We start from the raw sequence: 62,561 nt of genomic DNA, 5'->3' as shown, positions 1-62,561 counted from the left end.
GAACAGCCAATACTTTGACATGATGTTTAGAGATTAATTCTCATTAATGAGCACTTTTACTTTTGATATTTAAGTACATTCACTATGGAATACTTTTATACCTTTTATGTGAGTAGAATTTTGAGGACTTTAAATGTGGATATGGTATTTCTCCTCTTTTAAATGAAGAAAAATTGTATTCTATTTAAAGACAATAAGTCCTTCATTGTTAATTTTAGCTGGATAGCGCAGCAGCAGTGTAGTTGCCCTCTAAGGAGCAGGGTTCAAATCCAGCTCAGGGAAAGCCTCTAGCACAGTTCTCCAAGCACAGACAATAATGTAATACAAACATCTCCCCAGAGTTCCCAACTGCTTTTCAGGAGGAACTCAAAAAGATACAATGATGAGATCTCATCTGTTACTTTCATTTTTCCTATTGTAATCTCAATTCAGTATCCATTTCTCTTATCTAAGTCTCAAAACCTCAATCTCTCTTCATCTCATCCTTTTCTCCTGAGGGATTTTAGGAGCAACAGTTCAGATTGGAGTGATCTCAAAAAGATATACTATTGAGATCTTAGTTTTTTTTCTCAAGAGTTAAAGAAAAGAATATTAAAGATTTTTCCTCTGGGAAATGTCTCACATTTGGTTTATGACCAATAACCTGCAAAGATAATGATATTCCCATCAGCTTCAGGTTCACTTTATATTTGGAGCTAATAAGCAAATGTTTGCATGCTAACATATAGGCAAACTCAGATAATGAACCTGGTGAACATTACACCTAAATATCAGCATGTTGCATTGTCACTGTGAGAATGTTAGCATGATGATGTTAGCATTTAGCACAAACCACCTCTGTGCCTAAATATAGCCTCACAGTGCTGCTAGCATGCCCGTAGCCTCTTTGTCGCGTTATGTACTGTATTGTGGATGTACTGCATTTTATATTAAATATTAAAGAGTAAATCAACACCCCCTGAAAGTCTTGTTTTTGCTGACCTCCAGCTGTTTACCTTCACAACTTGCTACAGTGATGTACAGGTGTACTTCAGGACACTGTGACATCACTACTGGGCGAGGTCACAGGTTCACACTTCACACTTCAGACCACACCTATCAGGAATGCTGGCTGTGGTCAGAGGTGAAAGATACTTTCAACTTTCAACCAGAGAGGGCCGTGAAACACTTTAACGCCAGGTGTTACCAAGTTACTGTTTAATTTATCATATAAATATAAAAACTATTATTATCAGTCTTGTTTTTCTCTCAGTGCTCCTGTTTCCTCCTGCAGGGGAACTGGAGACTATAAACTACCCCTAGGTGTTTATGTGTGTTTTATCTTTGTGTTATCTGTCCAGTATGTGTCCCTGCTGTTTCTGTTGGATGAATTCCTGTGTCAGTGGGACGTTAGACTGAAAAACAGCAATAATGCTTTGGCTATGTCACTCCTACGTGATAGTGCAGAATGGAGCCTTACAATGCCTCCACCAACTGGAAGACAGATGGCCCTGGCTCGCAAAAAGCCTTCATTTGTTATTTGGAATCAAAAGTGATGCATAGCTTCACTGGTGTAACTGAACAAGTCCTTCAAGTCTTCTCAGCAGAACTCTACACTTTGAAAAGTGGGGAGGAGAGGCTGCAAGGCATTTAAACATAAACAATTCCCATAATCCAGCTCTCTGACGGTTTCATTGGACCAGATTATATACGAGGCAGTTTAGGAAATTGAAAATGTCCTGATTTAAACTTGTTAAAACAGTGGGTCATGAAGTGGGTCAAGGCGACGTTAATGGCCAGGATCAATGAAGCTCCTCTATGATAAAATGCTAATCAAACTTCCTTAGCTTCTGCAGAATTAGTCTCCTGTCTGTCTGTAGACGGCAGGTAATCAAAAAAGTCATTAATGAAAATGAAAGAATACTAGAGGAGACTGTGAGGAGTCCTTCATTTCCAGAGAGGAGCCTGTTTAATTATATTATCAATCATTCACATTAATTCTCATAACAATATGTGACACGTGTGACAAATATCCATTTAATTGCATGTGCTGCTTATCTAATGCCAGTGAGAGCAGATAAATCACAGAAAAAAGCATTGTTGTGCAGAGACTAAAGCTTTGCACAATGGCACAAAAGTTCCACACTTAGGCACACAGTATGCAAAAAAAAAAAAACAGCTGATCAATCCGACTGGTTTACACAGGGGCTTTGAAAGAGATGGAGAGAGCAGCACTGCAAGGGTAGAGGACTCATCATTATCTCTACAGTCAGACGAGGAACCTGCTCTTGCAGCGGCGGTCAGTAATTTGGCCATCCTGTTACAGCGGCTCACCAAAGGCAGAATCAGCAGAGTCTTGTCTGTCCCTTTTCCCTCAGCATTAATAACGCTCCCACCTCTGGAAAGCCATCGCAGATGTTATGCACACCAGGCAAAGACAAACCGTTGCAACACCAGTCCAAAGATAATCCATCTTCAGGGTCTCTTATTTCACACCTTTGTACAGATGTGTGAGCGGAGCAGAACAGAGAGGCTGAGAGCTGAATGTTACAACTGCAAACTGGTGTATGTTTTTTACCCAAGAGGCTTTCAACATCATGAGAAGTTACATTTTTAGCATGTGCAGTGCATCCTTTGGGAATAAAGCCCCTAACCCTGGCACCGTTAATACCATGACCTGCCCACTGGGCTACACAGAACTGTAACACTGACTTTGACACTAATTTGACACTAATTTGAAGGTGGTCTTATTTGTCCCTTTTTATCCCCCATTTTGTCAGAAACGCACAGATTGTGGAGAATTTTAATGCCTTTCAGTTACTGTTCAACATTTTTTAAACAATTTTTACAGTTTTGGTTCACCCTCGCTGCTTTCACCAGTTTACAGCAGGCATCTGTTTCCAGTGATAAACCTGCTGTACGATACCACATAGCCCTGAACGACAGACATGGTTAGCAGTTAGCCGGTGAGCATAGTGGAGTATTTAGCAGCCAAAGAGCTAGATATTTAGTTCAGGAGTTGGTGGAGACCAGCTAAAAAACAGAGTGAATGTTCATCAGGTGGATACTTGACTCCAAATAAATGCAATTTTTGCTCCACATCTAGTGGGTGCGTAAGTAGACAACTGTTTGCTGCTAAGTTCACCATAACAACTTTATAAGGTGATCCTATGACAGCAACAAACATCTAATGCAGCTCAAGATTCAAGATTCAAGACTTTATTGCCATTTATTTGGAATTTGGTGCAGTGGGCTCACTACAACACAGAAGTGTAAAAACATACACATAACCCCCCATTCCTTTTTGACCACCCACACACAAGCATACCATTTTAACAGAGATAATAAGTTAAATAAACATAATAGAAAAGAAAAAGTAGATTGCCAGTGCTGTAGCTCACCCTGCAAGTCAGTAGTCAGAGGATCCATTTAGTAGTGCTGTAGAGGAAGCGTGTTGTTTTGGATTTCAGGGATTTAAGTCTTTTCCCTCAGGGGAGAGTCACCATGTCTGTTATCAGACATCTTGGGCACGCTTAAATGTAGTGTAACAGAAGCACAAGTAGACAAAAGGTATGCAATCAGCAACCTTACTCATTAATCTCAGTTCCACTGCATCTAATTTAAAAATAGCTACCATTAGCTAATGTTACCAACCACAAGGTTGCGGTTATATCAGACCACGGTAGAAGCAAAAAATCCCAGGATGTATTGAACTGAGCAAGGGCATGTTTTACTTGATTTATGAATTCATGATAAAATGAATGATGGCTGAATGCCGATTAGATTCTTTGGTTTCAGGGTTCTGGTATTGTGCATGCTGGGATATGTTAATAATAACAGTAACATCATTTTAAAAGTTAATATAAGACAGTTCCTAGCGACAGCCCCCTGGGAGCTCAAAATAAACCTGTGGGCTCATCTAGACAGGTACACTGATCAAGCAAACCTCAGCATTTACACTTTTACTGCAATAACACAAGACAGGCCGTATTTGAGCCATGTCGTATTTAATCTATTCACACAGGTATGGTGTGTAGTATTTAAAAGAATGCAGGTCAAATGCAAAGACAATATAAAATTGAGGAACTGAAACATTTTATTAAGCAGAGAATACATTTTCCTGAACAGGTAGCAAAGGATAAATACTTATATACTATTATTATAATCTTTATGATCATCATTTTTAATTTTGTTGACAAGTAGCCACGATGCAAGTAATTTCAAATTACTCAAAGGACAAAGAAATGATAATAAAAACTTGTATATCCGAACAAAACTGAAAATACAGTTGGTGATGGGGATTTGCTGCTGGAGTTCTTCATTGCTTCCAGCTTTCTTTAGAGAGGCGAGACCAAGAACTCAGTGTGACCTTGTTTCTATTAGATATCTAGATTAATACCTTGAATAACACTGAACTCAGCGATTTAACAGCAGGTAATTATCGCTATGAGTGTTAAATCTACAATGTAAGACATGGAACTTACAGTAGGTCTACCTTGAAACCAAAATCCAAAATGAAAAATCAACTCATTGAGCTCAGATATGTTCGAGGCTGTGTGCGGTGAGAGCGAACGTTCCTGTGAGGACTTTGTGAAAGTGGGTATGTTGGGATTCAGCAGTGAATACGCTCAAGCTTCATTCTGGCACATAATGTGTTATGCCAAAAGCACAGAACAGACAGAACCTATAAAACTAAGTGGACAGACTGCGGAGTCAGAATGTGAACAACATGCCAGAAACAGACAGGGAGGAAAGAAACCACATAGCATGTAGCCCCAGGAATATCATCTACACCAACACAAAATGCCGCTTAAGATGCACCGTCATCTTTAAACAAATACGGCTTCAGCACCCTAAGCAAACTCTTAGATTTTTAATTTCTGATCCAGTGTTAAGGCACATACTTTTGCTTAGCAAATACAGAAATATAAATGATCTTTGGTAAAAGACTTTACAAAAATGTACTGCAATGACACAAGAGATACAACAGTCATAAAATATCAAAGGTGCTGCTGCTTTAAATGCTAAACAAGTGAACAAATAGCATCTTTCCAATTTTCCATACTTCCACTAGTTAGTTTGTGCATGATGGCAAGGACATCATGTTTCCTTTCAAAAGTGTGAAACGTTTCATACTGCATCCGAGCACAGAACAGTACTCAATGGCAATTCTAAAATAATGCTTTCAAAGTGCAAATTTAAGTCTTAAAGCCGCATATATTTGGGATTCTTTCACCATTGAGTTCCCGGGTTACAGCTGAGCACCAGCAGTACAAAAGATTAGACTGGGCTGAAATGAACTCTTCAAGTAAACTTGTTTGTGAAACATAATGGTAGCTTGTTGTCAACCTACTGTACAGTGCTTTAAGGAATAGGTCAACACTTTGGGTAGAGTTAGAGGACAAGACTGATACCATTGTTATGTCTGTACACTAAATACAACCTTACCATAGCTTAGCATAAAGTCTGAAAAGGTGTGGAAACTGTTAGCCTGGCTCTGTCCAAAGGTTAAACAAAATCCGTAAAACTGGAAAAAAAAATTAGTGAGCTTTAGAGCAGCTGGTAGGCAGATTTGGTTCACTTTGGGCAGAGCTAGCTGCAAGCCATGCTAGCTGTTCCAAGTCTTTCTGCTATGCTATGCTAAGCGTCTGCTGGCTCCAGCTTCATTGATTGATATCAGTCTCATGTTTGTAAGTTAAATATGAATCTAAAACCAGATAAGACTGGAAGCTGGGGGAAACAGCTAGCCTGGCTCTGTCCTAAGGATACTAACACTTGCCCACTAGCACTTGTAAAGCGCACTATTTAAGACGCTATCTTTTGTTTATTCCAAACAAAAACTGTAGTGGTTTTATGCTGGACTATTTCTTGGTCGGGAGCAACAACTTCCCAGAGGTTCCGCTGGTTGAGGCAACAACAGGAAGGTTTTGTACAGATTAAGCAAACAGGACATGTCAATTAATCGTCTTTAGAGGAGCTTGAAGAGGATGATATACACAGAGGCAGGCTAGCTGTTTCCCCCATTTCTAGTCTTTCATGCTAAGCTAACTGTTTCCTGACTAACTTCATATTTAACAGACAAGACATGAAAATGGGATCTCTTGGTAAGGAAGCAAATAAAGATATTTCCCAAAAGGCCAAACTATTCTATTAATGTGAAACATGCTGGCAATATTAAAACAGATCCAATGAGTCAATGGACACGGACACACACTCACAAAGTTACACACACATCCACTCAAACAGAGCATAATTTCTGGTTCTTTTCTGATTCTTGGTGTATTAAGACTACAATTTCTCAACAACTCTCATAATTATTCAGTGGAATGTGACAACAGCTATAAACACACTTTTCAGTCTTTAAAAAATTAGCAAAAAGTTTACAGCAAATCCAGCAACGGGACTGAAATGTGTACAAGCCAATGCCACTAATTGCTGATATATGTAAAGATAAAACTCTTTGAGAATCTGCACTGAAACAAGTTTCTGTGGGGATTTAAAACATACATAAATGACTCTTCTCGGGAATATCCACACTGATTCAAGGCCACAGTGGCATCTGATCCAGGTTTTAATGCATTTACAGGCAAAGCTGATTTCAGTAAGAGAGAAAACAAACTCCCAAATAAACCAGCAGTGGAATGTCTCGACTCTGATCTTCCTTACACAGTGACCTGATCAAGCTCTGAGATGCATCTTTGTGAGAAAAAAATAAAAATAAAATCCCAGGATAAAAAAAACAAACAAATGTCAGATATTCCAGTTCTTCCATCTCCCAAACCCTGAAAATATCTTACGTTTTCAACTTCCAAAATATAAAGTACCTATATGTATCTTTTATAAAAGAATCTCCTTGAAAAATACAATAAAATTAGACTTTAAAAAACTATTGTGCAAATTGGAGTTTGAGTAACATACTTAAGACTGTATGACATCACAAGGTGGTGTGCAGCGACTGTTGTGCCCCCTGCTCTGTCCTCTGTGCTGGGTGAACGCTGTGGTCAGACTTTAGTGTTTCCTCAGAGTTCCTCGTGTATTTGACACACTGGGAGTCTCCATCAGGGGGCAGGTTCAGCTGGACGCTGTCTGTCTGTGTGAGCACGGGCGTGGAGGTGATCCAGCTGGACCCGCTCAGATCTGACGGCTCTAAAGTCTTATCTAGAACCTCCGAGTCTTTGGTGGAAGGAGGCTGTGGCTCCCCCGAGAATGGAGGTGTGTCTTTGGTGTAAGGAAGTGTGTCTATTTCTGTAGGACCTAATGTGGAGACATCTGAAAGGCCCATCTCACTGTCTGTCTGTAAAACAGGCCCCTGTGATGTCTTGGATCTGGGAAGGCTCCTCCGGTCTTTTTTATTGCAACCTTTAGGGGAGGGCTTAGTGAGGGACAGGAAGGGAGGCTTGGGGCTGAGCGGTGACCCCACCTTCACCCTGCTGAGGCTGAGGATGTTCCTGCGGGTTTCAGCAGGGAGTTTATCCAACTGTCGTCCAACTTGGACTGGGCTGGGAAACAGCGTGCCTTGACACGCCCTGTAGAAGTATCTGGAAAGTAGAACAAAGCCAGACATCAGGACACACAATCATTAAAAGGCATCTGGTACAGATCTAATTCATGGCACGGGTCATAAATATTTGAGAAACGGGCTTTTGTATTCAGTCAAGCACAAATGAAGCACAGTGTACCTGGGCAGCAGTGCTGCTACTGGCGTGACGACACAGAGCAGGTAGAAGAGGGGGTCCGGCAGCAGCCTCTGCATGGTCCAGTAGGGGTTGGAGGGAGAGTAGCAGGTGGGACAGGAGGCATTGTAACACAGAGCAACTGTGAAGAATAAGGCTATGCTGAAGGCGATAGACAACCAGTTCATCCAGGTCTACAGGAGAAGAAGACACAGAGAAGTATTATCATTTCTTTCTTTTTTCTTTTTTGTGTGAAAAACACTTGATTTAGTAAAAGACGAAGAATATAAAAGTCAGTGTTAGATATCACTGCTGATACTTTTGTACACTTATAACGTTATTATGTTATAAAGAAAGGAATACTGATTAACACAGCTGATAACACCACCAAGCCATCCACAGACATCCCTGCCCCCGCAAAGTATTACAAAAATGTATCACTAAATAGTGCATTACCTCGATTGATAACTCAATACAATGGCAACTTTAACAACAAGAGTTAATCCATGGCGAATGTTAATTATTAATAACGGGATGACATTTTAGGATTTATGTTGACTTGAAGATATTACCTGCAGCTCATCATCAACAGTGACCCCCAAACTGACAACTTAGACAGCGGACCTCCTTTTGATACGATTTTGTCCCATGGTCGCCCATCTGATAGGATTTTGACTTTTAGATGTTTTATTACAAAAAATGTATGAAACCCATTACCAAAACAGTCATACATTCTGTCATTGTGTTACAGGATGGAATTATAGTGAAAATAAATGATTCCCCTTGTTGCTTGGGACCCCCTGGAGCCCTAGCTTTATGCAGTGCGCAGCCATGTTATGTGTAGGAATACGGAAGTTCTATAGCTGACAAAATGTAGTTCCAAAGGAAATGGCAGTCTGACGGTAAAGTAAAGCACCGGGAATATTCTAAATACAGCGTACACTTGAACTGATTTTTTTCTGTGGCTAAAATACGCTTTGCTGCTGACCCTGTCCACAGTAGTACATTGCTTAGCTTCTGTCCTAGTATAACTCTCGTTCTTCAAACTGGGGACATCTACTGCAGGTAATACACTGACCACTGAAAAGTACCTCATACTGCCCCAACGCAATATCAAACCGAACTACCCCTTTAATCTCCAATATCACTGCTCATAAGACGTATATTTTAACACCATGTAGTCACAGTTCTGGCATTAGCTTTGTTAAACTGCATCTCCGCTCTCTTAATTACATCCACGATTCCCTCACTTGCAAAGAGAGAAGAAAAGAGGAAATATGTTTTCAGAGAAATGAGACGTCCTTTGCCCCCGAAGCGTCACATTAACTGGCATCCATTTGTGATGACGGCAGCAGCTTATCACAGCTGGATCGGCCGCCAGCAGGCTATAATAACTGTAGACAGGGTCATTTCTACTAGCAGAATGTGTTTACATCATTTATTCATTATCTGCATTTGTATTTATTGATATTCTGATTCTGAAGTCATTATACTTAATAACTTAGAATCACGGTGATCATGATGTCTTTTACATTTTTAGGCTAAATGTTTCAGGGGAAATTTAAATGATTTAACTCATATCATAGCCGACGCTCAGGAATAATTAGCCTCACGTGACTGAATGGAAATGACGATAAATTACGTAAAAAATGATTCTTGCAGACAGACCGACTCGGACTTTCTCTGACTTTAACGTCCACAACAAGAAAATGGGGGAAATAAAAGCTCATGAACAGAAAAATCTTTCAAATAAATGAAGAAAGTTGTTCGTGCTTCTTTTGATGTTCAGAGTTGCACAGGTTTTAACTAGATGGTGAATCAGAAAAAAATATAAAACTTGTGAGTGAGACACTCAGTTTAATCTGTTAGCCGTCTTCACTCCGATATGAAACTCCAGTGATGTTGTGATGGATCAGATCAGTGCGATCAGCAGCAGTGTCCAATCAATAACTGATATTCCATAAGGGGGCGTGTCAGCCAGTAAAAGACTTCCGTGGAGGCTGCTCTAGTGTGACCTCTCATCAATCCTCGCTCCTCAGCGCACAAATAAGAGCTCTGGGACAATCTGCAAGATGGCCGACCAGAACGACTTCAGGTTCAAGAGAATTAAGATTCCCCTAGAGTTCTGATGTTAGGGCTGTTATAAACAAAACTAACACTGGCAAACCATTTGAGTCTTCAAGAAAAATTTTGTTTTAGTAATCTGGGTGTGTTTTTCTAGTATCAGCCATACTTGCTGGAATCTGAGGATGTGGCAAAATCGCTTCAACAAAGTCCAACAGGGCAGGAAGGGAGTCCATTTATCACACAGGTTGTAAACAAACCCCCATTTAGCCATACTATCTTGAATACTTATTTAGAAATTAAACTCTAGTCGAGTCAGTTCGCACACAACTACAATTACTACTGTGGATCTTTACAATTTCATGGATGTTTTATGGTTTTATGTACACCAGACTGAAATATAATTTTAAAGTAGAATACTTTTTTTTATGGCCTCTTAGGAGCTGCAGAACAAACTGTAAACACAACATGGTATTGCGTATTGCTTTATATGACAAACAAACAGCTTAGTAAACAGCTGCCTCCTTCCACATGTAGTGACAGTAACACTCCAGTTAAAGTTTATTTGTTTATAGTCATCTGACAAATGTAACTCCTGAAGGACAAATCTGCCTCTTTAGCTGCTAAATGCTCAATACACTTTGAATTGCCTTGTTGTTGAAATGTGCTATTCAAATAAACGTGCCTTGCCTTGACTTTTCTTTCCCACAAATGTATGATAAAACGGGGGGGTTTAAATAACATACATTTTTCAGTAATAGTTTGTTTGCAACCTGCCTCGTGTTTCATGCCATGTTGGACCAAGGTTACCTAAAACCAGAATTTATCTTTGAGCATGTATATAAACCAGTAAATGTAATCAAAAGGTATAAATATAAGCATTCTGCACACTAAATAATTTAGATGGAGATATGAGTTCCTGCGCTCTCTAATGAGTTTTGGCAGTTAGAGCACTAACTGCACTCGTGCCACCCCGAGGCCTTCTTAATTTCACTGATAGACATCTGACAGAGTGAATTCTATACAATGAATTCACTGGAGTATTGTCCCTCCTGACACACAAGCACGTACAGGAGCGCATAATTAATTACTGCCTCACAGCTACTGTATGGGCGAAGTGAAAGCGTGCTGCCTGCTGTCACCTCAAATACCTTTAATTGACTTTCACAGCCGATTACCAATCATGCATGCATTATGTTCCTGAGCGGCCAGAGAATGAAGTACCTGCCATCTGAGCATTTGGAATTGTTTACCTTCGGTCGATGTTGCTCACCATGAATACTTCTATGCACGAGGGGCCATCATGTCCAGGAAGGCAGTTAGTGAAAAGGACATTTTTCATGTACAAAACTTGTCAGGCTAAATTTACAGCCTCAGCATAATGGAAAAGACTGTGATTCAGTGCAGGGTCATAAATTTAAAATGGCTCATGACCAAGACTGCTGGGCCGTTTACGGGAACCTCACGTGGATACCTGAGAATAAAATCGAGGCAGAGAGGGGGAATAAAATAAACAGATATTTAGGAGCTCTGTGGCACTGTGAAGTGGTGTTGTGGTGTGATGTGGTGGAGACAGTTTGCGCAGGGCCTGGACAGATGCAGACACGCTATCAAGCTGATATATAGGCTCTAATGTTGCAGAGCTTTCTGGTTCAATCTAATCAGCTGGAGTTAAATATCCAGCCTTCACACCAGTGCTCTCACAAAGCCATGCTGATTTGAGTGAGAAAAAGCAGCGCTGAGAAGTGAAGAAATCTTTGAGTATTGACATCAGTGGGTCCAAAATGAGGTTCCTTACCCAGGTTTTGGTCTCAATGCCCAAGTGCACCAGAATGGTGAGTAATGCGAGGGTGGTGATGGGAGTTCCCCATGTAAACAGATCCACGTCAGAGTCAGCGTAGGCCTGGGGAGGAGAAGAAAAAGAAGAACGGGAGGAGGGCCCAAAAGAGCGGAAATGATAACTAAGCAAGAGCAACAAGGAATTTCGGAGTGAAGACGAACTGATGGAAATTAAAACCAGACTCACAAAGTAAGGAATGAAGAAGCAGACCAGACTTTGGTAGAAGGCATCAATCATGTTCATCCAGAACATATATGGCTTATATTCCTGTGAGATGAAACCAGAGATTTACCGTCATGAACCTCATCAATTTCACTGAGCAGAGGTTGAGATTATACCAAGGTGCAGTATAATATAAATATAGTGTCATGAATCATAAAGTTGAAGCTGAGCTTTCAACATCACTAATGATTAACAACATATAAGTCTATAAGTCTGCTATGTTCTTCTTAATCGATTCAACATTGCCAGCAAAAAAGTGTGCATTTCTTTAGCTTTTTACACAATCTACACAAATTTCATGAATTCACAAAAAAAGTCAGGCTACTTGTAAGTTTTACTATTTTTACAACAGAAATGAAAGAGTCAAGTCATTTCAAAGTCATTTCATTTCATTTAGCAGGAAAAATGTTTGCGGTTTCCTTTGTGTGAAGAGGCCCAAGAATGAAAGTCTCCTGCCGTGCTGGCAGCTCTGTGAGGCTGTACATCGGCCAACGTCAGCATGCTAGCATGCTCAAAAAGACAACGCTAGCATGGTGATGTTTAGCAGGTAATGTTTACAGTGTTCAGAGATCTGTTAACACTAAACGAAGAGGGACAAATACACAAGGAGACCGGACCTCGGAGTTCTGGCCGTTCACATAGAGCTGAGGTAGTTGTTTGAGAGTCTCTGCTGACACGTCTTTGTCCAGAGTGCCAGTGATAAGTTGCGGGAAGGCGGAGAACATCAGGTTGAAGAAGATAAGATACCACTGGTCAATCATGGCTGAACCTGAGAATCCACAGTAGAACTGATACCAGAAGATAAGCGCTACAAACATCTGTGGGAACAAAAGATAACAGGGGATTAATTCACACGAGGAGGCGGGACAGAAAAACAAGAAAACACGCTTTTTTGCGGGACTTTACTTCTTTATTTGTCGACTGATCTAAATCCCATTCTTGCTGACCCTGAACATTTGTGTCTGCACAGGTGCAGCGAGATGAGTGTATAAAGAGGTAGAAGCGGCTTACGGCATTCTTGTAGAAGAAATAGAGAATCATGTTGGCCAGTCGGGAGTAGCACCAGTGTCCGTGGACCAGCAGGAGCTTCTGGAGATACCGGAAACGTGGGAGAGCAAAGTCACTCGCCATCACCGCCTGCAAAACACCAGAAGGAGCCAACGTTCAATCCATCCTGTGCTTTCTCTCTCCCTCTTACCATCAACACAAACACACACACACACACACACAAACACAAACACACACACACATTATTAGAAAAATAACTGTAGGAATTGGCCAGCGCTGCTACACTCGCCTGCCTCCTTTTAATTAATCTTTAGTGGGTATCATCTTTCCAAAAGCAATAACGCTTAAACGAGGCCACCTTTTGGGATTCATCGGCACAGCGGCAGGAAAACTGTCAGTCTCATCCATCATCATCTAAAACAAACCCCTCCCTGTAGTCGCGCCGGGTTTATAACCTACATTTTAAACGGCGCCGCTAACCCTGTATGACACATCTCAACTGTCAACGTTATTTGTCAACAAGAAGAACAGCGGCAGATGCCTCGTCGTGGTGCAATCGAGGTTCTGCTGTGCTCTCGTAACGGCCTCATAACGGCTACACGGGGGACTGCGCTCCGGGTCGGAGGAAGGTATGTTAATCATAATACAGTGTGTGCTGGCCTGAGCGCAGAAATGTGCGCGTCTCAGCACACTATGGAATCCCAACGAGTGGCCGCTGTCTCATTAGGAGCAAATTTGATTAACGATGATTAATCTAGCGGCCCCAGTTAAGGACAGGATCCTGAGACTTCAACAGATGTGCTACACAGCAGAGCGCCTCCGAAGCCTCCCCTGGAAGTTAATTGGGAATCTCAATCATTGCTATGCAAGATCACCTTTCCGGAACAGGGTGCTTGGGTGAAATGAGCATGGGGGAGGGGTTTAATATTAGTTTTTTTTAACCAAACTTTTGCCAGCAGCCTTGACTTTGGCACTGGCTGTGACCATAGATCAAGGAGAGAAGCTGGTGTGGATGGAATCTAGAGTAAAGCACCTATAAAGTGTCCTGCTTCACTGCAGGACACAGGACAGGCTTCCTGACTCAGCACCACACAGGTAATACTATTTAGAAGATGTGTATGGATGTGGGCTAGAACACGCCCTTAAGAGTAATGAAAATCCATTAGTTATGCTAAAGAACGCTAGTGTCTTCCCTTATTCCCCTTATCTTCTATCCCATAGCACCTCTTGCTCCTCTCAACCTCCCAGGAGCTCTCATATTGCATTTTATTACGATCCCCTTCAAGTCACTCCCCCACCCCCCCTTTCCTGTACGGTCCCGTCCAGATTTCTCCTTACCTGCATGCCCTCCTGTCCCGAGATGCCCACACCGACGTCCGCCACCTGGATCATGCTGACATCATTGGCCCCATCACCTAAGATTAATGTTGTGCGAGAGAGAGAAAGTAGTCCCTCAGAGTAGGAAACTGAGTACACAGCCTCAAGATACATTAATAAACTGTAATCAGGAGATCGGCACGGAATCATTTTGCCAGCAGCCTGGAAGCAGAAAGAACTTTATTGAGCGTGCTGTATTGTGATGTACGTGGGAGGAACGTCAAGCTTTCACAGAGCTGTCAGTTTCTTCAGCCGTTATATTAGCTCTGTGTGTGTGTGTGTGTGTGTGTGTGTGTGTGTGTGTGTGTGTGTGTGTGTGTGTGTGTGTGCGCGCTGCTTCTTGTCAGATGCCCTTCACCAGCTCAACTGTCGTTCTGGTTAGGTAGAGCCAGGCCTGCTGTGGTGGCTGACGAGCAGTGCTTTTGTTTTTGCCCTGTTGAGGGCTGCGGATTCTTCTTTTCACCACGGCTGAAGGGAGTGGGAGATGAAAGCGTTGGTGGGCAGAGAGCGTTTTATTGCCACAATAGTAAACAGGACTGGAGTGGCAGCGTCGGCTGAATATGAAAGGTAGGTGGGCGCTCAAAGAGAGGTTACCCGTTTGTGTTGTGCTGGCAAAGGACAAAATCTATCCAAACACGCTAGTACTGCAGCGTTGCAATTGTCAATTAGGACTTATTTCTACAGAAATGCAGCTTCTTGCACACCTCACACTGATGTGTAGGACTATGGAACCCCAAAGTGTTCAATATCAACTTAAAACCAACTTTCAGCAAGCTAGCCAGATCGCGTAGGCTACAACAACCAAAGAGAAGTAAGTACTGTATGTCTACTATATTCACATTTGTTGCATCTTTTTCTTGCTTACTGTAAACCCTCTCAATTGCAGTTGAAAGAAAACAAATTACACTTTGAAATGTTCCGTGAGGACATACAGACCACAGAAGGTGGAGGGATCCATTCTTGTTAGCGGTCTAACAGCAGATGAGGTCTGAAAACGTTGTAACGTTACGCTCAGAGTGACCTTAAGCTTAATCATCATCTGCTGTCCCCACAGAGAAATAAAAAGAGTGTGAGAAGCTGCAGTGTTTCCTCCACATTACTGCTAACATAACAATGACAGAAAAGCGCTTGACTGGCAAAAACGGGATCCTCCTGAGAGCAGCAGGAACAAATGAGGAAAAGGCCATTAGAGGTCACACGGACACCCTCGTTTCATCTCCATTATGCTACAGCTTCATTAAGCCAAAGTGTATAATTACAGATGGGCCTTAAAATAACACTGTTTTCACTCAGTGGTCACAGCAGGGATGCAGGTGTGTGATGAGTGTGCACTTAGTTCTAAAATTTCAAATCAACCCATACTGATAGCACGGCAAAAGGAACATCCAGCTTCACTACACCTGTGTTCCAGTGAGTAGCCGCATTGATACTCATGATAATAGTGACATGACGTAGGAACACATCTTATCAATCACTGAACAGGAAAAAGATCTAATATCTTCTTGAAGACTTTGGGGAATTTGTTTAAGTTTGTCTGTGTACAAATAATCACTGCTGCAAGGTTATATGACAGCGACGCACTGTAGGAGCTCACTGAATTATGAATATTTTTCATTTGTTCAAAATATTTTAGCTTTTGACACTAAAATTATCAGCTGCTCCGGTCTTTGTTTAGGACACAGAGTACATAAAGTACCTTGTGACTGGGAGGTTGTCCGTTTGACCTGCAGAAAGATCTGGGTGGGGAACGTGAAAGGGCAGCACTTGCAGCTCTGTCAGTTATCTTCACATAACTTTCACTGAATCTCTGAATCTCAAATCTCAATCTCAATTTCTGATTAAATTTAAACCCTGGTCCCCGTTACGCCTCACAAACAACCGGACACAACACCTGTCTCACCAATTTAATAAAAACAAGTTTGTTGCAGTGACAGAGGTGAGGCTCAGCAAAAGGCCGAGTTATGGCATGAAAAAGCAAACTAGTTAGCATTCTGGGGAGGCGCCATGATCATTAAAGTAGTCACAACTTTTTGAGTCTGCTGAGTTTCTCAGGTGAAGGTGAAGGGCCTCAGGCGAGGAAAGACACCTGTCAGCTCAGTTTCACGAGAATCCCCAGTCGCTCGACTCAAGTTCTGTCCATTTTGGATATAAAGAAATGAAAAACTGTAGGTAAGCTGGAGTCTTTTTTTTTTTTCGCCTGTCAGCAGCTGTGTGCAGTGGCTCAGGCGTGTTTTGATCTGTCGGGATGCTACTAGATCTTACAACCTGATGACAGCCTAAAGGTTCAAGACTACAGTTTACAGTTTAATGACGTTTAGTTCCTATTAGCCTCTAACCTAGTCTGTTTGTCTTCAGAACAGGACTGGAAGTTGATTTACAGTTATTTGTTCACTATTTGACAATTTTGACATATATGGAACGATGCAGCGCAGAACATCCATATCAGTTGCACACAGGTGATCTCCAGGCGGGCCATGAACATTGGGCACTTTCTTTCCACTGGCAGTCAAACATCTAAAGCATCTGGGTCAAGAGTTCAAATAAAAAGGGGTGTTATATGAATGTGTGGCTTGTGGATCTTGAACCTTTACTCACCTATTGCTAGAGTCATGACCTTCAGCTTGTTCCGCACCAGTTTGACCACCATGCTCTTCTGCAGCGGCGTGGAGCGGCAGCAGAGAACTGAGCGGCAGCTCCGCGCCACCGCCAGGAACTTATCCTCCAAATTCTTATCCAGGGCATAGGCCAAGGTCCGCCCGTCAATTACCAGGCCCAGCTGGTGCACCATGAAGGGTGCGGTCTGGGAGGACGAGGATGGAGATGAAGACGGATAGATCTCAAAGGGTGCTAAGTTATTGTGGAAGGCCTTGGCGGCGTGGTCTGTCGAGCTGCAGAGGAATTTGGCTTGGATGTAGTGTAAACTCTCCTCCAGCAACAACGCACACGCCTCCTGGTTCAGAGACAGGCACAGAGTGGACTGGAATTCAGGATCAGGTCACTAAGCTGTTTAATATAACATTGCCTGACCTGCTACACATCTGGCAAACAGATGCTTCAACAGCACAGATATAAACATTGTTGGTCCTCAAATGACCGTCCAATCTCATTTTTTTAACAAAGGTGTTGTTTTCAGTGAGTACAAGGACAATATTGTGTTGAAGATTATAGACAATTTGGGAAACACGCATGTTCACTGTCTTGCCAAGAGTTAGATCGTTACCACTCTCATGTCTGTGCAGTAAATATGAAGCTACAGCTGGCAGCCTGTTAGCTTAGCCACAAAACCACAAAGTGTCGTTATTACACTTCAACAGCAGAAAAAGTTCATTAGTAGCTAATTAGGCTAGCTCTTTTTCTTTTTGTGTTTCCAGTCTTTATGCTAGGCTAAGCTAACTAGTTGCTAGCTGTAGTTTCATATTTACTGTACAGACACGAGAGTGGTATCGATCTTCTCATCTAACTCTCCACAAGAAAGACAAAGAGCATTTCCCTAAATTGTTGATCTGTTCCTTTAAGAAGACTGTATACAAATTACTCAATCAGGGGAAAAACTACGGCATAAAGATCAATCATTTTATTTTGCATCTATCAACTATATTTTAGTAGCCAACCCAAGGGACGTATATGTTCTAAGAGTATACAGCCATGCTGGCGACCTGTGGTGCTGTACAGTGGCGCTGTGAGCTAAATGCCAACCTCAGCATGCCATCATGGTCACAATGACAATGCTGATTTTTAGCAGCTAGTGTTTACCAACGTAGTTTATTTTGTTAGCATGCTATTATACGCTAACTGGCATTTAAGACAAAGAACAGCTGATGTTGATGGGAATGTCATTAGTTTTGCAGGCGTTGAGTTATACAACAAAGTATTGGTGAAAAACTGAAATTTTGGCCTGATGGTGATGCTAGAGGAACTGTCAGGGGATCCGCAAAGTTAAAAGGACTTGGATATATGTACCAAGTTTCATGGCAATCCATCTGATAGTTGGTGAGATATTTCAGTCTTGAGTCGCAGACCGACTGACCTACAACATTTCAGTGCATTACATTTTTTGTCTTTTCAGTGAAGCAAGTCTGAGTTTCGCTTCTGTGCTCACCTGAGAATCAGCATTCAGTGTCAGGATCTCCTCCTCAGGGTCCAGCAGCTTGCAGGCGTATGCAATATTGACGGCCGTCTCCTGTTTGTCGCCCGTCAGCACCCAAATCTGCAGGCCGGCCTTCCGCAGAGAATCTATGGTTTCAGGCACACCGTCCTGCAGCCGGTCCTCAATGCCCGTCGCTCCTGTGGGCGAAGGAGCATGACAGTGACACACTCTCCAACATCCGCACCACGAGCAACACAAAAGTAATATTGTGTACAAAGTAAAATGAGTATTAAGGTATAATCTACAAGTGTATTGCGGCTGAGGCGTCTTTTTGGAAGACCTAAACAAAATAAACAAACTATTACCCAGAAGCTGGAGGTTTGTCTCCAGTCGCAGGGCCGACTCAAAAAGCAGCTCCTCTCTTCCCTGGATGGCCGTCTCAGCCTCCAGGTGATGCTGCAGCCAGCAGGCATATTGCTCTTTGCTCAGAATCTGACACAGGAACACAAACACACACCATCGTCTGTTCAAGTATTTGGGTAAATTTAACAGCGGAGCAGCTTCTTCTCCTTTGCCTACATGGCAGAAGAGAATCCACAGAAGCATGTGAGACCTTGAGAAGGTGTTTTATCACATCACTTAGGTGACTGGCTTTGCACATGTAGGGATATAATGAGCCCGGCTTGTGACAGCATAAATTAACAGCCTGGGAAAGTGGCACAGATTGCAGCTGAGTCACAAAGAATGTCACTTTGGAAGGGCCGGCCCATGTGATCATCTGTGCTGGGCTACAAACACAACCTGCCAAAAAGCCAGAGACACATCTCCAACTTCTAAGGCAGTTTCATGGGCGGTGAAGAGACAGAGAGAGAGAGAGAGAGAATTTATCCAGCACTTCTTAAGGAGGTTTATGGATCCCTGTCACCTTTTTTGCAATGCACAGTGTGCGAAGGCCATCTGCAGCATACAGGTTCAGGTAGTTTTGGGTCCGGTTGACAATCTTTTTCTGGCGTTTCCCTTTGGAGTTTCCTTAAAAATAAATAGGACAGCACACATAAATGAAGATTAAATATCCTTGTTTTTAGGAAATTTGCATAAGTTGTTTAGCATTTTGGTTCCAGATTGCCAAAGCCTTCTTCCAAGAGGCACATGAAAGCCATCTGTCTTCACACCTAAATTAACCATGTATGCTGCGCCTCTATGTATTCCCACCAATTAGTCATCTGGACTATACTGGGCAAAATGTGATAAGGAGATTATCTATCTCATTTTACAAACATAATTAAATCTATTTCAATTGGCGGTCTGACTGATTGTAATATGAATATTACATGTGGTTTTAGATGTTTTGAAATATGATGTTTCTTGCTTCAGTCCCTGTGACAGGGGGACACTGCACAAACAGATTGGCTTTATCAGTCTCCTGACACAGACGGCACTCTGATCGCCAGCCTTGTAATCTCACTGATAACACTACAGCTTGGCAGTCACTGCCACACAAAATTATTTTTGCTGAAAAGAACAAATCAACAGAAAACTGTCAGTAATCTGAGGAATTTGGACACAGAAATAAGGGATGATCTTTTTATTTTTTACCATGAAAAAAGACAAATACAAAATATGTTTTCATTCAAAACTAAGGCAGACTTATGGTTGTCTCTCATATAATAATAATAACAATAATAATAATAATAATAACAACAATATGGATGTTTCAACTTCCTCACTAATATTCTTGCGGTTTGTGACAGAAACTCTGTTTTCTCTTTAGTTGAGGGAAAAAAAAATGTATTTCCAAGAACAGCTGGAGCGTTCACTTTTGACAAATAGCTGCTGACCAGACGTCCTTGCAGATGCAGGTGGAACTTGGCACAATGTTTATTTTTTCTACTACTGAAAATGGGAAAATAGGACTTGTGTTCGGTATGCCAAAAGGTTCCCAGAAAAGGTTTTTTTTAATGTGTGGCTCTAGTTGTGCGCAAACAGGGGTCATGCGGTACACGATGGAGCCAAAGGTTTTCACACGGTTCCATAGATCAACAGGTGGCGGTAACGTGTCAAGAAACACACACGGTTCCTAGCTACCGGATGTTCCATATTCACCCCATAATCAATAGCTCACTACGTGCGTCTGTGGGCCTTTTGGTTCTGGGCAGTAGCTTCAGTAAGTTTTTAGAGCATTTTAGACAAAAATAGTGTTCTGCTGCAGCCCAAACAGATGGCACGGGAGTGGTGAGAGTCACCCAAAACAGCAAAGTTGCAGGCTGGAAAATCAACACAATGAGCTGAAAGACACCAAAACACTTCCTACTGGTTAATTTAAAAATTCTGTAGAAACTTGTCACAATCATGAAGAAATAAGGGATTACTTAGTAACTATTTAGAATGATATATTGCTTTACTCATTTATTTATTTAACCTTTATTTAAATTTACATAAAAAGACTCACTGAGATTAATAATCTCCAGGCCAGAGAGTCCAGGCCAAGACAGGCAGCAGCACAAATAACACCGTTTCAGACACAAGACAAACCTCAATCTATTTAAAATGAAAACAATGAACAAACTACAGAATTATAAAAGATATCAAAACATTCATCAACATTCAAAACGACTACAGCCAGATGTACCTGCATCCGAGTCACTTTATTGCATCCAAAGAGACCAGCTCCCGAAGAGTCAGGTGATTATGTAACGGATTAAAAGCCGAGGGAACCGCCTACATACAACACTTTTTTTCCTTCAGTTCAGTATGGACTTTCGGGACAGTTAATAGAAATAAATCCTGGGAGCGAAGACAATAACTTTCCGATTGACGTTTATGAAGTAATCATTTACCTGATGATTCATTAATACTGTATCTCCCAGCCTTAAGTAAACCATCATTATCTACTATATAGTCCTCCACTTGGAGTTTTTTACTACCTATTAACGATTTATTAATAATCAGATTGTCCTCACTAAATCCCTAATAACTACTCACAATTTTGTGTACTGTATTGTCAAGTGTTAAGAGGTAAATATATTTAAATTTACTGCAAGTGGAAGATTTTCTGTCAGTGAACATGGCAAAATAGGATAACATCAAAATGTAAATTCTGTTTTAAGGTGGAATTCGCTATTAAACAGGACCCTGCCGCAGGGGTGAGACTGGAGTTACACCATGACTCACATTCCAACTTCTAAGCCCTAGGGTCTACAGTCTACCTCCAGCTCCTGCATTTGCACTGTTCCTAGAGTGACACTGAACAGCTCCCTCGCCGCCTGAATGGGGCCATTATGGACGTCTGTGTTATGAGGAGGCCCAACTCATACTGCACTCTAATTGGCTGGTTTGACCCAATGGTAAAACAAAGCAGTGAGTTGTCTGTGCGAAGACACGCCCTGTATGCCATTAAAGTTGCTGAACTGAGACACAGGTGGAGGAGGTGGGTGGTGGGGGTGACAACTGTCCCGATGGAGTTTCTCTCCTCCAGTGAGCAGCAACGCTCTGTGAATTTTAACTAAGTGTAAAACTTCTGAAAATGGTAGACTGTGCCAGCTCAGACATTACTCTATAGAGGGCATTAAAAATGATGAACAATCAGCACGGCCCTGAACCTAAATGTAAAGGGACCAGCGATGTCCTCATAATGGAAAGTCAGTACAGTAAATCAGATTGTAATTCAGTATTCCTAAAAAAAGAATAAGACTGCACGTCAGCTGGAAAACATGCCAAAAACAGGAAGAAAGTGCTTTCCTCCACTGATGCGTTGCAGTTAACAAGTCTTCATTAAGTGTAGGAGGATAATTTAACAGGAAACCATTTCGCCATGAAGCCAAGCTGCCTTGTAGAGATGAACTGGCTGCTTCTAATGAACAGGAGGGGGCCACTAACCAGGCATGTGAAATAAATTAATTACCCACACAACAGGACAGCATGCTTTTACCGAAAGGAAGTCAAGACGAATTGCTGCCAGGTGGATTCAGCCCATCAAAATATAAATATGTGGAATATATATGACCAGTTTATGTGGCTTTTACACCCAGTAATACCTCATCCTGAAAATAAAGTGTGGAAAGAAAAGTCGAATTCAGATTTACATTTACTCATTTTGCAGACGCTTTTATCCAAAGCGACTTACATCTGAGGAACAGCATACAAGCATCAACAGAGCATCAAACACAGATCTACAACTGACAATACATACTAGTAAGAGCTCATAGTACACATCACATCAATGGGGTAAATACCTAGGGAAGGAAGTGAGTGAACAAAAAGTGCAATCAAAACAAGATCATTGTAGGGGATAGAAGAAGAGATGAGTTTTCAAGAGCTTCTTGAAGTTAGAGAGGGACGCCCCTGCTCTGAGGGCGTGTGGTAGCTCGTTCCACCATCGTGGTGTCACAGATGAGAACAGCCGGGACTGGGATTGCTTTGTGTGGAGGGATGGCAGAGCCAGGCGGCGTTCGTTGGAGGAGCGTTGCGGCCGAGAAGGAACGTAAGTCTGTATTATGGAGTTTAGGTAGATGGGTGCAGACCTAGTAGTCACTCTGTATTACTCAGATATCCTAAATTAATTTATGAATGGCACTTTCAGAAAAAAAAAGATCAAAATGGATGCAGGAGAGACCTATGGTGCCTGGTGTGGTTCAAACTCTCTAAACATAATCAAGAAGTGTTGAATAAAGATGCTTACGTTGATTTCAACTCTTAGTGTTTTTGTATGTGGGTGTTTTAATGGGAATGTGGATCTTTCAGATCAATTTGAGAAGTACCTATGATCTCTTTCCACATTTTATTGTGCGTCATGTAATGTGGGGAACTGGTCTCGGTCTCGACTCGGTCTCGCCCTCCCTCGGTCTTGGTCTCGATTTGGTCTCAGCCCCTAGAAGTCTTGGTCTCAATAAACTCTGGTCTTGGTCTTGACTTGGTCTTGGTTTGGGCGGTCTTGACTACAACACTAACACAAGCCCAAAGCTCCCTCACAGAGGCCACAAAATACATTATATAACATGTTTTTACAGGCTGAATATTTCTCCCAGTGACACGTAAACTAGACTATATGTGTAAAATCAGTGGCGCTGCCCACAGAGCATCACTTCAGGCAGTCTTAACTCTGTTGCAGCATTTCGTAAAGAATCTCAACCAGAATGCTCACAGCGGTGCTAAAACTGTTGGTAGACTGACAGAAAAAGTATCGCTAACAATTTAAATTAATTGTGTAAATCATTTGTCAAGCAAAGGCGGCACAGTGTGGGGTTTGCATGTGTGCAAATGCGGACTAGGTTAATTGGTGACCCTAAACTGTCCTTAGGTGTGAGTGTGAGTGGTTGTCTGTCTATGTGTGGCCCTGCGATGGATTGCCGACCTGTCCAGGGTGTACCTCCGCCTTTCGCCCAATGTCAGCTGGGATAGGCCTCAGCCCCCCGCGACCCTGTACGCAGGCTAAGCGGTTGATGATGGATGGATGGATTTGTCAAGCAAAAATGCCAAACACTTCCAGGTTCCAGCTTTTCAGGTGTGTGGTGCATTTAATTTCTCCGTTTCATATCTTTGTAAATAGTAGAAGGTCTTTGAATAATGATAATAATCATTATTTGTAGCACCACAAACTGTGTGTTGTGTCAAGCCTTCCATCTATGGGCTGAAACCTCCTTGCTTAGCACCCCTGGACAGATGTCAGGTGACTTTGTACAAAGCATTAGTGAAAAGTGCCTGTGTAGATCTTTGTGTGCCTGGAATACTAACAACCTGGTAAACGTTTGCCATTAGGATGTTAAAGAACTTGAAGAGTATGGATCAAGGTTTCAAGATCACAGAGGAAAAAACACACAAGTGTTTTGTCTTTTGTTTTTTGTTTTTTATGTTTTTTTAATGAAACCAATCAAGAGGCACTGAGTTTTGCAGCAGTGATTTGCTCTGAAAGTACTAGTTCTTACGTAACATGTTACCTTACAGGTTTACATCAGTGGAAATTATGAAGGTTTGGGGCGGACTAAAACCTCAAATTTAAAGACAAAGGCCTCCTCACTGTGCAGGCATGTTAGTCCAAAGACAGTGCACATTATAATCACAGGTTTTCACAAAACCTAAAGCGGCTGAAAACGATCCATCATTTTGGTCTGACGAGAGTGAGGTGGAAATTTGCTGACATGTCCAGTAAGCTGTGTAAAGATTACATCGAATGATTTGTAGCCAATGACGGGTTCACAGTCATGATTCATCAGTTCTGCAGACAGGATACAGCACCTGCAACACCCTGCTCCAAACCTTATCCTAAGGCTGCGTGTCATCATTTATCAAGAGTGTACACCGCTAAATTCGACAGAAGAGGACTGTGAAATATTTCAGTTCTGAGTTTAAAGTCAGAATTCTGTCTCATGCATTTCTAAATGGACAACTTTCTGAGAGCAGCTAGTGACTGTATAAATGAGTGTTTTCCTACCTGTGTCGGGGGTTTTGATGATATCCATGATGACAGAGTCTGCTCCTTTAGTGTAGACAGTGATCTGATCCGTCAGAGGGTGTCTAACCACCACAGACATGCGTTTCCTGGTGGAGTCGAAGCCCAGTGTGTGCAGCAGCTCAAAGCTCAACTTCCCCAGGTGTGGCAGCTCCACGGTCACCTGGTCAGGGAGGCGTCCGACGAGGGAGCACTTGTAGGCCTTGGCAGCGTAGACCAGCGCAGCCTCATCGGGCGACTCGGCCTCATAGCGCAGCTCGCCCTCCTCCACGTTCCACGCCTTCCCGTCGTAACAAGGCGGCATGGGGCTGAAGGTGTGCTCCAGGCTCCCGGGAGGCTGCTCCTCGTCTAGTTTGGTGAGCGTGCTCTCCGCAGAAGGGGACGACAGCATGCTGGAGCATCCCTTGTTGGAGGAACGGTTGGTGATGAGGCTGGAGGAGCTGCTGCTATTGGAGCCTGATGTCAGTCGGCTGGGGGTGAAGCGCTTGATGAAGTCCTCAATGGTCTTAACTGGGGACTTGAGCTCAAACCTCATCCGGACCTGGACGACAAGGAAAATGAGTCAGTCACACCTGCAGCAGCAAGTTGCAGGACTTCTACTCAAATTGATGCAACTACAAACTTTTATTATGAAGCTCAATGTTTAGACTTTTATAATTCATGTGGAAGTCAGTTTAAGAAAGCAAACTTTGATCCTTTTAGCTTTTGCTCAAGGCAGACATTAACACACCAGTACAATCCATCAGAACTGCTTGTCAGATGGCAGAAGATATCCCACCATCCAACACGCAGTTCTGATGGATTATTTCAATGCCTTTGCTCTTAAGAACAAATTGAAACCTCAAAAACAAGTGTGACTGCTCTTAAAAGCTTTATGAATATCCACATCATTGATTAGGGATGCCATTCTTGCCTTCATTCCTGTATTAGACCCAGGCTAAACAGAAAACGCAACACATAAAAAAAACAAAGAGAGAGACTTACAACAGAAAAAGCCTTTAATTTGTAATAATACAACTAAATAAATATCCACCTTTCTCCATCAAAGTGCTGCAGCCATCACTGTGATTACTGGGCGGTGGCAGCCATACATGACAAGACAACATTGGCAAACAAATGGCCAGTTTGGTGAATATTTATAATTGTTCGATTCTTTTGCTTACTTTTTGTGCATTACTTTAGTTTTATTTTCTAATTTAAATGCACTTACTTTACACCAACATCACTTAAGAGAGGGCATTAATGGTCATGATAAAAAGTAAGACTTAAGAATGAACAACAAGAAAAAACATTTCTCCTGAAGCAGGGGCTACGCATCAACCTATGATCAGTGTTAATGTTAAGTTGCTTCTGGGAAACACTTCTTGAGTTTAAGAAAATCCATAATGTGGATTGAATTATCATTTTAGCCCAAAGATGCTCTTGTGAGACCTGGCCCTGCTCTGGTGGCACAGAAGACTACAGTACTGATGAAAATGCACCTCCTGGCCATTATCCTTTAGCAATTCCTTTATCCCAAGGTGGTGTATTACAATAGCAGAGGGAGTGACTCACTTTGAGGACTCCTGGCAGCAGTTTTCACATATACAGATATAAATCATTCAGGTACCAAGTTAGCAGCAAGGGCTTCATAATCAAATGTGAACAATTATATTGGCCGAAAGGACGAAAAAGCACAAACAACAACAAAAAAAAGAAAGAGAAAGGAGACATTATCAAAGCCAGTAGTTCTGCCCAGATTTACATCTCCTTCCATCGTATCGGATAACCTCCACACATAAACACAGAGTACATAAATAATGTGTCACTTTGTGAAGCTTAATCCAAACAGGTTTGTGCCTCTGACTTGCAGGATTGTGTTAGTGCACAGTGTGTGGCGAGGAGAGGATATCACCTCTGAACAGGACAACCACTCCCAGGCTCACTCCAAAACAAAACAAAACACGGATACACAACTGCGAGTGGACCGAGCACATCAAAGATGCAGGCAGCAAAACACTGAAAGCTACGTGCAAAATGAGACTTTGGGGGGTTTTTGTGCTTTTGAGACTGTTTTTTTTATAGGAAAAGTAGTCAAAACATGCAAGACATTGAATTCTTTTTGTTAAAAGATGGAAACTACTCCCATGTTGTGCAACATTAGAGAGGCCCAGATTTATCCTATGGTGACCATAATGATAATGATAATTTAGCAGAAATGTGTTTTTGTTTGTTAATAATTATGCATGTCCCTGAGACAGGACAAGGACCCACTGCATGTCATACCGCCTGTCTCCAAATATCTAAACCAGGATCACTGAACTAAGAAACATAAATATGTGCTTGAAATATAGTTACGTTATAATGAATGCAATAAATATCAACTATCTGGCAGCCTCAATCAAGTCTCAATCATTTCTAAATGGTAAAAGGCAACCCCTTATTGACCAGAAGAAGGTTTGACAGGCTTGAAGGTTTTACCTTATGTCTGGGCTGGTTGGGCGAAGACACCACCACCGTGTTGCAGATGGTGAGAGCGATGAAGAAATCTATGATGTCAGCGAGATCAGAGGGAAGCTGGGACATGGGCTGGCTGTGGAAGCGCATGAAGTCCATCTGGCTGCTGCATTCATTGACTTTGTCTAGGAGCTGAGGGTCGGGGGTGATATCTTTCTCCTGCAGGACAGATGAGGGTTTATCAGTGGAGAACACACAGCACAGAGTACGAGGACGGCGTGACAGTGAGGTGCACTGACCATGGGGCTGCTGAAGGCCGTGTGCTTAGACAGGATGCTGGCTCGCTTGGCCTCCGCCCTACTGCCCGTCCTGCGGTGGGACTTCGTGCTCTGGGAGCGTAGCACCACCCGGGTGCTCTGGTGGCTGGTCACACTGTCCCGCCTAGGCAGGGTGCCACCATGAGACGTACATTCTTCTTCCTCAGAATCCATCTCCTGGTACATAGCGAGTCTTCTAGCTGGATAACATGCACACGCACACACGTCATTAAGAGTGACTTTAAAAGGTAATGACTTCTAGCTGTTTTTGTAAGGGAGTATGTGTCTGCTGGCTTGTCTCACCATTGGCATCATGGGAGTACTCCACCCCTGCCACAGTGCAACGGCGAAACACCATCTTGTTCTCTGTCAGCGTGCCTGTCTTGTCAGAGAAGATGTATTGCATCTGGCCAAGATCCTCTGTGATATTAAGAGCTCTGCACTGCAGGTGAGAGTCTGTCTCCTCATCATACAGATCCATGTCCTGATGGATGAAGTACACTTGGCAGATCTTGACAATCTCAATCGACACAAAAAGGGAGATGGGTATCAGCACCTAGGAGAGGACAGAGTTTTTTTTTAGAGAAGAGGTAGAGCTGGTTATCAGTTTTTCCACCCTAGTACTGTGAGAAATTTAAAGAAAATACATTTTAGAGCAGAGATTCCCAACCTGAGGAAACTTGTACCCCAAGGGTACTTCTGCAGTTTCTTGGGGGTTTGTGGAAAGATTATGAAGTAGCTCAACCAATTTGAAAAAAATAAATCACAATTTGAAAAAATATATCCACATATTAAGTCAACTGCAACACCTGGACACTACAAGTAGAGCGAGTGGGAAAACTAGTTAGCGAGTGAGCATTAGTTGAAAGGGTTAGCTAAAAGTAATGGAGAAATTATTAAAACAGATCAAATTAATAGATTATCAGTTGAAATAGTTAGCCAAAAGTAATGGATAAATGGTTGAATCGGATAGTTAGCTAAAAGAAATGGTTAAAAAAGGTAGCAAAGTAATTGAATAACGGTTAAGCTAAAATGAATAGCTTTACAGGTGAAATGGTTAGCTATAAGTAATGAACAAACAGTTAAAACAGATGCTAAACATAGTTTTTTATAGTTTACAGTTGAAATAGTTAGCTAAAAGTAATGGACAAATGGTTAAAACAGATAGCTAGATAAAAGTAATGGTCAAAATAGGTAGCAAAGTAACTGAATAATGTAACAGTTATAGCTAAATGGCTAAAACAGTTGAATAGATTTTAGTTGAAATAGTTAGCTTAATGGATAAATGAAGTTGAGTTCTTCTGACAAGGCTGGCGGGGTACTGACAAAAAAAAAGGTTGGGAATCACTGTTTCAGTTTCCATAGGTCAAAGTAAATATGTACTGGTATATGTTTGATTGTCTGAAAAAAATGTAATCCCAAGTGAGACATTTACAAGCAACATTTCTGGAAAGCAGTTCTGGACAAATGAGTCACAGCTTTTGGGAGGGCAGTTCAGCCTGCACACTCTCCCTGTGCCTGGATGCCAACAGAGTCATGTGTTTATTTGAAAGTGTGATACTGGTCTCCAACCTCAAACAGTTACTGTTTGTACAGAGTAACCAAACTGCTATCTTCACTGACTTCTCGTTTATTTCCAAGCTATGCGATATCAAGGGAACTAGCAGCAACATCTGACACAGGACACGGTGACATTTTCATTGACATTTTCTAGTGCAAAAAATAAAAAACCATAACAACAACCCAAAGCAAACGAATCAATAGCTGTCAGGGTGTACTTTTTCCTAGTTTGATCCTGTATTATAAAGATTATTTTGCAGTATGAAGCAAGTGCTTCCTCGCTGCTTTTTCCAGATTAAATGTAAAGATCAAGATCTAGAGGTCACACACCCAGGGGGGCTGAAATAACTAATGCCAATGGTTTGATTTACAGCAATGCTTTTGTGCAGTGGGATAAAACATTTAGTGGTACTGTGTGTCTTTTTTTATCTTCCATCTGTGCCTTTGTTTCTTTAAGCTTCTCTCTGTTTCGTACCTGAAAGACGATGATCATAGTAAGGAAGAGATAAATAGCTGACATGATCGGTGATAAGTCTGTCCCCTCTGGACTAAGAACGTCAAACACAGGCCTCTTATCGCCGTACTGAAACATCCACAGCCCATGACCTGTAACAACAACACCACAAGGTCAACTCATAAAAACACTGGAATGAGAAGATATAAATAAAAAGCACAATAAAGGTGGTCCAAAAGTAGATTTTCTTTACTTTTTCACAATAAATAATAAGAGATAAGGGTTTTAAATAAAAATTCTCAATAAAAACCACAACATTTTCCAAAAGAACAGTTTTATGAACTTGCTACGTACCAACAGCAGCAAACAGGCACATGACCAGCAGGATGATGACACACCAGAACACATCTACATTCATCTGTCTCTCCAGTTTACTGCGCTTGTAGCGCGGGCCGTTGTTGTTTAGCATGGCTTTGGTCTCATGACCTGCAAAGACATACGGCGTGTTAGCAGCAGCTGGTCAGAGGTCAATTACAGAGTGTGACAGCTGACAACGTGGTTATTTTGGGGGCTAACCTGCGTAAATGACTATTCCCACAGCCTCTTCTGTGTTGCGGATGGTGCAACCTCTCAGCAGCAGATTATCTTTGTAAAGTGCATCTCTTCTGCCACTTCGATGGATTCTGTCAGGTTAGAAGATGCATAAAAATGAAGTTGCTGTTTCATGTTATCAAACAAAGGCAAAATTATCATAGTTATGTCTTTACATAATAAATACAGGAAAGGAGAGATAGAGTATCTCTTTATACCACAGCCTCCAAGACAACATAAGTTTATTCTGCTGAGCACCTCAAGTCAATCACGCTTTAAAGCATCATGGTCTCCCATCACCAGGAGCCCTTATCTCAGCACAAATTCCCTTTGATGTATCTCACTTCAACTTTTAAGTTTAAAGCTTGTCAGGCTCATCTAGAGTAATCAATGTCATACTCAAGGCTGAATTAAGCTCTTAGCTAGCCCACCAAGGAAGTTCAAACCCCTCATAGAAAAGGCTTTTTAACTAAACAAGAGATGCATGTTTAGTTGTATTAAATGAGGGACAAATGTGCCTGTTGTGGAGGAGGGCTGAGCTTTTAATGTCAGCCTTAATCCCATTACTAAATCAAGGATTACAAGTGTGTTAGTTAAACAGCCCCATAACCTTTAGATGGATGCAGCGCTTAATCATCTCTATTGTAGCTTCTTTCAAAGTCACGCAACTGTCAGCATGTTTACCAACAGGAATGTTCATCCTTTGGCCTCTGACAGCAGGGCGACTGACACGTCACCACCATTATAGATTAATAACAGTGGCCCTGAGCGCCGAGCAGCTGTAGTTCACACACAGCTCCCAGTCCATAGCTCACACACCGTCCAAGACATTGATAACCCTGTGAGACACAGAGTGCTTTCTCTCCCAGAAAGGTGGTGAGATTAGACTTGCGCCATTGGCTGTAATGTAATAAAACACTACTGAGACAACTGCCCACCCCCCTACGCCTCCAACTCCGCTGCTGTGCCCTGTGCTCCGGCGTAGCCTGGCAACTGAATACCTGCAGCATCTGGTCTCCTTCTGAGCTAAGAATAAATGTCATAATCATGTGAGTGCGGGTCAGTCCGACCGCTTTACTGTACATTTTGTATCGTCATCCGCACACAAACTTAGCCAACACAAGAGCAGGCACACCTGGCACCTCTGAAAACTCTAGAAAGGATCAAACATGCTGCACCCCACTGATAAGAATCACCATGATTATGCTAAAGCAAAAAAGTCCAACATTTTGGGAAATGTGTTTATTGGCTTTTTTGCCCAGGACTGGATGAGAAGATCGATACCAGTCGCATGTCTGTAAAATAAACATAAAACAGCCAACAGATGCTAGCTTAGCTTAGCATAGAGACTGGAAACAGAGGGAAACAGCTAGCCTGTCTCTGTCAGAAGGTAACTGCCTTCCAGCACCTCTAAAGCTCACTGATTAACATGTTCTACCTCATTTGTTTAAACCAAAGTGTAAAAATGTCCCTTTGTGGTTTAATGGTGGGTTGTGTGCGGAGCTACTTCTTGGCCGGGTGCAGTGACTTTCTGGAGTCTTATCATCACCGTGAAGTTGCCAGGCAGCCCACGTTGACTTTCAATAGGCGACAAAGTGAAAAAAAGTTTATGGTGACTTATTTAGACATATAAATGCAACAATCACGTGTTGTTGTTAAATATTCAAGCTGGCTACCTTTCATACAGGTCCAGGAACTACAGCTCCAGAAATCAGCTGACAGGGTTGTGTGGGTATTGCTTCAGAGGAAGCACATATGTCTACAAATATGCATGGTCAAATGGGCAAAACTCTGCACAACCACATCCCAAGAAGGCAAATCGTTATCTTGCCTTGGAAAAACTGTTTCAGTCATAATTATAAGTTGGAAACTCCTGGCTTGTCAACAAACCGCAACTTCACATTTCCATTTAGGAGTTTAACATTACACAAAATGTCACTGAATTAATTCAGAGTGAAATGAAAATGAAACTTGAAACCTTTAATGTGAGTTAACAAATAAGAAACTTGAGCATCTTGGGTTTCAAAACAGTTACCGCCACATGGTGGGCAGCACGCCAACCACATACCATGCAAAGCTGGCCACACAAGAGAGTACTCACATGTAGCCCCGGAATCTGTTCAGGTCATTGTTGGGCTTTTCACATTCAATTATGCTGTTGTACTTCAAGGGGTCAAAGTCACAATCCTGCAAACAGACAACAAACAATTGATTATTCTGGCTGCAGCTCCAATTTCTGACCAAATTACCCAATTAAAAATGGACGGTACCCCGTTCAGTTCTGACTAACATACAATACCGTGTGTTACACTAGGAGTTGTTTGTCACATTTAGCCTATCCTCATAAATATAAATAGGGTGGCCATACCTATCTATATATATATTTATTTATATGAAGTGAAGTCCTATTAGTGTATTCCATTATCCACCCCTTTTAAATGACCTGAGGTGATTTTATTTAACAACAAATTATTCAATATATAATGGTATTTCACTGTTAAAAGAAACCAAATCTTAAAATTTTTTTTTATATACTAACATGTTCACATTTTAACTAGATACATTAGTTAATGATTAGCTGGTTATCAAAATGAACAAAAATATAACAAACATTTAGCTTTAGTGAGGAGCAAAACTGGTATTTGTTACTTGGTTACACACAAAACTTTTTTCAAAATGCAGAATACAATATTTTGTTTTATCGTCTTTATATAGGTAAATGCTCATTTCTGATTGGCCGCACAGTGTGCGCAAAGACCCTTTAACTCACAAGTACTGTAGTTTTAGACTTGTGTGTTTAGTGTCTAACCTCAGAACTTTTGCTTCCAAAAGCATCAAACAGAAACCAAATTTGTGTGACGCAGAACCAATTAGATGGAAACAGAGTTGCAACGATTAGTTGATTAATTGTCAAACTATTTTAATAATCAACAATTTGTTTAATTTGTGAGTCATTTTTCTAAGAAAAAAATTATCTGATTCCAGCTCCTCAAATGAGAATATTTTCTGGTTTCTTCGCTCCTTTGTGACAGTAAACTGAATATATTTGGGTTTTGGACAAAACAGGACATTTGAGGACGTCATCTTGGACTATGGGAAACACTGATCGCCATTTTATGACATTTTATAGATCAAACAACTCATCAGTTAGTCATGAAAATGATCAACAGATTAATCGATAATGAAAATAATTGTTAGTTGCAGCCCTAGATGGAAACAGAAAGTCTCACCAGGTCAAAGAAGCTGCGGACGACCTGCCTCTGCTTGAGGTTGGTCTCTCCGTCCAGTGTGGCGGTCTCGATGTGGCACAGGCGGTCGGGGTCACTGGTGCTCAGCAGCAGAACGTCGGCGGGGAGGATCTCGTTACATCGTAGCCTGATGAAGTCTCCCACCTGCACCTCCTTCCAGTACTTCTCCACGTAGCGTCCCTCCGCTCTGCCAGAACAATGAGAGGGCAAACGGCTGGTGTAAGCTGCAGGGTGGAAGATGTGGAGGCATTGTTTTCAGTAATTGATGGTTCTATAAAGAGAAACTTCAGCTCAAAGTCCGTTTATCTGTCCGGGACAACAGATCTGTTACACTTACAAGAGGACAGCCTGTCTGTGATGCTAAAGCTGCTGTGACAAACTTCCAAATTCCACCTAGCCAGAGATATTCCTCACACATTCTTCCTCACTATGTCCATCAAAATATAAAACATGTTCAAAATGTAACTAAGCAGCAACATAACTGTGCGTCTTTATTGGATTAGACACAGATTTGATGGGGTGTAGGTGGATGAGCTGAGACCTTTTTAAGGGTTAAACAAACATGACTCTACAACTAAGGAGGAATGATCCCACTTGTATGACATAACATTGTCTCTGTTTGCAGAAAAACTCACCAGAGTTTCCTATTTTTAGTCCGTGTCAACAGACTGATTCTTCTTACCACAAATGAGCTTGTGGTGTTACGTTGGGATACTGTAAATGATGTCAGCACAGCTTGCTGCGCTCTCGGCCATCAAAGTGCAGAAACACTCATGGACAGAGAATAAGACTAAGCTAATGGTGACTAGGGCTCATTTCTGAACATTGTGATATTTCTGGTAGCAAATATCCTAAATAATGCACCATTTCCAAGCAAAACTCAACAGTCGAGAAGTGTAAGGGGAAACAAACACTTATTTATTCATAACAACCCCCCTGGCATAAATGACTCGCAGGCGAGTATATAAAAACATTCCTGAATTTTGTCACTGAAATGCACGTGGTCTGCATGGTATTCAGACTTCTTCCATGCACTTTTTATTCTACACTGGACAAACGGGTTTTGCACACAACAAAATCAAATAACAAACTTAAAACTTATGACACATATATAAAGTCCCCTTTTCCCTTTATCCATTGCCTGAAAATGGATCAACAGCCCGAGGACAAAGAATAGACTTGCCAAAGTTAGAACACAGAAGTGGTCCTCGATTAGTTCACTACTGTAGAAAAAGTACTCAGTGCAAGGTGTAAAGCATTTATATGAAGGAAAAGCAATTTGAATACATCACCTTGGGCTGTGGAAAGCTTCTGACACTGACTATCCAACCAATTAATCAATAAAATAATTGGCTGATTATTTGACAATAACTGCAGCCCTGAAGCCCAGTGAAGCAGAGGCTCAAATTTAATAAATAAGCATCACATTTTTTTACTCAAATCTTCAGGCAATTATTTCAATTATCCACATTAAAATGTTGAACATCTAATGCTTCCAGCTTCTCTACTGTGAGAATTGACTGCCTTTCCTTGTCTTACGTTATTGTCAATTGAATCTCTCTTGACTGTTGACCAGACCAAAAAAGCAATTTGAAAACCTCCCTTTGGGCTCTGGTACACTGTGATGGACTTTTTTTTACTAGTTTCTGACCTTTTATAGACCAAAAGATCAGTCACTTAATTGAGAAAATAGTCGGCAGATTAATCGATGTTAGTTAGCTGTAGCAATATTCAGTTTCCACAACACGTGTGGTCTGGAGAAAAGGAACAAAGAACATTTTTATATGATGGGGAGATGCTGTAGGTGATGAGAAATAAATCACCAAGAACTAAAACACAATAAATAAATAAAAATCTCGAAAGAATGTTGGCAAACATGGAGGTGATTTTACATTTTATTTGAGTAATTCTAATGAGCGCATGGTTTATGTTTTCTTTGACTTCACACCTTATTAAATGTACACAGCAAACTGTAACCATAACATACCAAGATAGTGCTTCTATGAATACCAAGTCTGTTGGAAATACCCCTGAGCGCTCTCCTTACTGGTGATCTTTGTTTAAAAAGGTCACAGCAACTCACGTTTTTAAATGAAAATGAGTGCTATAGTCCTGAATGGGAGAAATTCACAGCAGCACTGCGCCTTTGGCATTAAGATTATCCAAATGCTATATTATTTTACCGTTTCATCTTTTGTTTTTCTAAATTTACATAAAACACAGCAGAAGTATTCTCTGAGACAAACAAAGAAAGCGTAACGAGGCCAGTCTGATGAAAATTCATTATTTCTGCTTCTGTCTACTGGCAGTCAGAAGTCTGTCCTTCAGCGCTGCTTAAACGTGAAATTAATCTTCCATTCTTTGTGCGTGACCACTAAAGATCTACAGTAAATAGAGCAGTGAAAAGATGGCCCATACAAGTCATTAACTAACTCTCCAGTCGTGGAAGAATATAGCAGCTTAGACGTGCAGAGACCTGGGCCCGTACTGATCAAGCTTCTCAGAATTACTCATAAGAACACTGCTAAGAATTAAGAGTAAAAAAATTCTTGGCTCAAAGCTGTGCTCAAAAGTTAGTTCTAAAGCATCATATTCCTAATTTGAGTGAAGTGTAGGACTAAATCTTAAGTGTCAGTCTTAGTGCTGATTCTCGACTTTGCTGTGCCGCAAACAGGATTTTGGATGACGAAGTAGGCAAGGACCAATCACAGAACAGATTTCCTTATTTAAGTATGTTCTCAGATAAATCCACATTGAATGGTGAACAGACATTTGAGAATTTGAGAGAATACATTATGTACATCGGCTACGTACACATTAGAAATGAAAGATAAAAAAGTTGATCTTTATATGAATTTTACCTTCTACTCCTGTGAAGCTGGCTATTTGCATGAACTGTGTTTACTTCTGTCGGATTACGGGGGGTTTTATTGGGTTTTGTTGGGAAATGTTGGGAACGCGTGACAGTGTGTGGAGCTGTGTGTGAAGTGCCATTATTGTTTCCATGACAATTTGACTTATTGATGGTTGTGACGGGCCTCAAATCATCAGCATTGCTGCATTTCTCCTGTGGCAAATAAACAAAGCATCATCTCAACCTTCAATTTAGCTGAAAACGTATTGCAAGCCAGTGGTGAGATGACGTCCCTCACCAACTGCACTGTCCGACCCCGTCTACTTAAATGCTCGTCGTCAAATAATTCAGAAACATTCTTCCTCTCCTGAAATATTTGTGCATGTCTCTGTCTCCACAGTGCCATCACAAGCCCCTACTGGCAACTCCTAACCACTTGAGAGACCTCTCGAAGCAATCTTAATAATAAATAACTGGGAGTGTAAGAGTGATTCCTAGCTTTAACAAATTTGACAACTTGCTTATACTTAAAGTTTGAAAGTAGGAGTAAATTTCATGAATTCTCAGCACTTAAAATTAAATTGGCAGTTTGAGAAGCTTGATAAATACCAGCCCTGGAGTCCAGAGAGCATCTGGACAGCACCAGCGGATGTTGTTAGCACTGTGTAAAGCAGATTAAGAGCAAAGTATTTACATTCCAGTAAATTGAATTTATTAGTGCAAATACCTGATGCCACTTCAAAATCTGAATTTTTTTAGGATGAATCCTCAAAAGTAAATCATGATAAATGGAAAAAAGCATTTACCAGCACGTGGCCGTTTCCAACAAACACACTTAATTGTTAAACTAATGTAAATATGAGCCTTTTTGAAAAATGGAATTTCCCATATCATAAATACAAGCTTCTTCTGCTGTGCCATGTGACAAGTGTCTGTATGGAGATCAGGGAAAACAATTCTTTTGTGGTTCACCTGCAAGTAAAAGTTCTCCAGAGACAGAAAGTGACAGATTGTTAAAGCCACTGTATATTTAACCTTGAGAAAAATGAAGTACCGCTGCCATGTAGGTCCAAGTCAGCTGATGCTCGGCTGAGAAAGGGGATGTTTTGCACAATACTGCCACGGCAGAAGAAAATTCAATTATGTCCAACCTTCACAGAACAACTTGGGTCATGAAGACTTGGCTAAAAGTGTGGAGCCACTACACACTGAGCCTTTTGACTACCATGACTTATGCTCTGTACAGGGAAGACAGTGCTGCTTTTCATTAGCAAAACACATACCGTGCACACAGGCTCAGGAAAACAGTTATTAGTAGAGAAAGCTTGGGAGAGAAACAGGTTGTCAGGTAACATTCCGACTCACGATTAACAATGACAGCACTAAGGCAACATCCGTATTAGCAGCAAAATGGCTTCACACCTCTCTGTCAGACAGGTGGGCAGCAAACTGGAGATTTTCTGGACTTCTGGATGGTACATGTGATAGGCTATATATTCCTCGTGTGTTTGCCGGGTTTAACTCAGATGCCTGACATTATATTCCCACCATGCTGGACCCACAAACCTAAAGGCTGTCAGCTGGTTCTGAGGAAGTTTGCAAGAAAGGAAAATGTATCTGATTGCTTTTTTTTTGTCTGGAACAATCTGCCTCCATCAGCTGATGTGAATGTGTGTAGCAGAGTGGGAGGACTGTTTGTACCATGAATTCTGATTTGGGGTGGGGGATACCTAAACACACAAGTTTTTTTGTTTTTTGCAACAGCTGGCTGCTGGTTTTCAGGCCCAACTTACCTGCTGTAGACCAGACAATCCATGTGATTTATTTCTTTATCCGACCTGTGTCTCCTGTAGTCCTCCCATAAGTCTTTGATGGCAGTGACAGACAAAATGAAAACTACAGGAGCCAGAGCAAGTTCTGGCTGAAAGGCATTGACAACTGGAACAAAATTCAGCAAAGCGATGAAAACAAAGTAAACATTGGCAAATCTATGAAACTGTTCAAAAAGATTCTTTGGCAGGAAAGACAGCACAGTGTATTTGGTCGTCTTGATCTTGTTGTTTGCATAGTGTCGGTTTGGGTTTTCCTCTCCTTTGGCGTGAGCGTGCAGTATGTTTGCGTGGACAATCCTGGTTTTGTTCTCCTTGCTTTTCTTCTTTCTTTGCCTTTTAACTTTTGAAGCTTTGGCCATCCCCGGGTCTTCGCTCTCCCGCGCCATAGCCAGCCGCTGCTTCAAACTTTCCCACAGTTGAGGTTTTCGTGTCCTCTCACACAAAACAACACAAAGGGCTAGCTATGTTATCATTCTTTTACCGTGGGAAGAGTGTTTTATTCGCCAGTCCTGTTCGTTTATTCACACAAACAGCTCTTTTTCATCCATGTCGACTCCTCTTTTCGCGAGCCAGAGGAAAACTTTTGCCTGTTTAGCTTCTCCTTTTTTTCCCCTCACTGCTGGGAAGGATGCTGAGGTAGTGGGGAGGCATAACTTGGACTTCCCACAGTTCGGCACATGATTTGCAGACAACGTGGATCGGCCTCTGCCCGCGGTCGCGTGCTGGTGTTGTGTGTATAGACCAGCGGGCGCGCGCAGCTGCGCACAAACAGGACGTTCGTCAACGGGTCAGGGGTCGCGCTTCTCTGGAAATATGACCCGCAGGCCCCTCCTCGATCCAACTTGGGTTTTTTCTGTCTCCAAGTGCCACGCGGTGTTATTGGAGTTTACGCTGGCTCACAGGAAGCAACTAAATATCGACACTGTAGGTGTATGCAGTTTTTAGACAAGTTAAACTGTTTGATGAGAGAAAAATAAGTTATACCACTTGAAAAGAAACACTTATTTTTTCTTTGTATTGTCTGTCTGTGATGGAGAATCTTGAATGTACAATTTGAGTATTACTATACTATAATAATAATAATATAATAATAATAATGATGTAAGATAAATCAATAGATTTTTAAATAACTTTGTAGCGTTTTAGTTATTTATTTATTTTAGATGCATTAATGAAACTAAGTAAAAAACCATCAACCAACGTTATTCTTCTATTCCATATTTATATATTTCTATATTTATTTATGTTGACTGTATGTTTGTACGTGTAGCACCTTATCACCACAGCAAATTCCTCTTATGTGTAAAACACTACTTGGCAATAAAGCTCCTTCTGATTCTGATTCTGATTCTGATCAGCATTATTTGTTTTCATTGCTCAGCAGTATGATTTTGGCTACATTAGCCACATTAAAAAAAACAAAACATTATATCTATCGAGTTTTCTTTTTCTTTTCTTTTTTTTTTTTTTTTTTACAGCATTTGTGTTAACAGTTCACAGAATCAACATCTTTCATAACCTCCCACCCCTCCCTTTCTGGATAGTCCCCACAACTTTGCAAAATACAGCTAGTTACATTGGCCACATTAACCAACAACCCCTTTAATACCCTATTGTAATGTTACATCACATTCAACAAAATAGACAATGTTAGTAACTAGCCCAGGCCAGGCTCCAGACAACAGGAGGCCCTAGGCAAGATTTTCTTTGGACATGCTCTCCTCCAGGAGGATTGAAGGGCTCAGACAGGAGACGCTCGCTGACCACACATGCAGGAGTCTGTCTGACATCATCTCAAAAGGATGGCCTGCCTCATCCAAAGGACTCCCACATGGTGTGAAACCCTACTATGCAATGAGGGATGAGTCACAAGTGACAATGGACTGTTGTTACACAGTCAGCAATTTATCATTCCTCACTCTCTCCAACAGTGCTACCTGAAACAACTCAACCAGGACTACCCTAGTATTTAGGCCAACAAAGTGCAGAGCCTAGGAGGCGCTGTTTTGGCCCTCAATGTACTATGACTTTCAAAGAGAGGTATCCAGATGTGCACAGTGCAACACCCTAAAGACACACTAGCAAGAGGAAACTCTGTTCCTCCACAAGGTCCTTGACCTGCCATAGTCCATCACTGCGGTCGACATTTGATTGATGCTTGACAAAGAGTACTTAGTGATAGTAGACTCCGGGTGTTTTGAGGTCGACCAGCTCCACAGTTATAACACAGTTATAACAGCGCCACAATCATCACAAAAATAAAATGACACTTTGGAACCCATGGTATCCCACAGCAACATATGACTGCCAATGCCAGAACATTCAACAGCAGGGAATTTGAGGAGTTTACACCCACATGAGACTTTTCACACATCACCAGGAGCTCCAACTATCCCCAATCGATGGGACTGGCAGAGTGAGCTGTGCACACCGCCAGACTACACCTGGAGAAATATGCTCATGCTGGGGCTGACTTCTATGCAGCTCTCCTCAACGTTCGCAACGTCCCACAGGATGGTGTGCCCTCACAGGCTCAACGCATTCTCTCACGCCGCACAAAGTCTCTGATCCCTATGACTAATTTCATGTTGCTACCCACAGTACAGTCTGATGTACAGTACAGTCTACCTTAGCAAAGATCAGATGATAAATGGTAAGGATGCAAACGGCACAGGGCTATGACAAGACGGCGACAGTGATCACATTTGTTTGACATTTGTTGGGTTCCAGGGTCTGGCTTTGTTTTCTTTTTAGTCATGATTATCCCTAATGTGTTTCACCTGTTTGTTCACACTTCTCGTGTGTGTCGATAATTATAGTTCCCATTTTTATTCAGTCTTTGTTGGATTGTCTTTTGTTTTTGACGCGTGTGGTCTGTGACCAGTACTTCTGCTTGAATCCCTACTTGTTCATTTGCTATGTTTTGGATTTATTTTCATCTGCCTAAAAACCTTGCCAGTTGCTCATTTTTCCTGATTTTGGATTTACATATTCACTCCTGCCCGTTTGTTTTGGATTATTGTTTCTTTTGTTGTCGATGGACTATCTTCTGTTGTCTTATTGGATACTAATTTTGGATCACCTTGTCTTTTCGGACTTTGCCACATTGTTTGGATTTATTTGGACTGTGTAACCATAAGTGTGTATACTTTTGTGTTTTTTGTTAATAAATAACGAAAATCACCCTGCCGTGTTTTAAGTTTGCTATTGGGTCCTAAAACCTGTTTTTGCCTGAGCACACAGCGTGACCTGTAACATAATGATATCGTGCAACATTTTTATCAAATGATCATGAAGTAATATATTCTGTCATATACTGAACAAAATTATAAACACAACACTTTTGTTTTTGCCCCCATTCATCATGAGCTGAACTCAAAGGTCTAAGACTTTCTCTATGTACACAAAAGGCCTATTTCTCTCAAATATTGTTCACAAATCTGTCTAAATCTGTGTTTGTGAGCACTTCTCCTTTGCCGAGATAATCCATCCACCTCACAGGTGTGGCATATCAAGATGCTGATCAGACAGCATGGGTATTGCACAGGTGTGCCTTAGGCTGGCCACAACAAAAGGCCACTTAAAAATGGGCAGTTTCACTGTATTGGAGGGGTCCGGAAACCAGTCAGTATCTGGTGTGACCACCATTTGCCTCATGCAGTGCAACACATCTCATTCGCATAGCGTTGATCAGGTTGTTGATTGTGGCCTGTGGAATGTTGGTCCACTCCTCTTCAATGGCTGTGTGAAGTTGCAGTCAGGTCAAGATCCCGTTGAAAACAACGAGCATGCAGATGAGCTTCCCTGAGACAGTTCCTGACAGTTTGTGCAGAAAGTCTTTGGCCTTTGGCTACGCAAATCGATTGTTGCAGCAGCTGTCCGGGTGCCTGGTCTGTGGCATTGTGCTGTGTGATGGAACTGCACATTTTTGAGTGGTCTTTTATTGTGGCCAGCCTTAGGCACACCTGTGCAATACTCATGCTGTCTGATCAGCATCTTGATGGATGGATTATCTTGGCAAAGGAGAAGTGCTCACTAACACAGATTTAGACAGATTTGTGAACGATATTTGAGAGAAATAGGGCCTTTTGTGTACATAGAGAAAGTCTTAGATCTTTGAGTTCAGCTCATGATGAATGGGGGCAAAAACAAAAGTGTTGCGTTTATAATTTTGTTCAGTGTATAAAGACACAATACTGTGCCTATATCGATTTTACTACTAGGAGCCACCAAAGTCAGAAAATCCTACACATAGGGACATTAAAGTTTGTTACATGGACTTAAAAGACACCAGTTTGAGATAATGACCCATGCAGTCTTAAAAATGTAATCAGCAATACTCACTGTACACCACTGTATTGAAAATGGAAAAGACATTCCAAAAGGAAACATCATGAGCCAGAAGTATTAGTACCTCCACAGACTGACTGGCCACTTAGCCAGCAGGTTCCCCAGAGGAGATAAATCAAAGGCCTATCCCAGGGCAGTCTATAACAATTTGCTACAGGAGTATCCAGCTGTTGGGCTAAAAACTCATGGCTCATTGTAAACTCTGGCATCTTGGCATGGAGAACAATTCAATTTCCCCATGATGAATGACCGGAGTGAGGTGGATCTGAGACAACAGGCTGACTCTGACTTCAAAAAAGCCAGATATTGCACTGAGCAAACAATAAATAGAAATTTAAATCAGGTTGTGCTTTTCAACTAAAAATAAAATCATCCCATACTTTTATCCCTTTTTGGAAAATAAAGTTTTGTGTATCCAGTATTTTTAGGGGGTCAAACATCTCACACTACTTAGGCTATCATTATTTGGTGTTATAATAGTTGCGGTGGTGGGAAAAGAGTTTTAGCTCTGGTTTCCCCCACAAATGTAATTTATGAGCATTTTATTTCACTGCACATAACATGCCCTTCTATTTATTTCATGTGTTAAATTAAATATGCTTTTGGAGTGTTGATCCTTTTCATTTTGTCACTGAGTTCTGGAGTCACATTCATGTTTTCTACCCCAATCACCATCCTTGCTGTGATGGAGCAGTCCTCGGGTCAGGGGTTTCCCATAAATCTGTCAAAGCTACAAAAAAATTGAGAATTTTTTGTCTACTACTTGTAAAAACATTTAACAAATGTAAGTGATTTTACAAAAGATGTTGGTATCTACAGGCCATGGCTTTGAACAGTCTCAGTTTAATACTGATGCCTCTTTATGACCCACGTAAACAAACAAGGCCATCAGCGAGAAGATTGGCTATTTCTATATAGTTATTCTTAATGTCTGTCACTGGGTTCGATTCAGGCTAAATGATTTACGGCAGGCAGACCGGAAGAGCCTATGTTTACATTTCCCCAGGCAGAGTTTCACAGTGAGCAGTATGTTAGCCAGTTAAAAGGAAGCAAGAGGAGATTTTTCTTTAGAGAATTTTGTTTTTGACATTATATTTTGTGGTTATGGCTGATACTGGGGCAGGATGACAAATACCGTGATGTTTAGCAAGCAACGACACAGCAAGAAATGTAACTAACGTTGGCTAGGTTGTGGGTTAGCAAACTGTCGCTACAGTTGCTGCTGTATGGTCCAGTGGTACTGTACTTTAGCCTCTTTTCAAATTCCCCTCAGGTGGTAGGTCACATCCAGGAAAATAAACCTCCCTCACACATTAAAAAACTCATACGATAAGAGAAGGCTTTTACATGAAATACACTGAGCAGATTGGAGTTCATCCTCTCTCACAGACTGTAAACAACCTGCCAGAAGAGGGCATGGTGCGCCAGTCAGTACACACTTGGTGCTTCACTACTCCCAGTGCAATGTCTAAAGTATGTGTCTGTACACACATGTACGTATATGTATGGTGTGTGAGTGGGTGCAGAGAGGGAAATCTTAGAAATGAGCACTCTGTAGGTGTTTTATGATAAATGCAACACCTACTATCATCGGTCTGTCATTATTTGTGTTGTTCACTCCCAAATCGTATCGTATTAAGTCAAACCTCAAAAAAACAAGTGAGATGTCTATCTGATGGCCACATTGTGAATATTAAGTAGAGAGTGTGAATTTGCACAAGAGTATTCAGATCACACTAAGTCACACAGACACAATTCATTCACTTATGGAAACATTTGACCATGACAAATTAAGAAGGTTTGGATGTGAATTACTTGACTGGAAGGCCTGTGAAATCAGACAATACCGTCTATGCTAAGAATAACATGGTCCTGTTGCCTAGAGACAGTGCAATGTTTGGCATCTCAGTTTGTCTGAAGTGATCTGTATGTGTTAAGAAACCACAAGGAAGCCATAACTGTAAATGAAAAGACAGACATTAGCTCCAACTTTGTGTGGAATAACAAAACGTGCCAACTTTTTACTGTCTGTCTAGCTGCTGTCCTATTTGCATCTGGTGTGTGAAAATGTTTTGACACCCTATAGAGGTTACAGAACAAAATAGAGCTTGAATCAATTCATCCAACTTTCCCCAGAAACTGAAGCAAATCTGTAATTTACATCTCAGCATCTAAAAATATGAGTCCAGTGTTACCAGCTAAACAAAATAGGTAAAGTTAGACTGATGAGGGAAGACACAAGGGTGAGGAGGTGTGCATGAGCATCCATCTTACTGACCGTAGATCACCTTCTTCACCCGCTTTTCATAAACCACAGGATGGATATTACCTTTGTCACACAGATAAACAATAACTGCCCAGCCCAAAGATGTCCAGGTGAGACAGGAAAAAACCTGCTGATTCTGTTGAAGTGGGAGATCAATCTGTTGGAATGATGTACAGTGGCTCGAGGCTGTTGTAACAAAAGTAATCAGTTACTGCAGATGGCATCCATAACCCTGGAAAAATACACTGCAACAAACAGCAGACGGATGATTAAAATCCTTCACGTGTTTAACTTCCTTATGTCGTGTCTTAAGGATTCTGGTTCAGTCATGTCCATAACACTGGCCAATCAAGATGTACCATATGTGTAAATACATGCTGGCTAGTACGCACATTTTATAAAAATTTGTATAATTAAGTCAGTCTTAAACTACACACCCCACCCCCTCCCCCTCTGCCCTCTGTTGCTTGTGTTGCGGGCCAAAATAAAACATTCTTCAGATGGAGGCCGCCAAATGCGCGAAAATATGTTTGCTACCGGGGCTGCAGTAGTTTTAACATCAGCTGCAGTACCCTGCCTAGAGTAGGCACAGGCACTTGAAGGAGTAAAGGCGAGCCATGGCCCCTGCCAGGTAGAGGAGGAGGCAGAGGAGGCCCAGGGAGAGAGAGCAGGAGGAGAGTGGTGGTGAAGCGGTAAGCATGGAGTAGCTCAACCTGTAGGGAGGGGACAGGGAGGGAGGGTCATTTACACTGGGGACACTGAGGACATGTAGCCACCACTTTTTGAAAGCATGGTGTTAAAAATGTTCTGAAAAATAGCTTGCACAAAGAAATGTTAATTAACAAATAAAAATGCTATGAGAAAGATGTCTATGAGGATTCTCAGTCATCCAGGTCATAGTTATCCAACGAAGGTTAAAGTCAAGGGCAATTGGACTTGATTGAAGATACTGGAAGACGTTTTGTCCCTCATCCAAAGGACTTCTTCAGTTCTGACTGGCAGGGAAACTCAGCTATTTAACCTCAGTGGGGTCGTTGATACTGCTGGTTCATTAGTGTTCCTGGTTGTTGGAACAACAGTCGTTACAGTCGTTAGGACTACCCCAGGCCAAGACTGAACGACCATCGTTGGTATCTTCACCTGAGGCCAATAGGTTACGTTTGTTGAGTTTCCTGGGAAACTCATGCTGTCCTTTCATCACTTGCAAACAACCCCACTGAGGTTCTTGTCTTGTAGTCATGGCCACCAATCTTGTGCAATGTCACGTCTCAGTGTTTCGTCACACCCCTAATCTCACCCCCTAAATGGAAGGATAGAGTATTGGTGAGGGGTGTCGATTTTGGTGGGCTGCCTGGGCCAAAAATGCCAGAGCCAATTCTTTGTCCCAGTCCAACCCTGGCCAATACAAGGAGGGCTTGAAACTAAAAACATGTCCACATCATCAAGACAAGCGCAACATCTTACATTCAAATTAGAGAAAGAATCCACAAAATACACCACATTGACACAAATGATGCAATTCAATTCAATGTTAAAGGGGCCTATATGTAAGTTTTTGATTTTAATAAATCAACTTTTCATTTCCTTATTGGTAATGGGCTCAAAACTCACTCAGAAATGAAGCCAACACCTGTTTTCTCTGTTGCTTGCATCAGCCACTATTCTGCTTTTCATGTGCTTTTCAGCCCTGTGCGCACTCCCAAGCCTCTCTCAGACCATAAACACCATAAAACAACCAGCTCACAGCAAAACACAGACTCCACGTAAGGATACAAAACAACAAAGGTTTATGTGCTGAAACCCATCAGACCAAACAGATTCAGATGATGTCGAGTAAGAACAAAGTGAGCATTAGTAAAGCTGGAGAAACACAGAAAGAGTCACGTTAGCTCGCTGGCTAACACCGAGCAGTTGCTAATGTTATCCAGTGCAAATTTGTATCGCTTTCCACATTACTTCACCAACTAACGTGACCCATGTTACTTTCCTGTGTACCACCAGTATTATGTCAAATTGTTGATTTAGTCTGCAAGAAATTATGTAATGGTAAAAAGCAAATGTGGAGCGATTTGTTTACTAGCATATAGTAATACAGCCACTAGCAGCCAGCTAACGGTACATTAGCTCCGACCTGCCGCTGTTTGCTTCATAACGTTCAATTTAGATTTATTGTTGTTTTACCGATACTCAGGTACACAGCTTCTCCACCTCCGTCGCTGTAACTAACATGACCCACATAATATACAATACTGCAACAAAACGGCGACAACAACACTTTAGTAAAGTTACTTACTGCGGTCTAACTAATAAAGAGTGACACAATCTCGTTATAATATTCAGTCCAGCTCACTATCCTTCTCCTTATCATCAAATAAATTTAGCTGGGCTGACATTGCTGAGCCTCCGGTGAAAGATACACAGATAGTAAAGTTAGTTACTGAAAAGCAAACAGGCGAGCTAACAATGATGTAGCACGTCAGCTAAATGCAGTCACTGTACCGTTATCATGTAAAGAGCATGGATTAGTTCAACCTCAAGCTGATAAAAATATTACTGTAATGTTGCAGTGGGAGTTTACCTGAGTTTCCAGCATGTTGTGTGAAGCTGTCACCCTGCCTGTCTATAGCTGCTCTCACTCTGCCTTTTTTCAGGAGTACTGTGGCAATATGCCGGTGTCTCACTGTGCTGAATGAAAGGTACAGAGATGGTGTTGAGTTGCCTCTGAGACAGGTACGTTGAAGTAACAGAGCCTGAACATGTCTGTGTGAAAAGCCACAGCCTGCATGCAGGTGTTTCTGGGTTTATTGCAGGATTTCTGTATGAAAGCGGTTGTGTTTCAGATTATGCCTGCTCATGAGTTCAGGGTATTTAGTCAACCTAATTCATGGTGCCAGAGGAAAAGTCACAGGATCAACAACGTCTTAGGATTCATTGCCTGGGACACACAAATGTCTGTAGAGAATTCACCCAGTGGATGTTGAGATATACAAAATAAGTGAACATTTTGTGAACCTGTTGGCACTGTGAAAAGCCAGAAAATCACCAAAGTCACTTGGATTAATCCTCTGGGGACTATTAATGTCTCTATAATATTTCACAGCAATCCATCAAATACTGCTGTAGTTGAGATATTTCAGTCTGGACCAAAGTGTGCACCTTGTTTTATATTGTCCTTGTTAGTATAAACGTCAGGTGTCTGTATCTTATCCTGACGAGGCAGTTTGCCAAAACGTTAAAAACACGTATCGTTGATGAGTGTGCTGCTTCTCCATTCTGTTTCATTCAATTTCTGCCTGTGAGCCAGCAACACATTAGAATAGATGTGCGTTTTCCCTCAGTTTTGTACAAAACATTGGTACCAACTATACTACCTATAATGCCCTTAAGGTGTTTCACGGTAAAACTACCTGGGATCACTGCTCTCAATCTGCCCTGCTCTCGATTTAAAATAAAACATATAAACATACATCAGTCTTAAATAATCTTAAATAAAATATTTATTATGAAATAAATTATAACAAAAAAAATCTAAAAATAATGTTATTTTAACTAAAATTATTTTCTCTTCCATCAAAAGGGATGCATTCATTGGTCAAATAATTTCACAACTGTAACCTTGTCTTTTAAGAGTAGCTATCGATGTTTGATAGCTTGCATGTTAGTTAAAAAACAATTATAAGAAGAAGAAGAAATCCCTGTGTCGTTTAGACCACAGACAGAGTCACCAGACTGCTGAATAAAATGGTAGGTTTGTGCACTTTAATGTGTTAGAATATCTGTGGAAAAACTCTTACTTGGGTACTGAAATCTGGGACAAGAAGACAATGTCACCTACTGTCAGAGCATTAATTTGAACAGATAATTCTAATTTTAGTCAATAAGATAACTGGTCTGGGACTGCTGGAGAAACACCTTGAAGAAATGTCTGACTGCCGGACAAAGACATTGTCCTCAGGGGTGAAATTAGTGAAACTAGTCCACTTACAGCTTAGGTCACCACTCCAGTAAAAAGAGGTTGCATCTGGTTCCAAAGACCGTCACTCATCATTATCAATAAACATACAATATGTCAATGGCAAGCAACAACTCTGCTCTGATTGGGCCTGCATACTGCCTGCACTGCTTCTTCACAGGCCTCTCCTCAACACTTGTGGATTATGATTGTGAAAAGACATCAGAGTTAGAGTGTCAGGAATGTTTGGCTGGGTCTCAACTGATATTAAGGGTGAATGACATTTTATTCTGCAACTGCAAATAGTTACACACAAGAGGTGGTCCAAACATTAGACACACACAGATGCTGGGATCAAACATCAAAATGTCATGTTCTCACTAGGTGAGGACTGCAGCTTTACCTTTTCTCCAAAAACATACAAAAGTCATAAGTTTTCATGTCACAAGTTGTGTTCAGCTGCTCTAACCTACATGTTTAGACACTGTTTAGACAGCTTATAGTGGCGCATTTCTCTTCATGCATAGTCCTAGATGCAGCTAGCGCAACAGGAGCCAAGCTGCTATCTCCTTCAGATTCAATGGACGCCTCAAAAAGGTAGCAAAGTGCATACAATTAGGAAAAAACACTCTATCAACAAATTCTTCAAAGTTTAGTGGTGGAATATTTATAATAAAACTAAGAGGAGTTTCACTCACTCTAATCATGTATACAAGTGATTATAAACTTGCAAATCTGAGATAAACAACCAACTGGAGAAAGCCCTACAAACTCCACTAACAGTAATTGGTATATGGGATTAAAATGTAACCATGTTATCAGACCTGATAATGCTTACCCTCACCCCACTCTGCTCAACATTAATGTGAAGTTGCATGCTTCAAAGTCAAGGCTAAATGAGTGGTGCCAAAATGTGTCTAAACTGTCAAAAATATTATGAAATCAAAGTATTCCTGTCTAATGCCTAACTTGAACAAGCTTAACATAATACCAGTGTGTGAACACAGCTCTTACTGGGGGTATGTGAAGACAAAAAAGCTCATAGTAGCAGCCCTAATACCTCATACTCACAGATGTCATAGTAAACCTTGTAGAACTTGACAGTGGCCTTTTCAGAATCCTCAACGCATGTAGAAAGAACAAGCAAGCTTTCCTGACCTTTTATTATCTGTGAAAGTACAAAAAGAAGAATCCAGGGTATAGAGAACCTCATACTAGACCACTGGTTAGAATTTTATTATTTAAAACAATGATGAATTTGCATACAGAGAAGAGGTGGAGCAACTGGTGAGATGGTGCTAAGACAACAACCTGTCTCTCAACATAGAGAAGACGAAAGAGATGGTCCTGGACTTCAGGAGGCAGCCGACCCATCACTTCCCGCTGCTCATCTGAGGCTCAGCAGTGGAGATGGTCAAGAACACCACAGTTCCTTGCACATTGCCGACGACCTCACCTGGTCCCTCTACATCACCTCCGCAGAAGTGAGCCAGTGAGTGTGTGCGTGTGTGTCTGTGTGTGTGTGTACATACTAGTTACGGGTTGCACTACGCACTTTGTAATGCTCCAGTTACACCATGCGTACTACAGCATTTTGTTTATTTATATTCTCTGTAGGTGGATCACAATAAACTTGAACTTAAAAAAATCATTAGCTGGTAAGGTATGTGTGTATGAACATATATTGACGTTATACATATAGTTCTTTACATAATTGACTATGATAATTATCAGGTCATGTAGCAGATTATGTATAACATAACTGAAATACAGTAATGCTAGTTCTGCACCTTTGGTACACACCCACACCTTCTTGGGATACCACTAAACAACACCTACTCCAACTATGTTCCCAAGTTATTCTGGAAAACAGAAGCTTGCTTGGAAATTAATGTTGAAATTACCAACAACAGAGACTTGCACTAGGCATTACCAGCACACCCGCAGGCACTGGCGGAAAAAATCTGATTAACAGCATGACATTAATTTTAAGAAAGTCAATGACATCTTCTGGGTTCTTCTGGGCATTAAGGCTGTAGTAGGATGCTTTTATTAGCCAATGTAAAGTGCAACAGCATTAAGTCTGTGTACCAAGAATGTGGGGTATCATTGGTGTAATGAGAAAGCTCATTGAATGAACGTAACTCTTGAGAGTTCATGATGTGGATACCGATCTGCTTAATTAAAGATAAATGTTGCCATTTTGATGTAGATGACTTGCTGTGACTGATGCATCCTAATTTTAAATTCTGCACCTCAGAGTATGTGTACTGTTGTGACACAAACAGTCAGTAACAATTTGAAAATTTTAGCAAGATAAAAATGGATGATGACTCCTGGTGGCTTTGGAAATCCCCTGGCTTTTGCTATTGTGCGACCAGCTGGTCAAAGTTTCCACTTATCGTGTGAGATATCTCAACATCTGCTAGATGGATTGGCACAAAATGTTGTACAGATATTCATAGTTCCCAGAGGATGAATCCTAATGAAATGTCAGGGTATCACGACCTGGACTTTTCCTATAGCAGTTTACATTTATGGATTTCGGTGAACAGTTAGTTGGTGGCTTGCCATGAAATTTGGAATAAACAAACTATTTTCTTTGCAGGATGAATTAATAACACTGATCCTCTGACTTTTCATGTAGTGCTATCATCAGGTCAAACTTTTTATATGACCATTACTTTGGTTTATGACTAAATACCTGCAAAACTAATGAAATTTCCATCAGCCTCAGCTGTACTTTGTATTTAATGCTGATTAACAAATATGAGCTCACACCCTAAGCTAAAACATTGAATATGGTAAACATTATACCTGCTAAACATCAGCATGTTAGCATTGGCGTTGTAGGCATGTTAACATACTGATGTTAGCATTTATCTCAAATCATTGTTGTGCCCAAGTACAGCCTCACGGAGCTGCTGAAATGTGCTGTAAAATGTTTTCTCAAGAACCTATTCACAGTGCCTCTGTTACTGTTGATCCATAACACTCAAAAAACACCAGTCACTCTCTGCTGTGCGAGCACGATCCAGTTATCAAAGGATTTAGCTGACTGCCTCTTGAATGTATAATGCATAATAATGCAGTCAGAAGTTCAATTTGCAGAGGCCCAAATAAATCAAAATAATTAACTCAATAATTGTTCTGATGAATTTTCCCACAAAAGGGAGACATTTTTGCTAAATCTGCAGAAATGTGTAGCTGGTGGGGCTCGGGGAAATCACACAGAGAGAGATCTTGCATAAACAATAGGCACATTGTGCCAGAGGGTAAGGCACTTTTAATTACAAAACACTGGAATCTACAGTCACGATATGACACTAATCAATGACTGAGTGGTGGATACATGCCAGTCAGATGTGAAGATTAAAGCAGAGAATGGATGATACTTCCTGTCAAGCAGATAATAAAATAAGATTTTCCTAAAATGAGCCTCATCTTCTAATTTTTATGCATTATTAAGCATATTTGTATTGCTTACAGAAAAAAAGTTTGACTATGAGACAGGGATTTCTTGCTCTATGATGTTAATAGCCATTATGAATGATTATCTTCCTGTTAACAAATCACAACATTTAGTCTATATATTTTTGGATGACAACTGACACAATGTCCCCAAAGTATCCAGTAACAACTCCTTCTGTGTATCAACAAGACCAAAAAACTCTACAGCCATGTTATCTGCTCCTTGAGCTAAATGCTAACAGGCAGATGTGTAACACGTGTAATGTTAAATTGCCATGTTCACCATCTCAATTTAGCATATGTTAGCATGCTAAAATATGCTAAACATGTTAGCAAAGAGCAGTTGAGGCTGATGTCATTAGTGTTAAAGATATTTTGTCGTGTGCAAAAGTCCCGGAAACATTTAAATTTTGACCTGATGATGGTGCTAGATGAAACACTACAACATGAGAGGAAGTTATTACAATTGACCCTAAGGGGGACATGAAAGTCTGTACTAAATTTAAATGTGACCCATCCAATAGCTATCAAGATATTTCCCTCCAAACAAGTCCACAAATATGAACATCATAGTGCCACCAGAGGAAAAGCACAAACTGATTAGAAACTGAAAAATAAAAACGCTTGACCCCCAGCCAGTTCGGCCTGAAATGGAATGTGAACATTCCCGATGGCTGGTCCGCCCCTGACTGACATTGCCATCCCAGAGCCATGCCGTTAAAAACCATACAGTGAACAGCACCTAGACCCCCCATGGTAGATGTACAATAATGAATAAACATTACAGTGTGGTGACTTGAAACATTACTCTAATGTAAATTGCTGTTTTCAAATGAAAAATAGTTGGAGTACTGTTGATTCCCAAGACATTGTTGAATGACTTGAATCAATATTTAATTCCAAATTAATAGCAGTTTGTTCTTGGGCAGGTATTGATCCCATAGACCCGAGAAAGAGTTATTGGACACAAATCATTAAAGTTTATTTTGCTATTCCAGCTCTGCCGACTCATTGGGAAAGTGTAATGAGTGGGGATCTGACAGCATAGTGCCTTTCCAGGCTAAAGTAAAACAGAGAGAATGTATATGCATCCATACAGTGTTTGACCCTAAAGGTAAAAAGGCTGGGAAAGAAGTCCACCCTTCATCACCAACACTGATTCACAAAACAGTGTCCACCAAAATAAGTCAATAATTGATCTGATAAAGAGGTGTGTGAGTTTCACCTGCTGGCTATATAATAAGATGAATGATTAGGATTCATTTCACTACTACTACTCATATTCTTACAAATCCTGTATAGTAGCAACATTTTGAAATATCCAATGGTTCATATAATGTCGGCCCCACTTAGAGCAGATGACCATCGATGAGGAGTATGGGAGAGCGTTAAGTTTAGGGGAGAGACAGAGACATTCACTAAACTGGTTGAGTAGTGCTCTAAAGAAGCAGAAACAATTATAACTCATATTACAAACCTAAAGTGTCCCTTATTGTGGTATATTCCCTACAGTGTTATATAATGTGGGGAGCCTCAGACTAAAGTAGTGCTGGATGATTACTTTATCTTTCTGGTCATCAGTCTTGTTGGCTTTAATGTCACTTTATATGTCATTATGGTTAATCTAACATAAAATTGCAGAATCTCACTATTTGTCATGCAGATGATGAAAGCTTTCCATTTTGAATGTCAGTGTAATGAGTGGAAAATCCATGGTTCTGATCAGGGATACCATCCATGAGAGGCTGTTGAGGCCATAAATCATTGCCCTCGCGTGCAGCATTTTAATTTAGCACATACACGCTGTACTCTCCCAAACACACTGTAAAATCTTATATGCACTCTTTTATACTTACTCTCCTAAATACAATATGATTCTTTCTGTTACAACAAAACTCTCTTAAAGGGTAATTACACCCCCAGTTTCTGCTTGAAACCTTTCTGCCAGCATTACAAAATGCAAAAGAGGAGTGAGGGAGCAATGACTAGGAGGCTCAGGGGACACTAACTGACTCAGTGTAGCATGGGTAGTGATGTAGAGCTGCTAGTCAGAGCTAACCAGCCATGACAAGCTGCTGAACATTAATTGCCTTTTGAGAGACTAATATCATTCATATTTGATTTTATCAGGTATCGTGTTGTTTGTTAATAACCAACTGTTTGTTAACAGCCAACTGTTTGAGCTGGTTTTAAACTGGCCATTGCTTAAGTGGCCCAATCAAACACTCTTAAGCTGTGAGCACTGTGAAAAGGGCTTCTACTTTGCAGGAACAATCTCTGAATAGAAGTTGATAAAAGTACAAAAGGCAACCATTTATCCAGAATACCGTTCAGAAATTTGCGTACTGAAGCCAACATAATGCAGTAAAATTATAATAAAACTAATTTTACAGGAGATTTATTGCCATAAATTAATTAATTAATGTCTCATTTAGGAGCCAAAGGGCATATCCTGCATTCATTTTCCTCTTACCCCCTCCATGTGCTCACTTCTCCTCTATTCCCTGCAAGTTATTTCCCGTTGGTGAGGTAAGGGGGTGAAGGAAAAGACAATATTTTAGTTTTTGACATACTTGGTGGAAAAACGATCCCTGGGTCACTTAATATATAGTATAGTATATTAATATATAGTATATTCTCTGTGCTGTGGAGTGCCTGCGCAAACCAAAGCATAGCTTGATGAATAAGGACATTAAGGACAAAGTGTCACACTGAGGAGAGTCCTAACCCTCGAGGTGTCTAGTAATCCTTATTACTCAGTGCACACCAGGACCCAAGATTACATGCAACGGCAGGATGGAGATTCAGTTGCAAATGTGAGGTTCAAGAAACGTATCAACCAAGCACAAAAAAAGATTCCAGTAGCAAGATTGTTTTTACTTTATTATTTTTTTGATTTATAATAAACTAATTATAATACTCATCACTCACAGCATTCCTGGATAGGGATGCCAGTGGCGGATTTGTGTAGGCAATCATTTAGACACCAGTGACATTCTCTTCTACTGGGGCACAAGGAGGCTTGATTTTTGCCTGAGGGAGATGCAGCTTTGCACTGCAAGTCCTTCATGTGAAGAGTCATAGAGCAAGTAATGAAGCATTAACAAAAAAGTAGAAAAACAGCAACTATAAGAGACTTGTGGCTCACACCCCTAACATCTTTTGGCTCTGCTTTTGGTACTGCCTCAGGGTGAGCATTGTGCTACTGACGCAGTAACCTCTGTAAAGGCTGGGAGGGAAACCAAAAAGAAAGCTCTGCCAGTTGCAGACCTCTCTGCTTACAGTAAGTTGTAATTTAATTAAAGGATTTTGTGTTTTCCAGCTGATCAGGCACTTTTTGATCTCAGATGGTATTAATGCCTAGAGCAAGTTCTTTGGAGGTTTGATTTGGGGTGACACTAATTCCTAACCTTTTTTGGCTTTTGACCTCCAAAAACAAAGCTATATCTACTTGTCACAGGTTGAATATATGTATGGGTGAAACAGTTCAATCAGAAAGTATTTTTTCCTTCTCAGGCTTTACTTGAATATATTTTAGAGGGATAAGGAGGCAAAATGACCCAGTAAGTCACAAGAAAAAACGCAGAAACAGGTTTTCTGCTTTCCTGTCCCCAAACTGGCTCTACAGTCTATGCCAAAAGGGTTGTAAGTAGCCACTGCTTTGTTTCAAAAAGATTGAGAGCCACTGAATTATTGAAGCATAAAGTTATAATGGCAGTCTGACATATTATCACCCTTTAAAGGAAGAGTGTTTTGTGTGACCTAGATAAAGAGCCAGGCTAGATAATTTCCCAATTCCTGGCTTTGTGCTAAGCTAAGCTAGCTGGCTGCTGTTGGTAGCTTCACAGTAAGCAAACAGACAAGTGAGATAGTAAGATAACAATCTTCAATCATCTAACTCCTGGCAAGAAAGAGACAAAGGGCATTTTCCAGAATGAATAGAAACAACATTAGCATTCATTTGGAATTGTGTTTCTGTCTACCTGATGAACATAAGTCCAACAACTTCTTTAGCTCTGTTTTGGCCCAACTCCTTAGTAAAATATCTGGTTCTTAGCAGCTAAATGCTCCACGTATGTTGACTAGCTAATTGCTAACTTGTCTGTCTTGTTTGATGCTGGGAAGTTAGTGCTACAAAAAACAGCTGCCTTCTATGTCTGGAAACAAAGGGGATGAGAGTCTGTGAGAGGGAACCAAAAGCTGCTGGCCAGAAAACCAAAACAATGAGCTGAAAGAAGCTACAAAACTCACGTACAAGTAGAAGCAGAAGTAGATGAACTGAGGGGAACTGAGCTCCATTTGTTCCATTGTTGATATAAAAATATTATTTTATACTTTAACACTCGATCATACAGGACATGTGATTGCCATTGTTTAAAGCCTCATTCCTGCATTATTACATATCAGGTAACAGTAAAGATATTAAACACACAGCTAAAAGCAAAAAATCTATCCAGATATCTACATACAAGTCTCATCCTGCAGGGCTCTTTGCTAACTTAATTTAATTTTAATTCCAATAACAGCAGTTTTAATTTTTGTGTAGGGCCCTCTTTGCAGATATCTTTTTAGGTATCTGCAAAGTTAATCCTGAGGCCCTGGTGCTGCAGGAGAAGTATTTGCTTGCACTATCAGTACAGGCCCAGAGAAATCAGATGAACGCAGCATATGTACAGTTATCTCACTAATTTAAAGGGTTTCTGGGCATCCTGCCAGCTTAGATGAAGTATGCCAAGGTAGTGGAGCATCATAGAGCTAATGTTATTTAGAGATATTACAATGATCAACAGTATGCTTCATTACATGCAGGGTTAAGGGTGAGTGTTAGACAGGGACAACTTTGCTTAGTGTGGTGCCTTTTTTGGTGCTGACACATACAGCGTGGTAGGGTGGTTGCAGGGGTTTAAAATTATGCTGTTAAGACAACACATCTGTGATTTGTTGAGTGTTGTTTTCTCTTCCAGACCTCAGGTAGTGGGAAGCCTTTCAGTGGGATATCCTACTCCAATTCGATAACAAAGTGATTTTAGATGCATCTTGATGGATCTCAAGTTTTGATTTCAATACATTTTTTGCTATATAAACTCATTTATATTATTAGAAGTTAGTATTATTAGTTAAGATTCATCATGCTGCTATTATCATTTATCATCAACGCAATATACAGTCACTGGCCACTTTATTAGGTACAGCTGTTCAATTGCATGTTAACAGTTTGTCCTTGAACCTTGTATCAACAGTTCAGGCAGCTGGTGGTGGTGTAATGGTGTGGGGGATATTTTCTTGGCACACTTTGGGCCCCTTAGTACCAACTAAGAATCGTTTAAACAGCCTACTTAAATATTGTTCCTGACCATGTCCACCCCTTTATGACCACAGTGTGCCCATCTTCTGATGGCCACTTCCAGCACGATAATGCACCACGTCACAAAGCTCAAATCATCTCAAACTGGTTTCTTGAACATGACAATGAGTTCGCTGCCCTCCAATGGCCTCCACAGTCACCAGATCTCAATCCAATAGAGCACCTTTGGGATGTGGTGGAACAGGAGACTGACATCATGGATGTGCAGCCGACAAATCTGCAGCAACTGCGTGATGCTATCATGTCAATATGGACCAAAGTCTCTGAGGACGTATCTTTGATTAAATGACACCCTCAAATCTACACTTACGTGATTGGACCAGGTAGAAGGAGCCAGACATGACAAGCAGTTTGTAAATGCTGGTTCAGCAGTTTGTATATAAATGTAGCAACTTCATACTGATTTTTCTTTCTTTAAACACAGTAAACGTGTTAGTGCAGGGGAACTGTTCTGACAATATTCTAGTATGTCATATTCTCATATTCTAATAATATTCTAAATATTTACACCTGGGGTCTGTGCAAAATTTCTTCCATGTAAAAGGGTTATGGAAACATGTCTTTAAATATATACTTATACTGCTCTCTCTGACAGAAAAAGCTTCTCTTACGCACCTCAACATTGTCCTCTCTCTACCAATCATAACTATACTCTTTTTTTACCATTATATTTTGGTGTGTGTGTTCTGGTGTTTAAAGTTCTGTGTGTGATGCTGCATGTTAAGGAGCCGACTCCATCAACTGTGTTCACTCAAATGCCCAAGACACATTTCTCCTAAGGGAGACAATAAAGGCTAATCTAATCTAATCCGATCTAATCTATTCTTCCATTGAGCAGACACAAAAGTGCAAACACATATTGAACCACTTGTTAAGCCCCACTCAGTGATAGTCTCAGCCTCTTCCTCGCCCTGAGTTGGTGCGTCTTTGGTTCAGAGATGGGTGCTTGAACCCCAGTACACCATATTGCAAGTCTATGTTTATTATGTAGTATTATCTATTGTATTTACATATATATATATAAAAATACATGTATGGCTAAATACCACCAAAGATAAGAGAGAAAATATATTCTATTGTAATTTGGCTGAACTGACCATTTAAGGCAAGAACTGTACAATCTTTTGTATATTTATTTTCTGTGCTTGCATCGATAGATTTCACTGCAAGTTATTTGAAAATTAAAATAAAATGTATTCATCACAATGGTTGATGCAGCTCTTACTGTAGATAATACAGTGAATAATTGACCTCAGGCCACACACACATAAATGTCTATGCTGAACAGATTCAACGACCTTGGTATTACTGCTGATTGTAATAATGACTGTATTGTTAAAAGTCGGAGGCGGTAGAAGGGTTTCTTTGAAATGCTGAGATGTGCTTGCCAAAGATTGCTGACAGTGCACGGTTAAGTCCAAACGGTTCCACCAGAGAGAGAATCAATTGGAAAGAAAGAAAGGGGGAAATACATCACAGTAGCAGTGGGTTGGAGAGTTGTTTGGTCTCCTATAAAGATTATCTCTTTCTACAGATGAAACTGAACAAATGTATCACTTCCCAAAGATAATGTGACACCACCACTTTCTTCTAATCTATTATAAACAAATTTAAATTCTACAATGAATGATTATAGTTCATGTTTCCTCATCACTGAATTGTGTGTGTAGTTCATTAAAAACATCTGCAATCATAGCCCAGTTCCTATGTTGGGTACTGACCTTGAACTAATGGTGAGTTTTCTGGAGCGCACACGTTGCTTACCAAGCCCTTTTAAACTCCATGCTTGAAAGTGATGGGAACTTGAACCCAAAAAAAACCCCCAAACATTTTTGCAGCATTGCATAGTTGCTTTTTAATTCCACACCATTTCACTTCAGTTTTTCAGCATAATGAGCTTGTTTTTCATAATGTGTTAATATAAGGAGCAGGTCAAATGACCGACGTTGCCATCCCTTAGAGCCGTGCCACTGGATAAATATGATACTAACATCACTGAATTGAACATCTGAATATCACTCACTATTAGGGGGACTCACAGGTATTTAAAATTTAGGAAATTGTGTATGTGTGCGAACTAATAATTAAGAAGCAATGAACATATCAATCCCACTGAGGATAGATAGTAAGTTGTAAGTTTCTGTGCCCACTCCATTTTGACTGTCTGTGATTGTGATTTTAGCTTGATTTGATCAGTGCCAACAAAGACATGGCTGAGGTTCAGACTTTCACCTCTTCATTGATACAATTCTGGGTCCAGGTTTCTCTCAAATCCTCCACCTCCTTAAGCAACACTACAGGTAAAATGAGGGTATCCATTTTAACTAATAGATTTCACCATGAAACTTGCACAGTTGATTACTTACATTTCTTATTTTTGTATGTACTGTATGTAACAAGCGTTCTGTTGTATTTAAATAAGCAACATACACACATTGGATAAAGCCAGGTTCAAAACCTTTGTGTAGCCAGTTGAATTTTCATAGATGTGAAGCTGACGGTTGCTTGACTGGTGAAGCCATGGAGGAGGGTATGTCTAGAATACAGAACTAAATGTCATACAGGATTTCATGAACATATTTTCTGGCCTTACACTCCCATATTTCACTATTATACATATGTGATCACCAGGCTCTCCAGTGCTCTCTGAACTGGAGCTTTTGGGTCAGCCCCCTACAGAAAAGCACTCTCTTTCACATTATCTCAAAGATGAAACTCATTCACAATGCTATGCAAAGATATACTATGTATTTTTCAGAAAAAGGCCTACTTCATAATATTTTAATTATTTCATCACATTATTTTATTATAACGCTTCACCCTCTGGCCTGTTGGTATTCTGAATCCAGCTGTGCAAAGTCGCGCTCTCCATAGCTGCCTCATACAGGGCATCCCTATGGTTGTACCATCTGTCCTTAATCATTTCCACAACATCCAAAGACTCACCAGAGCCCTCACACAATGCTAACAATACCAAGTTTGGATGCTATAGTGTGACATGACATGGGGCTTAGGGCCACCCCATCTCTGTGTCCCAGGGAGGCATTCCTATCAAACAGCTATAAAAGTTTGGATGATTTAATTTAGTCTAACTTTAGCAGTTATGGGTTGCTTGTATTTATGCCGCCACAACAGCATAAATAAAACAATTATCATTATTTGTTTTTCCTCCAGAGGGGCAGCTCAGCCAAAGAGGGTAAATAGGCTGTTTGCTCGGGCAATCTTAGCTCCACCATGTGCATTTTCTTGCCAAGAACATATGCATATTAATATTCATATTAAACCATTTAAAACCCTCCAAGTATACAGTTTTGCCCAGAGGCTACACCTACCACAGAGGCTGTACGGGCATTTCAGAGAAACCTGAATAATTACAGTAAGACATATTGCTTTGCATTATTTGATCTCGTGGGCGAATGTCGACATAAAACAGAAGAGGCCTGAAAATTAACCCTTGGGGAAGTCCACTCAACCTTTTATTTGTTATGACAGAAACTTTTCGGCTGTTTCCACTGTGTCAAACAGAAGGTAGAAGAATTTTTCAGTACAATTCCCAGGGTTTCATAGCTTATGGCGTCAAAGACTGTCAAGGTAACTAGATTAGTCTGATTTGGATGCAGGTATGATAACTATAGCAGACAGTTAAAGTGAATTACTTCAGTATTTTTGTATTTATTAATCATGCTGTATGATTATAACAATGAATATATAATATAAATTATTAACTGAAAAGTAAGCACAGTGCTGTATGTTTTTGATGCTTCACTCTTTTTTTCAGTACAATGCATTTTGAAGATATTCACTCCGAGGGATGAAGTACAATTACCATCAATGCAGGGTTCATCAAAGGTTAATCCTACAATGTATGTGATTCATTTCTGTGGTGCTAAAATATTCATGCATACAGATACAATACTGAGAGATCATTTTTCTCACCCAGCCACTGCAACAGGGCTAATAGGTATCAAATAAAAAGCTTTGTAGTATATCAATGATTATATGACACATTTATTAGAACAAAATTAAATTGAAACAGTTTCAGCTCTCTATGCAACTATAGCGATGGAAAATATATATATGTGGGTGCAAATGCAGCAGAACCATCTGGACACACTGCAGCCCAGCTGGTGAGCAGCGCTGCACGCTTAACAGCCAGCTGAGGTGTGCTAATAAAAGTGATGAGTTCAGGTGGAGGCTGTAACCAGCATGGCAGTGATGCTGTGAATGTGCTGTACATTTGTCTGAATAGTTTATTCTCCTGTCAGCTTAATGGTGTTCCTGTTGGTAAGAGGGCGGGGCTACAAATCTGGATTGGTCATTTGCATAAAATAAAAGAGGTTTAAAAAAAGCTGTGAAATAAAAATTTCAAAGTGAAATTTTAGCTTTATTTGTAATTTTTTAAACGATGATTGGACATCTTTTATAAATAAAAACAGCTTGCATTGCTTTGCTTTACCTTGCTGTTTCTACCACATGAGAATACTTTAAAGGACCACTCCTGTGATTAAATGATGCACTTATAGTTGTGGGACTTGCAACTGACAGATCAAAACAGAAAATAAAGGAAGGTAAAAAAATCTAAATATATTCTGAGTATTGGTCACTAGTATGGTTCAAGCGCCAGAAATACTGGGTCTTACATTCCCCATGATGCAGCATGTGAAACGTAGGATTGAGTGTCGGGACATTTTTAAGTGTTTCTCCATGCAGTACTGTATTTGTCAGCAACTATGAAATTTCCTGCTGACATATTTTGTATGATTAGAACTTTACAATATTGTCATTCATCATGCACCAGCCTCTACTTTTGGGTGCCCATACATTAATGCACAATTGTATCTGCTTACAACTACATTAAAGTGTGTTTATTAAATGTTTAGATAGCACAAATTAATGCTAAATAGGGGAACTTAAAGTGAAATGTTACCCAGCTCTCACACTGATAAATAGTCAAAGTCAAAAGTGTTATATTTTTTCATTAAGGTAAACTCATAAAGTATTTTACACACTATTAATTGCAAATTTGTATTTTTTCCCAGGTTTCATTCTTTAAAAAAAAGAATGCTCTGCAATGTATCAGACGCTGATATCAGTATCATACATCTTAGTTGAGCGCTCACACTCATTGGTGATGAAGAGCTTCTCTGATGAACCTGGAGATCCAATTTGT

The 62,561-nt window shown here is 40.8% G+C and overlaps 1 protein-coding gene across 1 annotated transcript; it reads right to left on the bottom strand.

Moving 5' to 3' along the window:
* Positions 1 to 4,052: 4,052 nt before the first annotated feature.
* On the bottom strand, positions 4,053 to 38,632 carry atp10a (ATPase phospholipid transporting 10A). The gene is made up of 21 exons (XM_038716653.1): positions 37,949 to 38,632; positions 33,284 to 33,488; positions 32,155 to 32,240; positions 30,039 to 30,145; positions 29,817 to 29,948; positions 29,484 to 29,614; positions 27,752 to 28,004; positions 27,431 to 27,648; positions 27,156 to 27,350; positions 24,678 to 25,236; positions 19,176 to 19,279; positions 18,616 to 18,742; positions 18,263 to 18,447; positions 16,759 to 17,113; positions 14,125 to 14,201; positions 12,790 to 12,915; positions 12,396 to 12,596; positions 11,743 to 11,823; positions 11,515 to 11,619; positions 7,659 to 7,846; positions 4,053 to 7,517 (listed from the first exon to the last, which is right to left on the bottom strand). The coding sequence occupies exons 1-21, from the start codon at positions 38,371 to 38,373 to the stop codon at positions 6,914 to 6,916; spliced, it is 4,464 nt and encodes a 1,487-aa protein (XP_038572581.1). The 5' UTR covers positions 38,374 to 38,632; the 3' UTR covers positions 4,053 to 6,913.
* Between the last annotated feature and the right edge of the window lie 23,929 nt (positions 38,633 to 62,561).

Source organism: Micropterus salmoides, unplaced genomic scaffold, assembly GCF_014851395.1.
Source record: "Micropterus salmoides isolate LMB-PRFRI ecotype aquatic unplaced genomic scaffold, ASM1485139v1 Ms_hic_scaffold_13, whole genome shotgun sequence".
In the NCBI taxonomy this organism is placed as follows: Eukaryota; Metazoa; Chordata; class Actinopteri; order Centrarchiformes; family Centrarchidae; genus Micropterus; species Micropterus salmoides.
Note: the sequence above shows the minus strand (reverse complement) of the source record. Positions and strands in the feature narration are given on the sequence as shown.

Bases quoted from the DNA above. Each gene is read 5' to 3' on its own strand.
- atp10a (XM_038716653.1), bottom strand. From the start codon at position 38,373: ATGGCGCGGGAGAGCGAAGACCCGGGGATGGCCAAAGCTTCAAAAGTT. The intron at 17,114-18,262 runs GTGAGCACAGAA...TCTCTGAACCAG, and splicing joins CACTGAATGCTGATTCTCAG to GAGGCGTGTGCGTTGTTGCT. The intron at 7,847-11,514 runs GTAAGGAACCTC...CTTCTCCTGTAG, and splicing joins GCATTGAGACCAAAACCTGG to ACCTGGATGAACTGGTTGTC.